The sequence below is a fragment of the Amaranthus tricolor genome, chromosome 3, assembly GCF_026212465.1.
Source record: "Amaranthus tricolor cultivar Red isolate AtriRed21 chromosome 3, ASM2621246v1, whole genome shotgun sequence".
Taxonomy (NCBI): domain Eukaryota; kingdom Viridiplantae; phylum Streptophyta; class Magnoliopsida; order Caryophyllales; family Amaranthaceae; genus Amaranthus; species Amaranthus tricolor.
This window is the reverse complement of record NC_080049.1, coordinates 37068085-37129032: the sequence shown is the minus strand read 5'-3', so window position 1 is coordinate 37129032 and position 60948 is coordinate 37068085. Positions and strand designations below refer to the sequence as shown.

Below are 60948 nucleotides of genomic sequence, written 5' to 3'. Positions count from 1 at the left end.
TACAGTTTATGAATCAGTTTTTGAATCAGTTTATGAATCAGTTTGCGAAGAAGCAGCAGATGATGAATTTATGGGTTTTAGAAGAAGATGAAGATGAAGAATGAAGCAGTTTATTGCGAAAATGGTGGGTTTGAGAGAATTATACAACAGTAGTCGAGTAGTATTTGTGAAATGAAACATTGAATGACGGGTTTTAATTTTGTGAAATGAAATTTATTTGCTGCGGGCTTACACAAAAATCGCAGCATTTGAATGTAGCAGTTATGAACTATTTGCTGCGGGCTCATATAAAACCGCAGCAATTGAGTGGCCAAGTGAGTAATTGCTGCGGGCAATGAAGAAACCGCATCAGTTGATGATTTTTTTTTTATAAATTCTTTTTCTTATTTATTGCTGCGTGTATAAAAAACCGCAGCAAATGACACGCAGCAGATACATTTTTTTCCACTAGTGGTTGCATTAAGTATGATGCAAGTTTACATTATGTCTGATGTAAGTAGGCATTACGTATGCTATAAGTAGGCATTAAAACACAAAATCTTTAAAATGTAAAGGGATTATATATATATATATATATATATATATATATATATATATATATATATATATATATATATATATATATATATATATATATATATATATATATATATATATATATATATATATATATATATATATATATATATATATATATATATATATATATATATATATATATATATATATATATATATATATATATATATATATATATATATATATATATATATATATATATATATATATATATATATATATATATATATATATATAGATAGATAGATAGATTTAGGATCTAATAGGACAATACGGATAGGAAGGAATTTCATCCGTTAGATCTTAAATCAATGGTCCATCTTGCACGCGGTTCATAACAAAAAATAAATTGTGATGTTTTCTTAATTAATATGTGATACTTTCTGTATAAACATGTGTCACTTGAAATTGTGATGTTTTCTAAATTAATATGTGATGCTTTCTTCATAAACATGTGTTACTAGATCTTCTGCTAAGACAACTTTTTTAAACCGTTAGATCTTAATCAATCAACGGTAGCTACTCCTTCCTATCCTTCCTACTTTCACACCCCTTCTTACTGGATCTCTACCATATATATATATATATATATATATATATATATATATATATATATATATATATATATATATATATATATATATATATATATATATATATATATATATATATATATATATATATATATATATATATATATATATATATATATATATATATATATATATATATATATATATATATATATATATATATATATATATATATATATATATATATATATATATATATATATATATATATAATCCTTAATGCCAATTTACTTCATCCGTAATACCAACTTACAGAATGTTTAATGCCTACTTATAGTGTACTTAGTGCCAACTAATAGTATGTTTAATGCCTACTTCCTATATACTTAATGTCAACTTATAATATGCTTAATGTCTACTTACATCATTCTTAATGCCTACTTAAATCATCCTTAATGTCTACTTATAGTATCCTTAATGCCTATTTATATCATTCTCAATGCCTACTTACACAATGCTAAATGTCAACTTCCAATATGCCTAATGCCTACGTAAAATATGCTTAATGCCTACTTATATCTTCCTTAATGTCTACTTATAGTATTCTTAATGCCTATTTACATCATTCTTAATGCGTTTTTATAATATGTTTAATGTATCCTTAGAGTATGTCTAATGCCTACGTACAATATGCTTAATGAATACTTAGAGTATGTATGTCTACCTACAATATGCTTAATGCCTACTTACAGTACGCTTAATGACTACTTAGAGTATTCTTAATACCAACTTCATTCATGTCCTTTCTTCTGTTTCCAATTTGACATAACACAACTTCGTGTTCTTGTATTTGGGATTAATAATCTTCTATCAAGCTTGCTTTTTTCTTATAAAATTTTCATTAATGTAACTAAAAAATTACATATTATTCACACAAAAAATTACATACTATCCATACGAAATATATATTATTAAACAAATAAATCTATTAAAAATACCCTAAAAAAGGAAAATATATATTCAACAAATAAATGAATCAAATTTGTTTATGTATGAAAAAAGAAAAATAAAAAAGATGAAAAGATGAAAAAATTAATCAAACTTGTTGATTCAACAAGTAATGGTATGAAAAATGGAGAAATTTTGAGAAAATAAAGCCTAAGAAGGGAAAAATTGAGAAAAAAAAGGTGAAAAAGTTAATAAAGAAAAAATAAAAATGACATAAATATGCATATTTAATGGGGCCATGGGGGAGTTTAATTTTTTAGAACTTATAATTTCAATTATTTAATTAAACTAAATTCTGAATATTTTTTTAAAAACTTAAATGGCCAACCCCTAAAAAATGTTGTTTTTGAGAGACGTTTTTTATGAGAATTTGTTATTAAAAATAGTGATGTAATTTGTACCCTAAAGTAGGAAGTTGGGTGAAATTTAGGAGCCGCATAGCCCATAGGGTTTTGGTTTTGTTCAGGCCTAGGTTTCGCCTCCTCTTCTTCTTCTTCTCCGAGACACACTAACACTACACACACAGAGAAGACGAAGAACTTTTACAAAAATGTCGCAATCACTAGAATTATTACTGATTCAATTCTTGATGCCCGATAATGATGCTAGAAGACAAGCTGAAGATCAAATTAAGAGATTATCCAAAGACCCACAAGTTGTTCCTGCTTTAGTTCATCATCTTCGTACTGCTAAAACTCCCAATGTTCGTCAACTTGCTGCTGTTTTGTTGCGAAAAAAGATTACTGGTCATTGGTCTAAACTTGCTCCTAATGTTAGACAACTTGTTAAACAATCTCTTATTGACAGTATCACCATGGAGCACAGGTTTTTTTTTTTTTTTTTTTTTTTTTTTTGTTTTTTCAATAATTCTTTGTCAATAGTTTTTATCGGCCCGACATGTCTTATATATGAAGATTTGATAATACATTTAAGACTTTAGGTATTATTAGTTATATTGGAATAATTGTTGAAGAAATTAATAGTTGATGGCTGAAAAAAGAGTAGACTTTTGTGTTGATGGTTGATTGTTAATGGGCAGTTGAGTGATTGTTTAAAGCCAATTTAATTTTAATTGTGGTTTTGAGGAACCATCCTTTTGTTGATTGTTCAAGACACTGCCAGTTATTTTGGTGGAGTTTTAAGGGAATTTTATTTGAAACCCAAATTGTCCCAGAAATGATATTTTTATTCAGTTAAAATGATTGATATTTTACAAATTGTTTCCAATTAATTTGAAAATGATGTTTTTGGGTTCAAATTCAATATCAAAAGAAGCTTATAGTTCCATGGTTCTGCAATTGCAGCACTCCGGTGAGACGAGCGAGTGCAAATGTTGTGAGTGTCATTGCAAAGTATGCTGTCCCTGCTGGAGAGTGGCCTGATTTGTTACCATTTCTATTCCAGTGTAGTCAAAGTGCACAAGAGGATCACAAAGAGGTATGGTTTACTGCTGTTGCACTTATTAACAGATTGGTTGTCATTTTGTCACGACTGTCTTCCATTTGTTAACTTGACTTTGATGAACTTTTTTGCTTGCTCAAATAACCTGATTGCTTTTGCTTACTGCCACATTTGTCTCACTTCAATGTTGAATTTGATGGCTCTGAGGTATAGGTCCATTTTTTGGTCCTTGAAGCCATCCTTAGTATGTTGGCTTATTGTGGCCAGACATATTCCTTGGTATATCTTTTTTTCATACTGTGGAAATAGTAGTAAAAAGTAGGTTTCTTATTCTGAGAAGAATTTTAACAGATCTTATATGGCCTCATATCAGAAGCATTAGGTTTATATTCCTTTTTGACCAGTTCTTGGTTTATGTTGGTAACTTGGTATCTAAATGTACATATCATAAGAGTTTTACTAATAAAAGACCAATTGACAGTCCAATATGCACTCTTTGAAAATTTGAAATTTTAACACTAAAAATAACAAGAAATAGTACTAAGAGTTACATTGTTGACCATCAAACAGTCATTGCTTCTCAAATATAAACATATTCAACAATATGTGATTTTGTTTCATTCATTTAATTTAATATTAAGAGGTTGTCTCTATGTATCTTAAGCCTTAAGCTTGTAATTGCGAATATTAATATCAGAAATCTTCAGCAATAATCACAAGTAAATGTGATTTCTTGCATGAGTTGAGTATGAATTTCTTGTTCGAGTTGTGCAAGAAAATTTCTTAGTGTTTGCTGTACCCACATATTTTGCGGCTTGTTGACTTCAGAAAGGATATCATAAGCTAACAGATTGACTTTGGGTTTTCATGCTAGGTTTCGTTGATTCTTTTCAGCTCATTGACTGAAACAATTGGGGATACTTTTCGGCCGCATTTTGCAGACCTTCAAAGTCTTTTGCTTAAATGTTTACATGACGAGACAAGTAGCCGAGTTAGAGTTGCAGCACTCAAGTAATTAGAATCCTTGTTTCACTTCAGTTTTCTTGTTTTGCTTGTGTGGAATAGGTTTCTTGTTGACTGATAATCATAGTGTATATAATATTCTTTGACAGGGCTGTTGGATCTTTTCTAGAGTTTACACATGATGCATCTGAAGTGGTGAGTTTCTATGTTCTTCATGCATTTTAATTTTATTTTTCTTTTCTTTATTGATCAAGAATTCTTCCTAGGGCCTAGGGGGTTTACTTTGTAGTATAAATCAAGTAGGATTGGTGAATTTTTTTTTCTTTTGCAACAAAATCAGAATAGTATCCCATCTTAACGATAAGGCAAAAACTAGGCTTAAGATATTTGCTTCCATATTGAGTCCTCTTTTAGACATCGAAGACATACAATTCTCAGATTTGAACGAAACCTAGACGGGTTCGTGTTTGCGTTGTATATGAATAGGTCAAAAAATCCCTTTATTTAAACCTACCCCGTTTAGTTAATTGGGTTTGATATCACAACATTTATCTGGTCAATCCGATTTTAATCAACTAACTCGTTTAGAATTTTCTAGTTTCTATTTTAGGGTTTTTAACGTTGATTATATCTTAATTTTTAGGCCTCATTTTAAACATTTAGGGCCATATGTTATTTTTTTTCTTTGTTTTCTAATTTTCAACTTTTTGAACGCTAGAAACCAAAAATATGAAATTAAACTAAGCGATTCACTTTTAAATTGTTAGTTTTCAAAATCATCATGTTCACTATGAATTGACTAATTTTTTGTTCATTATAGGACTTATTTCATATGACATTGAAAATCAAAAAAAGTATAAAACATAAAATCACATGACCCTTGTCGTTGGCAACAACTTTTTCAGTACTGAGGTGGGAACCTTTCTCAGTCATTAAAAATAGGATGAGATGAAGAAACAAGAGAAAAAGAAAAGAAAACAAGATAAACAGAGAAAAGGAATAGAAGAGAAGATGAGAAGAAAAGAACAAAAAACTTGCCATTAAGGTTTGGCTATAAGAATAAACAAACAGAAACAACGATCAACCGACATTCCTTCTTTCCATCTTTTCCCTTTATATGAGAAAAAAAGGAATTTTTTTGTGTGTAATAACAACTCGAGAAGGATATGTTATGTAAATAATACAAGCTATAGGCTAGTAAAACGAGTAAGATCGACAATGCAATATTATCATATAACTTTCCGTCTTTCTTATAAGCTTGTTCAAGTTACTTTTAGTAATCTGAATTGTTTTCTCATGCTATGTGATTTAATATAAAATTTCTACTATTGATGAAGGCCTTTGAGATTAGCGACTCCTGAGCTATCAATTAGTGATCCCGCAGATTACTAGAAAAAAATCACAATTGTGTTATTCTCTCAGGAATACATTATCCTTCTGCTGAATTTTAAGTTCTCTCTTATCGTTCTTTTTACTTGTTCTTTGACGTTGATAACCAGAATTCTAGCTTTTGTCTGTCTGAAATTGATCCTTGCTAATAATCGTCTTTAAGTTCAAAAGTTCAAGTTAGTGTTATTGTCCCAATTTCAAATTAAAAAGTGCCTTTTTTTTTTCTGAAACTAACTTTTGTAGGTTAAAAAATCACCAGTTGTTTCTTTAAAAATTTTTTTCAGTTCTATATTTACTGATGAAATTTAGTTTTCTTGCTTAATATAGGTTAGATTCAGAGATTTTATACCTGGAATATTGCATGCTGCAAGACAGTGTCTTGTTGCTGGAGAAGAAGATGTGGCAGTAATTGCCTTTGAAATATTTGATGAGCTGATTGAGTCACCTGCTCCACTTTTGGGAGATTCTGTTAAATCTATAGTTCAGTTTTCTCTTGAGGTTTGCTCTAATCAGAATTTGGATGTGAGCACCCGTCATCAGGTTAGACAATGTGTTCTGGCACATGAAATTTGTAAGATCGATCAATTATAGACTTCATAGTATTTGCTTCATAATGACAACTTTTTCCATGACTTTGTTTCTCAGGCTATTCAAATAATCTCCTGGCTAGCAAAATATAAATATAATTCTCTTAAAAAACACAAGTTGATTATGCCAGTCTTGCATGTCATCTGCCCTTTACTTGCAGAGTCAAGTGACAGGGATGATGATGAGGACCTTGCCCCTGATCGAGCTGCTGCTGAAGTTATTGACACAATGGCTTTGAACCTCCCAAAGCAAGTTTTTCAACCAATATTTGAATTCGCATCTATTAGCTGTCAAAATGTAGATCCTAAATTTCGGGAAGCTGCAGTCACAGCTTTGGGAGTTATATCTGAGGGTTGCTTGGATTTGATGAAAAGTAATTTGAAGCCTGTTCTTCATATAGTTTTGGGGTGTTTACGAGATCCGGAACAGATGGTGAGAGGCGCGTCCTCATTTGCGTTAGGTCAGTTTGCTGAGCACCTGCAGCCTGAGATTATATCACATTATGAGAGTGTGCTGCCTTGCATATTAAACGCTTTGGAGGATGGCTCTAATGATGTGAAGGTAAGGCAGGATATTTTCTCCTATAATTTCAATAATTTATTTATTTTTGTTTATGATTGCTATGGATTTCCTTTGCAGGAAAAGTCATACTATGCTTTAGCTGCGTTTTGTGAGAATATGGGTGAGGAAATCCTTCCTTTTATTGATCCTTTAATGGGGAAGCTTTTAGCTGCTCTTCAAAACAGTCCTCGGAACTTACAAGAGACTTGCATGGTTAGATTACTTAGATATTATATATTTGTTGCACATCTCACTTGGTGTGTTCCTTTTGGCAGATTCATGCATCTTGCTTAGCGTTTTTCACAAGATTGAACATTTTTATTTTATATTTTTTCCCAGTCTGCGATTGGTTCTGTTGCATCTGCTGCAGACGAGGCTTTCTTACCATATGCTGAAAGGGTCCTTGAACTGATGAAAAATTTCATGGTTTTAACAAATGATGAGGACCTCTGTTCACGAGCAAGGGCCACTGAGTTAGTAGGGATAGTAGCAATGTCTGCTGGGAGAGCAAGGATGGAGTCCGTATTGCCACCTTATGTTGAAGCTGCAATTAAGGTTCTATATCTTTTAATGTGTATGGAACTTGGGATGGCTGCCTTTTCTTTAGGTATATTATAATATAAAAATTTCTTGCCATTTTCAGGGTTTTGAGTTGGAATTCAGTGAGCTGCGCGAATATACCCATGGATTCTTCAGCAATGTGGCCGAAATTCTGGATGATGGCTTTGTCAATGTAATTATGATCATTTTCTTTTGTAATTACGCGAACATTTTTTTTTTTTATATTGATATGAATGAATAACTTGTTAATTAAACCGCAGTACCTTTCACATGTTGTGCCGTTGGCATTTTCCTCTTGCAATCTTGATGATGGTTCTGCTGTCGACATTGATGAATCCGATGATGATGAAAATGTTCATGGATTTGGCGGAGTCTCATCAGATGATGAAGCTCATGATGAACCAAGAGTAAGAAATATTAGCATAAGAACAGGAGTGTTAGATGAAAAGGCAGCTGCTACGCAGGCTCTAGGACTCTTTGCTCTTCATACCAGAAGATTTTATGAACCGTATCCTTTTTGTTTCAACCGTGCTTTTTTTTTTTTCTGCTGCATCTTGTTCTTTTGTTTCCTTCACTTGTCATGAGTTTGAAATCCTTGATGTACCTTTAAAGATATTTGGAGGAGACTATAAAAATCTTGGTGCGACATTCTACTTACTTTCATGAGGATGTAAGACTTCAGGCCATCATCGCCTTGAAAAGTGAGTAGCTACATCTGCTGTGCCTTTTTTTACACGGCCTGGCCTCCGTTCTACTTACTTTCTCCTTGTATGTGCTTATGATCTACTTATACTGCTATACATTGACCATTGTATGTTATATTTGCTGGATGCAAAACACTCATTTTAGGCTACTTCTGCCTTTTAAAGTGGACTTTTCAATATAAAAATCTATACCATTTTAGGCTATGTAACTAGGAACAGTAAAATGCTTCATGTCTACTTATATAATTCAACCTTTTCTTAGTTTTTGATGAGTAGTGGAAGGAAATTGAGTGAGATTATACAGTTGCGAATTAAAAGCATGAATCTGTTGGCAATCAAAAAAGAAAGATCAATGAAAAAATTGAAAAACTACAAAAATATAGGTTTGTTTTATGAAGGATTTCTTCAAATGAATTGTTTGTTGTGCTAGTCACTTACTTGTACCACCCTGCTGAAACTTTCTAATTTAATTAGATAGGGAAAAGTTTATTCTGAAATCTGAACATCAAAGTTTATCACCGCTATAAAGATGCTTATGGTTTCATTGTCATTCTACCCAATCTAATGTCCCGCAGCTGATCTTCATGAGAAACAGCTAAGGCTTCTTTGCTTTGTTGCTTCCCGTTCAGTCAAAAATTCAGTAATATTACTAATTTCTTTCGTTTTTTGGTAAATTATTCATCAATTCCTGTTGTATCTGAAAGCATCACTATATTTCCAAGGTTTGCTTGGATCATTTTAGGCCATTGGGGTTCTCTTTTGAGGTTTTATATGGTAAAGGCAGAACATTTTTAAAAATAGTTTAGCACTTCAGCTGGAATTCAGATATGTCATATATCTAAAGATAGGATAATGAGTATATGGTGGCTTGTGGCCATTGTAGTCTTGTTCCTGAATGTTATATGATTTTTACCTTTACCTATTTACACACCATAAACTGTATAGGAAAATATTTATACCTTTAAATATTTGTGCAATGCTCATACAGTCATACTTCATTGTTGTTCATCAAATGACCCTTTGATGTGTGGTCCAAGTGACAGGGTTCTAGACCATTTTATAATCTATTTATATATGAATGATTGTTGTTGGTCCATGATGGTGCATGAGTTTTTAAATTTTTTTTTTGGTTGCTATAGAAATAAGCAAAGCCATTTCATTCCTGGATTGTGGTTTCCCCCTCCTTTTCTTTCTTATTATTTGGACCCTTTTCTACCGCTTTTCTTGCCACATTTGTCCACTTTCCACTTTATATCCGTGGTCAATCCCGATGTGTCTATAGATTGGAGAACGGAGAGACAAACTTTGCTAACTTATTAAAGTAGTGAAAAACAAAAAATTAATGGAAAATTATACTATACATTATTGATTTATTTCTATGTTCCATTCAATTTTCTATATTTTTTATTTTCATCTGCCCTCCTATATTTGCTTCATTTTCTTTTTTTTTTTAAAAAATTACCCCACACTCATACTAATTCTCACTCGCACATTTAATTTTTAATCTCTCGTCAGCATATATATCGTTTCAAATATTTTGTCATGTTTTACCTCAACCCAAACAAATTGAAAAAGCATGATTTTGTACTTGTAGCAAATTCAATACTCCTCCATCCCAACCACTTTGCCCCTTTTACTTTTGGCATAGAGATTAAGCAATTGAGTTAAAATAGTGGGGTATTTAGAAATAAGAGAGAATGCAAAAAGTAAAGTGGTGGTGTCATCCCAAAAATAGAAATGAGGCAAATTCATTGGGACATACTAAAATGAAAAATGGGGCAAATTAAGTGGGACAGAGGAGTATGTATGTAGATGTGTGCATGTGTAGTTTTCCAAGACAAAGAAGGACACTTGACATCCAAACGAGATGTAAAGTCTTTATGTAGCTATGACCTATGTGTTATATTTTGTTTTATGAGTGTATAATTAGTTATGCTTTGGTTGCAGATATAATTATAGCAGCACAAGCAGTCTACCAAGGACAAGTGGTGAGTGTATCATGATTATTTCATATAGCTTCACTTATTCTTTATCCTTATGTGCTGTATCTGATAAAATAGTTACTGGCACCCACAGCTTATCCACTTTCTGATTTTGTAGTGCCATTGTGAGAAACAATTTACTAGAAATTTGATGCATATTTTTCATTGATATCATAGAAGTCTCTTCATATTTTCTGGTAATCTATCTTCATGACACAACATCTAAGAAAATAATTGAACAGTTTACTAGTCAATCTCTTCACACCTAACTGTGTCCCGAGTCCTGATCATCTGGAAAAGGCAAAGACTAATTGTGTTTCCTTCGTCATTGGTTGCAGGACGGTTCAGCAAAAGCAAAAGAAGTTCTTGGTAATTACTATTTATAAGATTGTGTTTTGTGAGCAACATCGGTTTTCTTTTGGCTTTTAATGGCCACCTTTGGGCCCATGTTGACTACAATTTATTCTCCCTTCTATCGACAGATACTGTCATGAACATATTAATTAAAACTATGACCGAGGATGATGACAAGGAAGTTGTAGCTCAAGCTTGTATGGGTATAGCAGACATCATCAAGGATACAGGATATATGCCTATTGAGCCATGTTAGTATTAATCTTCAGATGGAGCTTTTTAATTTCGTCTTCCTCTTTGCCTCATATGCTGAGAATAAGGCTTTCTTGCTGTTATTACACCTGTCCCCCTTCAATGCAAGCTCATCATGTTATGTCTTTATTTTTATTTCAGATATGCCGCAGCTAGTTGATGCCACTCTAATGCTTCTTAATGAGCAGTCTGCATGTCAGCAGATTGAATCAGATAGTGATGATGATGAGGATGACGCTACACATGATGAGGTCTTAATGGATGCAGTTTCTGACCTCCTTCCAGCATTTTCCAAGGCCATGGGTCCTCATTTTGCACCCGTGCTAGCCAAACTATTTAACCCCCTGATGAAATTTGCGGTGGGTATAAATTCAAATGTATAATTTATCATTAACTCATATTTGTGATTTTTTCATCTAACCATTTTGGTTGTGCAGAAAAATTCACGTCCACCACAAGATCGGACCATGGTAGTTGCAACCCTTGCAGAAGTTGCGCAGAACATGGGCTCACCTATAGCAGGCTATGTTGATGTAATATTTTGTTAGATTACCTGATTGAAAGTGATTGCACCTTATTGTTAGGACTACTTGGACTAGATTCCTAAAATTAATCGAAGTGTTACTCCATAAAAGCTGCATGATTTTGTTGATATCATTCTTCAACACTAGGTTTTGAACCTTCTCATAAAATATTGACTCGTGTTCAGGCGGTGATGCCATTGGTCTTAAAAGAATTGGTATCTTCTGATGCAACAAATCGGAGAAATGCTGCGTTTTGCGTTGGTGAGTTCTGCAGAAACGGTGGTGAAGTGGCATTGAAGTATCCTCCCTTTGTTTAAATTTCAGTTTTACAGCCTTATTTCTACAATTGGTTTTTTCTTTTATGTTAGAATATCGTGTTTTCCTTTACATCAGTATTAGATATTATGGAGACATCTTGAAAGGACTTTACCCACGTTTTGGCGAATCTGAACCAGATAATGCCGTGAGGGATAATGCAGCAGGTGCTGTGGCAAGGATGATTATGGTACACCCGGAGGCTATCCCATTAAATCAGGTCAGTACTAAGCTTTATCGAGAGCTTTCTTAAAATGTTGATGATTCGGGATAGTTAACTCATTCTTGTTTCAGGTCCTCCCTGTTTTCCTGAAAGCTCTTCCTTTAAGAGAAGATCATGAGGAGTCTATTGCTGTTTATAGCTGTGTTTGCAATCTTGTTTTATCATCACATCCTCAGGTAATATTCATCTATCGCTGTACTAACTAGCTACTTCATCGGTCTGACTTTTCCTGGCTCGCAAAATCTGAATTTTGTGCTGAAAAATATGTCAGATCTTATCACTTGTTCCAGATTTGGTGAATATTTTCGCTCAAGTGGCATTATCACCTGTTGAGACTAATGAAGTAAAAGCCCTAATCGGAAGGGCCTTTTCGCATCTTATCTCAATGTACGGCAATCAAATGCAAGCCTTGCTGAGTACGCTCTCGCCTGCACTTGCTACTGCTCTTGCTTCATTGGCTCCAAAAACTTGATTCCTATTCGTCATTGCTTGTCTATTTGAAAAACAAGAAAAAAGAAATGGTTTCTATGAATTGTGTGAGTAGTAACTAGTAAGTGATTTGCTTGTGTGCTTGAAGATGAGAATAGCCAATACCCTCGCTCGCAGGTACTTCATATTGTACTTGTTTTATGTAATTTAACCCATTTTGGCTTCTCACGTTGTGCTTGATGTATTAATGATATGCAGGCTACATTTGTTTTGGCTCCGCCTGCTGCTTTTGGTCGGTGAGAAAGTATCGGCTTTTTCGCAATTTGATTTGTACTTGCAGGTTTCAAATTCTTTGGAACTTGGAAGTAAAAGTTTTGTATTCTTTTTATTTTTTATTTTTCAATTTTGATTTTGATTTATACATGTGTATATTTGGGGGTATGAATCTTGTGAAAGAGGAGAATGCTTAATAATCGTTGGTTGCGATTATTAATGTGTGAGGTCTGAGGAGTACATCATATCATAATATATTAATATGTCAGATGTTTGCAATTGTTGGTTTGCAATTTTGATTTTGTTCAATCTTTTGGGCTGCCTTATTCCATAATCAAACTACTAAATACTAATACACTTCTTTTGTCATACAATATTATACCTACTTAATACTCCCTCCTATTCATAGAAAATGGAGCATTTTCTTATTGGGCTAATTCACTGAAAATGTTCCATTTTTATTTGTCATTCTTTTTTATCTTTTTACCCTTACTAAAACAACACAATAACACATAAATATCAATACCCTTTATGGAAAAAGAGAGTTTTTCACCTACTTAAGTGCTTTTTCACCCCATTCTCTATGAATAGGAGGGAGTATCATTTTCATTTTCTTGTTTTATATTCCATTCGCTTTTCCTTTTTCTTATGGTATTCCTATGTTTCTTTTAATTTACTATATTATGCAAATCAAGTTAATACTTTTACGTGTTAATATATGATAACAAATTCATAAGGATGGAGAGCACATGTATTTATGATATTGTTATATACTATTCTTATATATTTCTTTTGTTGAGATGACATATTTAATTCAATATTATTACACGTTGAGATTTAATTTTTTAATACTTACAAATGTACGTCTAATTGTTTGAGATTTTTTAGCTTCTCACAACACGTTTAGTATGTGCCTACAATACTAAGTAATAAAATTAACGGATAGTCTCTTGAGAGACCGTCTCTTTGAGAGACGTATCTCAAGCCCACTCCATTAAAGATTAATGTCTACTTACCGTATTTTCAATACCTATTTACATTATCCTTAATGCTTACTTACAGTATCCTTAATGCCTACTTTCAATATCTTTAATATCTACTTAAATCATTCTTAATGCCTATTTATAATATTTTAAAATATATATAATAGGCTGACTCAATTAGAGATGGTCTCTCAAAAAGGCCGTCTCTCACAAGAATATTTTAAAATATACTACCTTCTATTCAACCTATTAGTCCCATTTAGTTTTTCACACATGTCGAGGCAACATTTTAACATTTAATATCTCTAATTATTTTTAATTAAAAATTATAAAAAATAAATATTAATAATCTTTGTATTGAGACGAATTAAACAAGATTGTAAATGACTATGTTTTAACTTATAGACTAAGAATAAAATACAAATTAAGAGTGATAACTGAATAGTGAAAAAAAATAAATGGATTAATGGGTAGAATAGGAAGGAGTATATAATAGGCCGACACAATTAGAGATGATTAATTATAAGTGATTATTTTTTTATAGTCTTAAAATAATTACTTATAATTTTAAAGTGATCACTTACAATTTTACCAATTATAATTATAAAGTGATTATTTACAGTTTTAAAGTGTTCACATGAAGAAATATATAAAGAAATATACTGATTGTAAAGTGTTCACATGAAGAAATATATAAAGAAATATACTGATTGTATGGATACGTTTATTAAAAAAAAAATGATAATGAAGTCAATTCAACGCAAATCCAGAGTTGTACCTCAAAATTGGGCCCTAAGATGCATGTAGCTAAATCCAAATTCCTAAATCTGTTGGTTAATTAACTACTACTTACACTTTCATTTAATAGAAGCATATCAAAATCAATAAATCATTTAACCTATAATAATTAGCAAGTCAACCCCATGACCGGTATTAACATTAACCCGGCCTACCACTATACCTGGATCAGTGGATCCTGCTATTATACCATTACCATCTCTGCTTAGTAACTACAAAGGATAACATACCAATCACAATCAAGCTAAGATAAGCTAATACGACAATTAGGTTTAAATTATACAAGAAGTTATTATTACTACAAGTTATTATTATTATTATTATTATTTTATAAACTTCGTAATTATTTTGAATTCAATAAAAGATACTCCTTTCAATTCAATTTAGTTGTCCCATTTGGCTTGGGCACAAATATTAAGAAAGTGAGCGAACCACCTAAAATAGTAGACTCATGTGTAATATTGAGTTTTTTTAATATTAAGAATTGAGGGGATCACGTAAAATAGTAGACCCATGTGCAATGTTGGGTATTTTTAATATTAAGAAAATGAAGAGACCACTTATAAATATAGGTTTTAAAATAGAAATGGGACAAGTAGGGTGAACTTACCCAACAAAAAAATGAGACAAACAAAAAGAATTGAAGAGTATTTCTTAGAAAATATTATAAATGATATTTTTATCAATTTATTATTTAAACTTATATACTTGTTGCATTAGTTTGAACACCATTATTATTATTATTATTATTATTATTATTATTATTATTATTATTATTATTATTATTATTATAATTTATATTATAATATCATAATCCGAGTTTGATTAATGATCATTGATGTTTTGTAAGATAGAATTGCTTAATTAATGTGATATTTTTTGTTGTTTAATTGAATTATTTTTCCCTTTTAGCTTCTTTTTGTGCAAAATAATTAGCATATATAATTGAAGGAATACTTTGGCTGGCTCCTACATGCATTATATTTTGAAAGAAATATCATTAGTTTATATATTGTCATAATAATAATAATAATAATAATAATAATAATAATAATAATAATAATAATAATGTTATATAGAAGTAATTTAAAAGGTTTTTGTCCCTAGAATGATTCTTACTTACCATGTTCTACGTAGCTTGTTGTCTGTTAGGTTGGTAATTGCTAACATGCTCCACTCCTATCATAAATAACTTTCGAAACTAATAATTAATACTCAATTTCTGTTTGAAACAATGAATTTACTTTCATAAATTATCATAGATTATTTAAGAACCAAGTAAGTTTTATCATTATATTGATCTAATATTATTTATCAAAACTTTACATCTTATAAATCAAAAAAACCTAATTTACATGTAAATCAAAATTACTTTTTCTTAATTCCCTCATTCTTCATTTAATCATATCTGAGCGTATTACACTTTGGCTCATGCATCTCACTTGAAAAACATTAGTCTTGACTATAAATACTTAACTTGAAAGAAGACGTCTGTAAATAATATTCAAACTCGTAAATTGTGAACCTTTTGCTACATTTATTTTCAATATAATATAAAAAATTAAACCATTAAAAGTTTGAGTGCATACTTCTATAATATATTCTATTGACAACAAGTTATTATATTTATATAGAAGTCCGAATTCTCGAAGAGTTATGAATTTTGTGATAATGACGGTTAGAATATTAGTTTTATTTTTAATTTTTCTATTTTATGGTAAGGATATTTTAATATATATAAGAGGAATTGATCGTTTTATAAGTAATGAAAATCGAATTCTAATTATAAATATGTAAAGAAATGCCTTTAACTATCAAACCAATCCATAATTGGTACTAGTAACTTCCGATATAGGAGTAGCAATTTTGCCTAAAAAGCACCAGTACGGCAGTACTCAAACCATTTAAAACAAGTTTTGTTTTTTTTTCCAAAAAAAAATAAATTAAAATAAAATCTCGAAAAAATGTTAAAAATGTTTTAAAAAAATTTATGATTTTTTTTATTATTTAGAATTTTTTATGTAAATTTCAAAATTATTCTCGAATTTTAGATTAATTTTTAGTTTACTTTTTTGATGAATTACCTACTATAGCAGGTCATTGGGTTACCCAAGTTTACTTTAGGCAAACATCCCTTAAAGTTGGGATTATTCATGATTAATCAATATGTGAGATTATTGTAGGAAAATCATAAATAGGTTGGATTATTCTAAATAAAATTTTCTTATATTACAAGTTTATAACTATAAGGGATAAGTTCTTAGGAGTGAGACTTGGTGGCTTATAATTAGAAACATTATTAAAGTATGTATTACCGAAAGAGTTATCAATTTTATTTATGTGCGTTGGGGGTTAATACTCAACATCCTTCTTTGACATTTAAGTATGTATGCAGTATAAATTAGTTAAGTTCTATGCATTAGTGAATTTTATGCTGATATTTTTCATATTAATTTATTTCGGTTATTCACTCTGATTCAAAATAATTGACAATTATTAAGTTCTAAAAAAATCTTGTGATTGATTATTATATTAATATGTGTTACGTGGATCCAATGACTAGACAAGCCAAGCCATCACATGTATAAAAGAGTAGTGTGTTGCATACCATTAATATAATCCTAATACTTAAAATGTAAATACAAACAAGTGAGCTTTCATATATCCCAACTTACCTAATTCCATGTAATTGCAAATTTAAACGTTAAAAGTTTTCCAAAACTTTGCAAAACAATAATAAATACAGTAAGCCATTGAGGCTCTTGCAGTTGTTACTATATATATATATATTTCCTTATCAAATCTTAATGACATAACATACAAAGGGTAAGATAGGGATGACGAGAGCGAGGGGCCAAAGGCATGAGGTGTTTTGTGTACCAATAATATGTTGATGTTGTACCTAATAACACTAATATTTGTTTCACTGAAAGCCATGTCTCTCCTAGTCATATGCCAACATATAGTATATATTTGTATCTAATTAAGTACTTATTTAATTGTTGTTTAGAGCTACGGAAGAAAACGTACTAATTAATAGGGTATATAAAATATAACTTGGAGCTTTGATTATGAATTTAGTTGAGTTTGTTTTTTGACTTTTTATTAAAATTATAGGTTTCAAGTTTAAATTTCATCCACGCCTCATTTAACATCAGGTACATAGAGGTTTTTGGAGGTCTTTGATCTCATTCCTCCTACCTTCTCTTTGGAGAGGATACGAGTATGATTTGTTTGTTGCTGGCTTGCCACTCTCCCGACCCTGACACTAAGTTGGAACTAAATATGATGGTTTGATATGGTACATATGATTAGGAGGTTTATGCTATATTTAGACTTCTTGTTCATAAGAAACAGACACATTTAGTATGCTAGTATGATGTGGCCTGAACACTCACGTCTGCATGTTTAATAAACCAACTTGACTGCCTTTCTTTTATTATATATAACTTTTTTTAATTGTTAGTGAGGTTTTTTGAGCCATGGTATAGACAGGTCCGAATTTAAATTCTCCTTACAATAAACTCTAATTTAAAAGAATTTAAAATGTAATAGACATATAATCTTAAGCTCTAACCAATCAACTTATAACCTCTTGATTTACTTTAACACATATAAAATATCTCTTTATTCACTCACCTAAACAAAAAACACTCAAAGTTGAACAAACACTCAAATAATACGCTCATTCTAATATAAGCCACTCAAATCTAAGGGCCTTGCTCACATGGGGAGGCCACAATGCAACAAAAAGACCTAAATTATATAATTCAATGAATGTGCCTACCAAATGTCTTACCATGTGTATTTGCTTTCCTCCAAAGGAGGCACCCTCACATGTATGGCAAATTGTCTTGTATATTCAATACAAGTTTGAAAAAATTAATCTGGCTATTGCGTATGGTTTTTGTGTTAATTCATTTTAGTTCACCAATTGTAGAGCCACCTACGTTTTTGCATGGACATTCTTTATGTTGTTGCCTGTGGTCACCTGCCACGTGGCATCATATCGATGACATTGGATCTTGAAAATTGACATGATCCTATGTTAAAAGTATACATGTTATTAAATTATATTATTATACTTCTTATAATAGCCAATATTTACATTCTGTGTTATATCATAGTCAATAATTACATTTCATGTGGCGAACCTCTAAGAAAATGTCATTTGAAAATCTCAATTATTTTATTAAGTTATAATAATATATGAATTGTAAATTTGCTAATTGGCAAATTGCTATTTTTTGAGTTTGCTTTTGATACTTTGTTCATTATAATTGATAAATTGGCATAAATATAATTCTTAGTTTACATGTACGACTTGTGAATGAGACCATATTTATATTATTAATAATTAATAATATTTTTGATTCTAAGAATTGCAACTTGCCAAATTTAAGATTGTTGTAGATGCCTAAATTAAGACTTTTAACTAGCTAGCAAGTATAGTATTTTCATCATCATCATGATCATCCTACCCAGTGTATTCCACTCATAGAAAAACTATGGACAGGGTCTGAGGAGAGAAGGACAGCGACAACTCATACCCATAAAGGAGAGTGCGACCAAAAGAATCCCCCAGGCTCGAGAAAGATAATAAGACGTAGCTACCTGGAAAAGATAAATTAAATGCATATAACTAAAATAAATAAATAGAACCACTACAAAAGAAAACAAAATAGAATACGAAACTAATAATAAAAGAAACGAGAGAAGCAAGATGGCAAGAACACCCAAAGGTAACCTAAGAGGACATCAGTAGTCTAAAACATGGATATGTCGCTTCCAACTACCCCTATCAATAGTCAGGCCTTCAAAGAGGTTTAACTCATGTAAGTCAACTTTTATTTGCTCATCTCAAGTTCTCTTGGGTCTTCCTCGACCCATCTTACCCTCTACTATAATGCTTTCTACCCTCCTCACCGGGGCGGTGAAAGTCTTTCTCTGCACATGTCCAAACCACCTCAATCTATTTTCGCGCATTTTTCGAGAAATAGGGGCTACATTTAGTTTGTCCCTAAACTCTTGGTTCCTAATTCGATCCATCAATGTGTGTCTACACATCCACCTCAGCATATGTATTTCTGTGACTTCCATCTTATGTTCAAAAATCTTCTTTATAGGACAACATTCGGTCCCATATAGCAGAGCAGATCTGATTGCCGCCTGGTAGAATTTTCCTTTTAACTTGCTTGAGAATTTTCTATCACATAGCACCGCGGTGGCTGCTCGCCACTTGAGCCAACCCGCTTGTATACGATGACTTACATCGCCGTCAATCTCCCCATCCCTTTGAATGATCGATCCTAAATACTTGTATTTGGTCGTACTTTTAACAACCGCTTCATCAATGGACACCTCTGGTTCACCTACCGGTGCTGTCCCACTAAAGTTACAACGCAAATACTCGGTCTTTGTACGACTAATGCGCAACCCTTTACCTTCTAAAGCTCCCCTCCACTCATCCAATTTGTTACTAATCTCCTCTCTAGTTTCTGCTACCAGCACTATGTCATCAGTGAATAGCATGCACCACGGTACCATCTCCCAAATAGATTTAGAAATCTCTTCCATAATGACAGTAAAAATGAAAGGGCTTAGAGCCGATCCTTGATGTAGTCCAATTTTAACCGGAAAAGACTCTTTTATCCCCATCAGTGTTTGGATGTTAGTCGAAACTCCGTCATACATATCCCGTATAGCCTCAATGTACACTGGGGAAATACCTCTAGCCTTGAGGCTATCCCATATGACACGTCGTGGTATGCTATCATATGCATTCTCTAGGTCAGTGAATACCATATGCAGATCATTCTTTCGCACCCTATATTTCTCCATCAGTCTCCTCAAAACATGAATTGCCTCAATGGTTGACCTTCCTGGCATAAAATCGAATTCGTTCTCTCTAATCACTGTTTCCTGTCTAATTCTCCTCTCTATTACTCTTTTCCACAATTTCATTGTGTGGCTTAGAAGTTTGATACCTCTATAGTTCCCGCATACTTGTGCATCGCTTTTGTTTTTAAACAGAGGTATTAGTGTGCTATTCCTCCATTCTTCTGGCATCTTATGTGTCCTTAGAATAATATTAAAGAGGTTAGTCAGCCAACTAATGCCCTCTTCTCCTAAACCCCTCCACACCTCAATCGGAATGTTATCTGGCCTGACTGCCTTTGTTCTCCCCATCTTTTTGAGAGTTTCTCTTACTTCTCCTGTGGTAATATCACTCGTTGACTCATATCCCCTTGGTCTTTGGACGTCAGAAATTTGATTTTCCGCCTCCTTTGCCCCCCTAAAGTCATTGAGTAGCTGAGAGAAATAATGTAGCCATCTGGTTTTGTTGTCCTCTTGTTTCAGGAGAAATCGTCCTCCCTCATCCTTGATGCATTTCACTGCCTCTAAGTCTTGCCGCTGCCTGGACCTAGTCCTTGCCAACTTAAAAATCTGTTTCTCCCCCTCTTTGGTGTCAAGATTCCGATACAAGTCCTCATAACCCCGATTTTTTTTTGCCTCCGTTACCGCTTTCTTTGCCACCCATTTTGCTTCTTTATAGCTCACTCTCTTTTTTATCATATCCTCATCTTCCGTGCATGCCATTAGATCCTTAAATCTCTTATTTTTATCCTTTATCTTCTTTTCCACCTCATCGTTCCAGCACCACGACTTTATGAACACTTTTGGTTTACCCGACGACACCCCAAGGTCTCTTTTTCCACTGTTCTAATGGTTTTTGCCACGTTCACCCACATTTCATTCGCATCCTCTGACTGACTTGAGAAGCCCAATAAACTTATCTTGCTTGACAGGGTGACCATATCCCCTTTGAGTCTCCCCCACATGATCTTTCCCCTGGACTCGATGTAACAACCGAATTTCCTCCCGTCCTTTACGGTTTTGGTTTCTTTAAGGGGTCGGAAATTCAGGGGTGTTACAGGCGACCTTCTTCTCTATGATTTTCTTCCTCATCTTGAAAACCAGTACTAAAAGCCTGTGATGGGTGGGCATCTTTGTACCCAACACCACCTTACAATCCAAGCATGAGGGTCGATCTCCCTTGCGCACTAAGAAATAATCAACTTGGGTTGCATCCCCGCCGCTCTTATATGTGATCAAATGCTCCTCTTTCTTTCTAAAGATCGAGTTTGCTATAACCAATTCTTTTGCTAGCACAAACTCCAACAAATTCTCCCCATTCTCATTCCTTGCCCCCAAATCAAACCCTTCATGTATCGAGTTATAGTTGCCTGCATCTCTGCCTATATGTCTATTAAAGTCTCCTCCTAAGAAAACTTTCTCATCTTCCGGGATAGTTCTCATGAGCTCTCCTAAGTTACCCCAGAACTTGTACTTCACCTGCTCATCGAGCCCAACTTGAGGCCCGTATGCACTGACAATGGATATGATTTCTTCCCCCACTAATATCCTAACTAGCATAATCCTGTCATTACACCTCCTTACTTCAACCAATTGCTTTAGAATATTGTTAGACACTAGGATGCCAACCACGTTATGTCTGCCGTCCAATCCTACATACCACAGCTTATAACCCTTTATAACCTTTGCTTTTTGCCCCTTCCACCTAGTCTCTTGAACACACGCTGCGTGAATCCTGTATTTAGAGAGCTTATTGGCCAACTCTAACGACATGGCTTCTAGGGTACCTATATTCCTAGACCCCACTCTTAGTTCTAGCTCCTACTTACGTTGCCCCCCAACCCCCTCCTTGGACTTGACCTCAGGTGACCATAATTGCTTCCTATCTCTATATTCAGCTAATACGGACTAAGGTAAAAGGTTACAATCAGATCACTAACAGAGATCAACGCAAAAAACAAAAAGAAACAAAACACAAAAAACACAAAAAACAAAGATACAGATACAACATTTACAGGATGAAAATGATAAAGTACAATAGGTAAAAAAAAACTAGGAAATAACAGATCAGAGGAAAAGAAAACACGAAAACAGGAGGGCAAACTATTTACGAATCCAAAAAAATTAGATAAAATAATATATTTATTGAAGCGTTATTGCTCACATGTGAGCCATCTCACATAAAGAAAGAGAAAAACATTACCTCTTTATAAGCTTGATCGTGTAACTCTTTATACTATACCGATTGATTTTGATGGTAAACCTCCTTTGGGTTCATAAGTGGGTAAACACTTTATCTTTTTCGCTTCCATACCTTCTAAAATTCTGACATGGTTTATGTGTCCGGTTTATTGTCGGACCTATATTACTAGTCATTTAATTTAATCTAACTACTCATTTAAAGAGGAGGTTTGTGACTAATCTGGTGGATTAAAAAATCTAATGAAACTCACAAGTCACATGAGAATAAGGGGTGTTCAAATGATTATTGTTGTATACATGTGAGTTCTCATAATATGTTATTTTATAAGTTTGAGGAGTAGTTTATTTTAGAGTTAGTCAATCTTGTATAAACTTAGTTCTCCACAATATATTGTGCATTATATTTTGTCATATTTTACTTGATTTTAGTTTTTAAATGTAAATGATGTATAAAATTTTGTGTGAACTAAATCTATACAAGATTTTTATTTTATTTTAATAGTGAACTTCTTTCGGTTTTATAAATGGATTAACTCTTTTTGTCCATATTTTTAGTAATAAATAAATTAGGAGTTACTCTTATGAGAGACATTCTTTCCGTGAGACGAAAATTAGAAGGTCATAAGTTAATAATTAATTGTATTAGTTGGGTTATTTAGCTCATGTATATAGACCGTCTCATTGTGTGAAAGAATTTGTTATAAATTCCTGTTTAAACCAAATATTATAATTTTTAATTGCTTTCGTTTCGCAGTGTTTTTTTTTTTGGTAAATTATTATAATTGTTGTGATAATTCCTTTATTAGATGTCTGCGGAGTAAGATTGCTTAATTAATTTAAAACAAGCTAATGTAAATATATTTAAATCTCAGCGAACTCGGTAATATTGAAATTTTATGATTTTGTATCATTAAATAATATAGGTAGACCTAGTATTAATATGATTGTAATTTTGAGAATAGGATCTTATCTTGTAAGTATTATTTTTCTTACAAGAAATTTGAGTTAGATTCTCATTATCTTCCTCTCCTTTGCTCGACCTACCTTTTACATTGTATCTCTAATCTCGCTTTATCACTAGAGTTGTCAATCGAGCCTGGTGGGGTGGGCGTGATACAATTTTAAATGGGTCAGGGCAGGTTAAAGCCCGTTTAGACTTAGACTCGTCCCAACCCATTTTAAAAAGTTCGTTTAATGATCTTTTAGTCTGATTAATATAGCTTGTTAGGTCGACTCATCTATATAAGTAATAATGTTATATTAACAAGAAAGAAACAATAAGTATTCTTATGGAATCAAACCAATGCAAGTCCAATAATGACTCGGTCCACCCTTTACATCAAATCTATAATGACCCGATCCATTAAAGGAACCCCACTCTTACAATAAACAAACACCTCTATTGATTATCATTGCAATATTCATTATTACCCTTTTGGGAAATTCTAGTTCCATCATTATCCTAAATGAACGTAACTATATATTATAATAACAATGCTTCCCTGCAACGACTATATATCATCAATATTCATTCATTACCACCAACATCAATAAAGGATTTGATAACATCTACTACATTATAGTAACACTATTGACTATAGCACCATATATTAATGAAGAATGAATTAAATGACCATAATAGTGCATGACAACATTTTGATTTATCAGATATAACAATTGATAACATCTTTTATAATCTAATGGATATATTATTTAATATTGAATTCTTAATATTGCTTTTAGTTCCAATAAATTTTGTAGAAAAATAAATGCACAAGTTTGATAGTTTTATAGGTGAAGGTGATGTACAAGAAATCATGATGTCACATATATAGAATAATGATACTATAGATTCATATTCATTCTACTACTATATATATATATATATATAATGCCTCTGTTTGTATGAGAATGTAATATTTTGTAATTAACATAAAAATTAAAAAAATTAATAAGAACCACTAAATAACACAGAGTGAGATAAAATGTGTGAATAAGAAATTAAAAGGTGGTGAAAATTCTACCTAAAATAAAACAAAATACAAGAGACATAAAATTTAAGTCAATTTTTATAGAGATAAAGGGACTATTCAATAATGGTTATTAAAATGTTTGCTTTCTATAACTTAAATAAACTTATTAGAAATATTTGGGTACGTAGAACTTGGGCATCAACCCTTATAATAATTTACATTACAAATTTATTAATTGATTTTTTTATATGAATTTAGCCGTTTAAATTTTAAATATTAAGTTATAGAGTTTGACACCTACTCTTAATTAACTAACCTAATTGACACTTAGAACACATTATATGTCCAATGGTAAACAAATTAATACCTTATTTATTTCACAAATTAAAGTTATAAATGTTTGGTATGCACTAAGAAACTCAAAAATTGCCCAAAATCATGGTAATAAACTCATCAAGATTTCAATGCATATTTATTTATTGTATCGAGTTGTTAACTTTGCAATATTTCCAATTTAATAAACTGTATGCAGATCTCATGTACATGCTTTTTCCTTACGAACTTGTACTTACTAATTAAGTAGTATAATTTTTCATGATATTTAGTTGTTTAGATTTTATTTTTTGGATAATTACTCTTTCGATACTGATTAAATCATTAAAAATAAAAAGATTCAGTAACTAACTCAAATTTGCGTACTTATTATCAGTCGAAATATAATTATTATTCCACATGCAAGCAGGAAACAATGATAAGCTGTTGGTATAAATTTGACTTCATCTATTAGCTAGCTTGTTCATTGGAGTACTCCAATCAATTATTATATGGGATTGGTACAAGCATTATTTGTTTATTTAATCCATGAATTAATGCACATATTGTATGCCTTTAAAAAATAATTGCTCTGTTTCATATTACTTGCATCAAATCAAGTTTTGCACTATTTATCTTTTTATGGTAATTACATATTTCGGCTATTATACGAGAAAAAACATAGTCATGTGGGATCTTGTTTTATTCATCTCCTCGCATATTTTCATTATATCAAATTTTTATAATTTTTAGTTGTATATAACCCTAAACATAAAAAATATGATAAATACATTAAATTGCGCAAAAATTTGTTTGGTGCAAGTAATATTAACGAAGCAACTAATTAATTAGGGTGTTGCTAAACTTCGCCACCCTTTTCATTTTTTCGCCACCCCCCTCCAAATGAAATTACGAATTTGCCCCTGATTTTTTAAAAATTACAATTTTGCCACTCATTTCAAATTTTTTATTTATAATAATAATAATAATAATAATAATAATAATAACAACAATAATAAAATTAAATAATAATAATTATTATTCAAAAAAAAAAAAAAAAAAAAGTTGAGTCGCACAAAATTGGGCGACTGAACCTAGGTCGAGTCGCCCAGATCTGGGCGACTGAACCTAGGTCGAGTCGCCCAAAATTGGGCGACTCAATTTTTTTTTTTTTTTTTTTTTTTCTTTTTGGAAAATAATAATAATAATAATAATATTAATATTAATACAAATAATAATAATTTATAGATTAATGTGGTCTATTAGCTCAGTTGGTTAGAGCGTTGTGCTATTAACGTGAAGGTCTCAGGTTCAAGACCTGCACAAGCCATTATTTAATAATTATTGATTTTTTATTATAAATATGATAAAAAATCAATAATTATTAAATAATGGCTTGTGCAGATCTCGAACCTGAGACCTTCACGTTAATAGCACAACGCTCTAACCAACTGAGCTAATAGACCACATTAATCTATAAATTATTATTATTTGTATTAATATTAATATTATTATTATTATTATTATTATTTTCCAAAAAGAAAAAAAAAAAAAAAAAAAAAATTGAGTCGCCCAATTTTGGGCGACTTGACCTAGGTTCAGTCGCCCAATTTTGGGCGACTCGACCTAGGTTCAGTCGCCCAATTTTGTGCGACTCATCTTTTTTTTTTTATTTTTTTTGAATAATAATTATTATTATTTAATTTTATTATTGTTGTTATTATTATTATTATTATTATTGTTTTTCTTATTATTATTATTATTATTATTATTATTATTATTATTAATGTTATTATTATTATTAATTTTATTTATTATTATTATTTAATTTTATTATTGTTTTTATTATTATTATTATTATTATTATTATTATTATTATTATTATTATTATAAATAAGAAATTTGTAAAGAGTGACATTTTTGTAATTTTTTTAATTACAGGGGCAAATACGTAATTTTAGAGGGGGGGTGGCGAAAAAATAAAAAGGGGTGGCGAACTTTAAGGATTGGGATTAATTATGATAAATTATGTAGTATGATTTGTTTGTTGGTGCATCATTTTTATGTTAGATCTGAGAAAGCTAACGAAGTGGCAGAAAAGGCAGGAAGAGGACTATGATTGGCTGACCCTTCACCCTATCATAAACCATATATAATAAAAGAATAAACGTAAAGTTGGATATTCCATATTTCTGCTAAGGTTTTGGACTTGTTCCCAACATACAGCTATAGGCTCTTTAGATTTTTGGCTTGGACAGATATATCAAATACAACATCATTAACTTAAAAATTATATTAGTGTAATATAGAATTATACGAGAACAATGTCGAATTTAAAATAAAATTAAATAATGTCAATTTATTATAGCAGTACTAGCTATTAGAACACTTGCTTTGTTGACGCAAAGTAGCCTAAGATTTTAGCTGTCACGCAAATATAAACAATCCTGTGACGAAGATAACTCATTATGCTTGCTTGATATATATATATATATTCATACTTTCTATAACAACGCAGTAAGATAAGTCAATTCAATTAATTCTACTTTTACAAACTTTAATTGGAAACAATAGAAAATTTTCTCTTATAAATAAATGACCAAGCAATATTCCAAATAATGACCCTCATGTATATTTAGATTTGTAATTTTAACAGCCCGTTTGGTTAGTAGTACTAAATGGTGATAATGAAAATAATTTTTCAAGGTAATAAAACTTTATTTGATTCTCACAAAAAAAAATATTTTGTTTACAAATTTCCATTTCCAACTAGTATCATCTTTCTCAATGGTAATGCATGGAAAGAAATTTTATGAAGAAAATGATATGATTGAAGGTTGACAAGCCATCAAGCTAACCAAGAGATTTTTCAACCAAAATTATACTAGTTTTCATTTCTATTACTAATATTTATTACCACATATCAAACGAGTCGTTAAAGTTAAAATCAGTAGCAAATCCTAATTAAATATAAAAAATAGGTGGAGAAACAAAAGAAGTAGTTTAAGAAAATGAGCGGAAGACGAGAGGCAGTTTGTAATATATGGTTGGATGACTACGTAATCTCTTATGATTCTTATCTTCTTGTATAGTTTGACAGTAACTATACAAGTCAATCCATTGTCTTCTAACCTTTGATTTCACATGCTACCACCATTTTTCATGTGCCGGGATCCCCCTATAAGAATCTTTGCTATAAATCGAACTTATTACTTGTTGGCTTTCCTGGCCTTAATGGTCACAAAATGAAATATCTACGACTACACACATAATTGACTTCCTAATCATCGATGGTACCATGCGTCTTAGAAGTCAAGTATCCCTCCGTTTCAAGGATTTTGGTATATTAGCATTTTTTATATTTTGTAAATTTTTATTGAGAGTAAATAAGATAAATAAAAAAAATAAGTGAACGAAAAAATTAAAACTATAAATGACATAAAAAGAAAGTATAAATTTAATTGATTGGAAAAGAAATAAAAACTAAGTTATGTACCAAATGCTTCAACACGTATTCCCTCTGTCATTTTGAGTTTACACACTAAGACTCAAAAAGTTTGCACTTACTTGAGTTTTACGGTGCAAACTCAAAAGGATAGAGGAAGCATATAAATACAATCATAGTGTACAAACTAATTTAAGGTTGGATACTATTAAGTAATATAGATACGCTTAGACTAACCTAATTCTATATAGTAAAAGTCTAATATAAACTTGATCCAAACTATTTTGATTGTGCACCCTTCTTTCTTCTTCCATCACAACCTCATACTCATTTTCTATTCCACTTAGCTTAATTAGTCTCATTTTCTAATATGGACTAAGTTCACCTACTCCTTCCATATCATCAATAGAATTCTTTTTGTTATGAATGGTGTGACTTGAGTGCACATTTGATGGGTGCATTCATGTGGTGACTCTTGGGATGGAATCCCATAAGTATGTCATGAATGGGTGTATTAAGATGAGTCTTAATATTTGTGGTTTATGATATGATTAAAGTATGAATTAATGAGTTAATCATGGGAGTTATGGGACTTAATGAAGAAGTGTAAAGGTTTAATTCAAGATGCTCTACAATGCAAAGTCGAGCAAAAATGTCAGAAGCTCACAGAAGTGCCGCTCGACCAACTCGCTCGATCGAGCGAGCTTCAGAATGGGTCGAGCGAGCAGAAAGGATGTAATCAGAAACTTCCTGTAGCCCGCTCTACCGAGCGAGCCTCTGCTTTGGTCGAGCGATGTCTTTGATGCTCTTAGGATGTTGTTTTTGACTCTTTAAGTTCTTGGGGATGTTTCATTATCGTTTATTCATAGTTTTAATGTACTTAATGTTACTTAGTGAGATCTTTCCTATAAATAGAGAGCTATCATTCACACATTATAATAATCCACAAAATACACCCCAAGCCAAACACTAGCCTATATCTCTTCTCTATTGTAATTCTCCATATTTGAGAGTTCTTTGAACTCCTTTGATAATATAAGAGATACTACACATCGGAACACGTAGCCTAAGTTGGGTGAACCTCGTTAAATCTTTGTGTCATTTTATTACATTACTTTCTCCTACAAACATCGATATCATTGATAGTTTAATTTGTTTGTCACAAAACCTTATACATTCGATCTTGGCAATATTGGAGTTTGAAACACATTGTTCGAACTCTAATATATCATCATTTTCGATTGGTATCAGAGCCAAGTTATTGTTATCGAGTTTTAGAGGTCATATTGGTGCGACATGGCTACAATGAAACTTGATATTGAGAAGTTTGATAGGAGTGTAAACTTTGGCTTATGGTAAGTCAAAATGAAAGAAATTTTGATACAAAATGGAGTGCATAAAGCACTAGATGGTGTGAAGAAGAAACCCGAAGGCATAAGTGAGGCAAAATGGGAAGAAATGGATGCGAAGGCTCTTTCCGCCATACAACTTTGTCTCTCTAATGAAGTTTTGAGATAAGTTGTAAAGGAGGAAACTTCAAAAGGCATTTGGGAAAAATTGGAATCACTCTATATGGAAAAGAGTGTTACCAATCGTCTTTCGTTAAAGAGTCGTTTGTATGATCTCAGATTGCAAGAAGGGAAGCCCATGAAATCACACCTTGATGAATTTTACTCAATAATTATGGATTTGCAAAATATTGATGTAAAAGTGGATGATGAGGATTTGACTATTCTATTATTAGTTTCACTACCGCCTTCATATAAGCATTTTAGGGAAACCTTATTATATGGAAGAGACACATTGAGTAGTGAGGATGTTAGAACGGCTTTGACTCAAAAAGACCTTATTGATTCTCAATTTGCTCAAAAGGAATCTAGAGTTTCCAATAAAGCTTTAATTGTTAAAGAGTCGAGTAGGAACAAAAGGAGCATGACTTGCAACTTTTGTAAGAAGAAAGGCCACCTCAAGAAAGATTGTTGGAAATTGAAAGCCAAACAATCCGATGAAAGCAAGTCCACAAAAGCTATCTCCGCCGAAGCTAGCTATGTTGAAGGTGAGGTATATGATTTTGGTGCTCTTGTTGTTACTAGTGAATATAATGGTGGTGATTCTTGGATTTTGAATTCGGGATGTTCTAGACACATAACTTTTAACTGTAGTTTCTTCTCAACTTATCAAAAGGTTGATGGAAGAAAAGTCACAATGGGCAATGTGGTTAGTTGTCCGATAGTTGGTGTTGGAGATTTTAAAATTATCATGTTTGAGGGTGTTGTAAGAACATTGACCGGAGTCCTTCATGTTCCAGGTATGAATAGAAACTTAATTTCCCTTAGTATTCTGGATAAAGAAGGTTTTAGGTGGATTGGTGAAGGTGGAGTTTTGAAGGTTGGCAAGGGTCCTAATTTGTTCTTGAAAGGATCCATTAATGATGGCTTGTATATGCTTGTGGGTTCAACCTTAATTAGTTCGACTTGTGTGTCCACTACTTCAACCGAGCATGAAAATGAAAATGATGCAGATACTTCTTTTAGAAATGAAAGTTTGAGAATAATTCCAACATACCCCAATGAGTCCATGGGATGTATGGACTTGATTGGTAATTAAATTTCATACTCTTGTGAGCCCTCTGAGGGCATTTTTAGTGCATGTGCTATGTTTATGCACTTGTGTTGTTTTTGTTTTTGAGTATAATGTTGTATAAGTTGTTATATTATGGTGGAGTGAATTAGAGGATTCCATTGACTTAGGTGAACTCAAGTCAAGGTGGAGATTGTTATGAATGGTGTGACTTGAGTGCACATTTGATGGGTGCATTCATGTGGTGACTCTTGGGATGGAATCCCATAAGTATGTCATGAATGGGTGTAATAAGATGAGTCTTAATATTTTTTGTTTATGATGATGATTAAAGTATGAATTAATGAGTTAATCATAGGAGTTATGACACTTAATGAAGAAGTGTAAAGGTTTAATTCAAGATGCTATACAATGTAAAGTCAAGCAAAACTGTCAGAAGCTCACGGAAGTGCTGCTCGACCAGCTCGCTCGATCGAGCGAGCTTCAGAATGGGTCGAGCAAGCAGACAGAATGTCACCAGAAACTTTTTGTAGCCCGTTCGACCGAGCGAGCCTCTGCTTTGGTCGAGCGATGTCTCTGATGCTCCTAGGATGCTGTTTTTGACTTTTCATTATCATTTATTCATAGTTTTAATGTACTTAATGTTACTTAGTGAGATCTCTCCTATAAATAGAGAGCTATCATTCACACATTGTAATAATCCACAAAATACACCCCAAGCCATACACTAACCTATATCTCTTCTCTATTGTAATTCTCCATTAGGGATGCAAACGGGGCGGGGTGGGGCGGGGATTGGAATTCCCATCCCATCCCCATCTGTTAATGCAATACCCATCCGCGTCCCCATCCCCGCGGCGGGTATAATTTTTTTCCCCGTCTCCTCCCTGATAGGTTTGTACCTAAAACCATCCCCGCCCCACCACCCATCTGGGTATCCATCCCCGTCTAATACCCATTTTTCCCGCCTCACCACCCGTCAAATCCCCGCTTAATACCCATTTGTGCCACATATTTATATTCAACATTTGGACCTTAAAATCCATAATACATATTTATAAACTGGGGTTTCCCAAAATTTGAAAAAAAAAATTGAAAATTAATTTAGGGTTTTCCAAAATTTGTACATATCTTGAGGCGGGCGGGGCGGGGCGGGGCGGGGATGGGGCGGGTATCACCTAAAATCCATCCCCATCCCCATCCCCGCGGTGGGTATGAATTTTATACCCGTACCCGCCCCATGACCCATCAAACCGGGACCCATCCCCGCCCGGGGCGGAGATGGGGCGGGTCTCCTATTAGACCCGCCCTGCCTGCATCCCTATTCTCCATATTTGAGAGTTCTTTGAACTCCTTTGATAATATAAAAGATACTACACACCGAAGGACGTAGCCTAAGTTGGGTGAACCTCGTTAAATCTTTGTGTCATTTTATTACATTACTTTCTCCTACAAACATCGATAGTTTAATTTGTTTGTCACAAAACCTCATACATTCGATCTTGGCAATATTTGAGTTTGAAACACATTGTTCGAACTCTAATATAGCATCGTTTTCACTTTTGTCTTTATAGAGAAAGTTACCCCCAGTTTTTACCGTCTGTTAACTTTCTTGCTTTCCCCTGGTCAAGGTAGCTACTAGCTAGTGAGTTGATTAGTGCCAGAGATTCTTATTCTTACCTGCTAAATTTAGAAAAGTGATGATCGAAATATCAAATCCATACACAACTCATGCATGCACATTTCACATTATTAAGAGACATAGATTTTGTACGCACCAATTGTTTCAATTAGTAGTGGGCATAGATTATTAGATTAATTAGGGAATTATTCACAAATTGATCATAAATATAGGAAGTATATATATGTAGATAATTTTTACAACTTTATTTATAAATTAAATTTATGTAGAAGCTACGGTGGAAATAAGATAATACAAATAGAGTATGAAAAGGAGAGTAAGAAAGACACCATAATTAAGCGAAAATTAGTGTAAAAACATGCTTATTGTAATAGGAATGATGGGAGCTAGTATAAAGCTAAGTGCAATAATTAGCCAATAAATATGAAGTAAAAGTAAAAGAAAGTGTAGTAATAATTTTATGCATTTCACATATTTTTATAAGAAAATATCTCTTTTATTATAGATACACTTTTTAAAATGATCGATTCTATAATAAATCATTTTTATTACTCATTTACTTGTAGCTCTTATTAAGCTAAAACAACAACATCTAAAAGTGGATTTAAAAAAAAATAATAAAATAAAATTGTGGTGAGTAGCTGACTTGGCCGTGATGACATAAATGCATTGTGCAAATCAGCAATGCTTGCAATGGGCTAGTAGCCTAATACTAATAGTTGAGTATGACTAGTAAAAATAGAAAACGTTAGAAGGAGAAGGAGAAGTGGTTGTGAAGCTGGCCTTGAATATTGATAGCATATAATTTAATTGTACTTTGTACTAACAAATAACAATATATAATGGTCACTCGGGATATAAGTGGATAAATGTGGCCATCTTAAATATATTTAATTATTCTTAAACTATAAAAAAAAGGGAGGGAGTAAATGAAAGATAGAACTACTGATTTGCTGGTAGCTGTGAATTGTGATGCTTCACTTAGCTTGTTCACACTTCACACTTCACACTTCACAAGCTATATACTTGTACTATGAGACATTTGTACTATCAAAATATATATATATATATATGGAGAAGTTCAAATAAAAATCATCCTTATATGAGAACGCGACCCTATATATATATATATATATATATATATATATATATATATATATATATATATATATATATATATATATATATATATATATATATATATATATATATATATATATATATATATATATATATATATATATATATATATATATATATATATATATATATATATATATATATATATATATATATATATATATATATATATATACTTACGTTGATTTATCATTATTCTCTAATAGGCAATGAATACTCTGCAATATTGCTACTACGTTTTTTGGATTACTCTTTTTGTTATGGCTATATCATGCATATACGTCACTAATTAAGCAAGACAAACACACATTGCAATATTTACTTTTATAATCTATAAAAGATCAAAAGTTCGGATATGATTAGTTGCAATTTCGCAATGAATATATCCCTTTTTAATTTAACTTTTGAATTAACACGGATAATTCTCATATATAAAAGTATATATTTTAAATTTCTCCCATTTAATGATGTTTTCTAAGGATTTTCTTTATTAAAGGAGACAAATTATAAGAAAAAAAAAGAGTACATGTTAAATTTGAGTCATGATATATGGTTAGTCCCTTCACATTTTGTGCTCCTTAATTATGAAACATCTACTCCACATGTTATGTTATGGAGCAAGCTAACCATTGCGTCTTTCTTAATTTGTATGACTTGGTTTTCTGTATTTTTGTGGAGGATAAAGCGATTTGTATATCAAAAAATTATCATTTATATCTAACTTTTTTATTATTAACCCTATAAATCGTTGTGCATTGGGTTTAGAGTTTTAGGATTTATATACTAATATATTATAATATTATAATACAAAGAATATTGTTTTGCTATATGCATTTCTAAAATATAACCATCATTTAAGATAGTCTTAATTAATGGTTTTCGTAAATACAATTTCGGTTTTAATTAATTATAAGTAAATATATTGGAATCATGATGAAAAATATATGTTTGTTGGTAACTTGGTATTAATGCTTATGGCAAGTGCTTTTAATGTCATTTAATCTTAATTTTTAAATCTACAACAATAAATCTAAATTCTAAATATGGCTTGGTCCCGATATTTTAGCCATATGATTTCATCAATCCTTTAAATTTGCAACATTTACTTATCCCCTAAATGTGCAAGTATAAACCTAAATTTCACTTGGTTGATTAATCTTGATACGCAATGCCAATTCAAATGCATAAAGAGTGTAAATTGATATAGATATTCATAAACCTTTTTTTAATCAAGGGCAAAGTAAGAAAAGGAAAATGTAGGTGAAAATCGATACTAAAATATCTGAAACATTGATTGTAAATAATATTTAAAAGGGTGTTTGACAAACTAGCTTATCGAGCAATTTTAGTTTAATTTGATATGAAAAGAGCGTTTGGTGGTTAAACCAGCCAATATTAGTTTTTGGTGAATTAACTGGTTAAAACAACTTATTGATATGAATAAATTATTTTTGAACAAACTGTTCGTAACAACGAGTTTAAAATTAGCTGGTGAAACCAACTAATAAAATCAACTGGTCAAATCAATATTTATGTGTTAGTCATTTGCCAAATACCCGGTAAAATTATGGATCGAGAATTGATGAAAGCAAAAGAGTAAATAAATGTTGTCATCATTCGTTCATAATACATAGAATTGAATGAGTGTATCAGAGTCACGTGGGCATCCTGCTTAATTCAGTCGTTGTTGAAACACTTAAAACAATTCCAACCTCCCCATATCCTCCTCACATGCTCTCACATTAATTCATAACTCTTTCAATGTATTTGCAATTAGTAATCTTATTTTATTGAATTCATCATTCCTTTTATTTATTTCAGGTTCCAATTATCAGTATATATGCTTAAGTTCTTGACTGTATAAGAAGGAACTTACTAGTGAAGTATATTCAGATTAATCTCGTGACTTGTGACTGACTCTTACTCATCCAAAGCTTCTCACAAGCCATACTCATATATACTGTGATGCTTCCTGAATGGTCTATTCAAGAATGTTATCTTAATTCCCTCTTGGCCTGGGTTTAAATATTAATACATCCTCTTATTTGTATTGCATTGGTCTTATAACTTATCGTAACAAACTACATCTTTCCTTCTCATCAAATTGCTTAAATTTATTTGCTATAATATTATTCTGTCCTTTTGAATTTTATATTTTGTGAGAGCTTTTTAGTCTATAGGTCAAATTTTAAGATACCGAGGGAGTAAACTATAAAGCTGAACTATTTTATTGAATCATATATATCTTTTGCTTAGCACTGTGTATGTCATTCTTTTTACAAAAATATTAAGATTTAAGAGCATATAATTAATCACTTTAATTCAATTTAATTCAACAAATTACTTTTACATTAATTAACTTAAATACTCTGTATTTATATCTAATCTAAAAAATAAAACAAAAGCATACTCCAAATACAAGTGGTGTGAATGACATTGCAAATGAAACATGCTAGACTTTTGAGGCATGCATACTCAAAACATTTTTATTAAAGCTAGTCGATTCCGTCTATACATTCAAATTAATAGTAGGGAATAGAGATAAAATATGTTATTCTTTTTGGTGTTATATAACAAATTCTTATCATCAAATTGGTACAAAATAGGACATATATTAATTTTATGTTTATCAAATTAAATTAAACATAGTTATTAAGTGAACTTAATTTTATTTCTTTTTCACATTGCTAATTTTTACTAGATTGATCTCCTTCTTATTTTACTTTACTTAACAAAACCTACTCATTAAAGTAATTACATTACTAACATATGATTTTAATTGGAATAATAGTGAAACACGAAATCATAACCTAGTGAAATAAAACTTTTTTAATCTATACAATATGAGTTTTATTTTCACTGCTACGCAAATCAAATTCCTTTTTTAATTCTAATTAATGATGAATTCTCAATATATTTAAATAAATAAATAATGATACTTATAAAGAAGTTTTCATTTGTCATTCATTTATTGTTTGCATAGAGAATCTTTATATTTATGTCACAAATTATTGACAAAAATAACCTTATTCATACACACTTTAATATTTTTATAATGCTTATGTACTCTATATATCCTCCATTGACTTCAATTTAACATTTTAATATTCCTTATAATCCCTACATAATTTCTATTAATTTTATAAAACTAATTTTTTATTAGTTTTAGTCCCTATATTTTTTCTATTAACTTTCTTTTAATATTTTCTTAATACGTATGATCCTTATTTTTCTCTAAATTAAATTTATTATTCAATTAAAAAATATATCCACTATCTAAAATATTCTATTTTCCTTAATTTCCGTTAACATTTGTTTTGAAAACTTATTTGGAATTAACCCCTTCGGCCCTTCCACGACGAGGGAACGTGAGAAAACGAGACCTCCTCTCTCTCTCTCTCTCCCACACACACACACTCCCATTCTAAAACGTTTATAAGCAAACTCTGCAATTTCCCATATCCTTCTCCCTTACCAGTTACGTCCCTACAATACCGGGAATCATTTTATCTTCTCTTCTATCTTCTCTCTTTATTCTCAATCAAATGCTACAAAACTAAACAACTTTATTTCAAAAATGTCATCTTTCCAAAAACCAACAACAACCCATGAACTCAGACAAAGATTATTTACCAACATTGATAAACTTTCTGATAGATCAACATTTCCTCAAGCTTCATCTGAACTTAATTATTTAGCAAAGACTCTTCCTTTTGATTTTCTTCCTACATTTCTATCATGTATTCTTTCTATTGATTCTTCATCAAAATCCCCTGTTAAAGTTCATTGTATTAGTCTTATTTCACTTCTCTCAAATACCCATAAATCTTTGTTGTCTTCTCATGTTCCAAAGATCATTTCTTTTTTCTTTAAACGGTTAAGAGATTCAGATTCCTCTGCTAGAAACGCTTGTATTTCTGCTGTTTCATCACTCAGTGAGTTAAATTTTGTTTCTTTACTTGATCCTTTTCTTGGGTCCATCTCAGTTGAACAAGATTTAAATGCCCAGATGGGGTGTTGCTTGTGTTTGAAGGCAGCCATTGATGGGGGAGTTTTAGAGGAGAAAGAAGAAGGGGATTTGAGGAAAAGAGTTCTTCCTAAAGTTTTGAAATTGTTGAAAAATGATGGTTTTAAAGCAAAAGGAGCTTTATTGGGAGTGATTGAGAGTGTGATTGGTGTAAATGATGGGATTGTAATCAATGGTAAAGTTGGAGGAAATTTGGTGGGAAATTTGGTTGGTATTGTTGTTGAGTTGTTGAGTTCTGATGATTGGATGGCTAGAAAATCTGCTGCTGAAGTTTTGCTTAAATTGGTTGTTGTTTTGGATGAAGAGTCTGCTACTGAAGTTAAAAACTTTGTTGTTAATTCTTTGGAGTCCAGGAGATTTGATAAGGTAGTTTTTTCGTTTACACTCCTATTATGAATTTGATTAGTTTTTAAATGTGTTTTTGTTGGTTTTGAGAGTTTTTTGATCCAAAATTTAGAAAAATGCTCATTTTTTTTATTTTGATGATTTGGATTAATCCATTAGAAAAAAACCCAGAAACTGTATTTCAAAAGAATGCATCTTGTGATTGTTTTGAATATTTTGCTACATTTTGATCTGGTTTGTGGCCAGATTTGTTTATGATGCTCAAATTTGTTTTTTTGTCAAGTATTTGAAATATTTTACTACATATTTAAGCCTTCATTTGATTTTTAGTGAATAATAAAAATAATATGGTTGGTTTCAATTTGGTAATAAATCATAATCATGAAAATTGAGGTAAGTATTAATGTTGATGTGGACAGGTTAAAATTACTCGTGAGATAATGAACCAGGCATTGGAAGCTTGGAAGGAGATACCTGGTGGTGTAGACCAACAAAATGTTTTATCTAGATCTAATTCATCTATTTCAAAAGGTAATACTCCTAGTATTAACCTTTCCTGTAAAAAAGTTTCTTACTTTGTTGACTGAAATTTCTGTGATTCTTGAATTGGTGATTGTATTAGGGTGCAGCTTGCAAGTTACTTGTAACAAGTGGTTCTTGTCTTAATTAATTGAATTGTTTCTGGAAATATCAAAATCCAACTGACTTTTTTCTTTGTACTTGATTGAGTTGTTTTTAATGTTCTCCTTCGATTAATGCTACCTCAATATTTCGTTACTCTAATGCCGTTAAAGCTGTTCTCATGGAGTCGTGTTTTGATGTATAAAGTCTTACCTTGTTAGTAATAACAAAGAGATTTTGTGAATAATGCCTCTTAATTAGCCAAATTGGTGCTTATTTTGTGGTCATTTTCATTTTGAGATGGGTTCTTGTGATTTGGAATTGGAAGAATTTGTACTTGTTCAAGTATTTTGTGTTTTGACTGATTTATACCTTTTTTTTGGGGTTGTGAATGGAGTAGATAGTGGTACAGGTGGGGCTTCAACTCCCATCCCAAGGAGATTATCTTATGTTGGTGCTGAAACTCCCAAACCAAAGAAAAAAATGGCAAAAAGTAGGTCATCTTTGTCTGATGGTCCAGTTGCCACATTCTCCCCTTCTATGTCTTTAAGCACACAAGATAGTATTGGCTTCGAAACGCCGCAAAGGAAGAAAACATTGTCCAAGAGCAGATCCTCCTTGTCCGATGATTCAACTATTACTGATTCTTCCTCGGTTTCAAGAAGCTCCCATGATCTAGGCTTTGATATTTCTTTATCTAGAAAACCAATGTTGAAGGGAAGGTCTTCTTTGCCGGATGATTTGCCCGTAAAGAAGAAGAGTCCCTCAAAGACCAATGATAAGAAATCGAGTGTGGAGTCTGACAAATCATTGGATTGGAAAGTTGAAATAGCAGTTCCTCCGTCCCTGACTGAGAAGGTTGCATTACAAGATGATGCAAGTAGCTTCGTAAAAAAGACTTGCGGAGAAAGGGTGTCAAAAGTTAGTGCGTTCAAAACTGGGTCTCGTGTTGTTCCTTTTGTTGAAGAAGATGAGCCTCAAGGGTTTGGCTTTGAAGGAGGAGGGAATGAAGAAGTCGGTGAAAGCAATGCAGACTCGGAGGATCTGACTTTGATCAAAAAGCAGCTTCTTCAGATAGAGAAACAGCAATCTTACTTGTTAGATCTCATTCAGGTATGTTGCATTGTTCTGTTATTGTGTTGTGCAAAATAGTTTTAGTTCTCAGTTGATATTTCAAAGATAAAATGCTGACTTGCATCCTCAACTATTGCAATATTCAGAGATTTATGGGCAATTCTAAAAGTGGGATAGACTCTTTGGAGACCCGAGTTACTGGGCTTGAGAGAGTACTCGGTGAGATTTCTCATGATTTGGCCATACAAAGCGGAAAAATCTCAAACAATGACTTGGCAGGAAGTACATGCTGTCCCAGTACGGAATTCCTGAGCCCCAAGTTCTGGAGAAGAACTGAAGGAAGGTCCACTATTTCAAAATCATCTCACTTAGGAAGCATGCTTAACAAAGACTCCAGTTTTGAAACTCCGCCAACAGATGGTTATAAGCATTATGACCACCAAAACGAAGGCACATACCGGGATTCATGGGGAAGTGCAAAAAGCATAAGTCAAAATGTTCAAAGAGGAAGAAATTGTAGCCCTAGAAGCTTTGATTCTGCTTCAAATGCTACTTGTATTACTTCAGTGGGTCGAGGAACATAGGCTGCAGGTATATTAAGATCACTTATCTACCTACTATTCCTTTTGCATAGTGAATATTATGACATGCCCATCATTTCTTGCTTGCTGTAATACGTTAGGCATTTAACATTTCATCCTTTTCTGAATCATGATAGCTTCATTTGTTAGATCCACAATTATACAATCTCAGGTTTTCTTTTATCTTTTATCTTTTATTTAAAATTTCATAAATGTTTATTCATATTATGTTGGGTTAGAATGGAACATACACTTGCTAGCATGGGCGACTTCAAGATCACCTCGAACCAACTCTGCTACCAATCTTCTCTTATATATGTAACACTATTCATTATGAATATGATTTATATCAAATGACCTGGGCCAGAGCATAGATTCCCCATAGATGATTCTTTTTTAATGGAGGCCTGAAATGTTCTAGATTTTCATTTCGTTGCAGCTCCTGTTTTTGCTTTCCCTTCATTCGATAAAATTACTTTCTTACAGAATTTTTTTTGTCTTAATATGCTTTCCCCCCTGTGTTTTGATGGCTGCAAAGTAAGATTAGGTAGTGGAATTGTGGTTAATTTGGGTACCACATATTCCAAATATCAAATTGCAATTGCATTATTGAGTGTGCTACAACTTTGGGATTTAAATTATCTGTTACAGTTAGGTCTGCAATGAAATTGACTAGTGAAATACAGGTGGGTAGGATTTTGTTGCAGATTTGCATTTGATTTATTTATTTGATGAATGGGCCCTTAATTCTGTCGGCTCTTACCAATATCTTTGTTTTCTATGAAAATTTCAATGCTAATTAATATATAATACTTTCTTTGTGCTAGTTTATAGAAATGACATAAGAAAATGACAAGAAGATTAACGGCCGTTTAATTGACGATAATAAATGGTGGTAATTGAAATAAAAATTAGTATAATTTTGGTTGAAAAATTCTTTAGCTACTTTGATGGTTATGCTATTCCAACTTCAATCATCTCATTTTCTTCGTGAAATTCATTCAATGCTTTACCATTGGGAGAGGTGGTATCAGGTGATAATAGAAATTTGTAAACAAAATGACTTTTTTGTGATTAAAGTTTGATTACCATGGTAATGACATGTAACTTGTGATGAAATTTTACACTATAAATCATTTACATTACCATTTATTTAGTACCGATAACCAAACGGGCTGTAAGGGTAATTGAAATCCTGCTACAGATTGCAGATAACTTGTTTGTTTCTTTTGCTAATAATAGTATGTTCTGTAATGCAGCATCGACAATTAACGAAGTAACAGCAGTGTTAAAGATGCTCAAGCAATCAAGCTCTACTGGATAGTCTCGAATGATTATGAAATCCTACTACAGATTGCAGAAGCTTTGTATATTGAACCTGCCAAAGGGATGTATCATCATTCCTCTTTGTATTTTCATGGACGACTTATTTTGGTGTTTGCCTTGGCATTAACAGCTGGTGTCGAATTGATGTACGATCAGCAACATTCAAAGTACTAACTTTAATTATTTTGATATTTATTTGCTGTATGATGCTTTGTACATGGAGATGGAAAATATAAATAAAATTATATGTTGCCTCACTCACTTATTTCTTGTGTTCTTTGCCATTTTCTAGTGTTAAGGTTGGTTTGACTAATAACAGCAAATTAAACCTCTGTTGACACTCATTTTTCTAATCCTCCAAATGCCTAAATCAACAAACTAATTATTTACAATGAGATGCATAAGTTTGGTAATGATTGAGATTATTTAAGACTTTGACAGGATGTCATTTAGATTATAAACTACTTCTATTTATTAATATAATAAATATTTGGTTGATAATTGATATTCATATTATTTATAGTTACATAGGAGTATTTCATTATTTATAACAATTTAGATGCATTGTTTGTTTCAAATTGAAGGACTTGGGATATTGTAAAATACAAGTTTATAATCGTTACATATTGATGTTTTTAAGGCGTATAAAGGATTTATAACGGAGTATTATAGTTAAAATTTGATTTTCGGTCGTATATATATCATATTTTAATATAACTGTATTTTATTCCTAATTTAATTCACTTTCTATAATAAAAGTGTTATGTCTGTAAAATTTGTAATCGAAAATTAGTCTACATTAAAGCATTGGGAACCTTGTAGGCTTGTATCACTTCAACTATAGAAGTCTCAATCTAAAATATATAGAAGGCGGTTATCATGACGTATGAAGATGAGTATACGAGCATGTTGAATAGTCTCCTAAAACTTGTGTTTCATGGTAGCTTTCCTATTAAATGAATGTAGACTTTGTAGTACAATTCATATTTTTAAGGAAGGACCATATAAAACACAGCTATATTAGAGCCTTAGGATACGGCACTTGCATTACAAACTTCCATGACGCATGGTCTAAGCAAGTAAAACCTTTGACTACCTTAATAAAAGTATGCAAGAATGCAACCACCAAACCTACTAGCAATGAGCAATTATTTAGGACTTTGATATATTGATGGCTAACATATATCAATTAAGTACTATTTTATTTATTGGAAATAAAAGAAATTTATTTTTGTTTTGCATTCTATCTTGAATATCTTTTTTTTCCTTTGTATAATAAAAATTATGAAAAACAAAATTTAAAAATTAAAAATCTGTAGAAAATATTATTTATTACACTTAAATAATTAGCCAACAAGGCTGTTATTATACTACTTGTTATTGATACATTGTTTATTAATTAAGTTTTTAGCGAAGTTATCATTTTATTAATAATTTTAGTGGAATTATTATATGTTGATTAAGTAGTTGATGGAGTTATTATTCTATTAATAATAAATTAAATGGGATTAGTTCTTATTATTAAATTACAGTCAGTTGAGGTATTATTATAATGACAACATAAAAACAATTTTAGTTTGACGAAATTATATGAATTGTTTTTGTTCAATAAATGTTATTTAGATAGAAAAGGTTTTAAGTAGAATATATAAATCTGAAACTTATTTTAAAAAGTTGGATAAAACAACAGAGAAAATACTTTTTTATTCTTAGTTTTTTTTTGTCTAAATATCCATAATACCTTTATTTTAAATAATAAAATGGACATTTTAATGAAATATAGTAAACAATACTCGTATGTCTTTGTTCATGTCATTGTACAATTACATAATAGAGAATACCTATGTTTAATAGGAATGTAGGAGTACCGATTACTTATGATAAAAAGTATATACGTACCCCATTGGCCATAAGTGATGGCATTCAAAAATTGCGGCTAAAGATTTGTTTCCCATTACTATTTTAATAATTATCTAACTTTTATGAACCAAAGTACATCCAACCTAACATTTATGTACCAAAATCCCAATGCAAATGTATGCTCGGTTTTCTTCAGCTAATTTATGTGTAAATTATATATAATATATTCACGACAATTAAATTCATAAAATAGTTTTTGGATCGTAAATTGTCATAATAATTTCAAGCCTTTAAAATTTCACATTTGTAGGTAAAATAGTCTTTTTAGTTGTAAAACTATTACAAGTTATAAAGTTTAGATGTTAAAATCACACTTGTGTTGTTAAAATAGTCACTTTGTATTCAAAAAAGGAATGTTAAATAACTAAAGTGAGTATTTTCTACTTTCAAAATGACTCTTTAAAATAACTAAAATAAGCGTTGACATCGAAAATGACCACCTTAATATTAAACCACTAATGTGTATATTAAGTACGAAAATGAACATTTTAAACTAATTTTTCAACTAATTAGATGAATTATTTAGCCTAATATAGAATGTTTTACAATGAGATCATTCTAATTTAGAATTCGTGTATTCATTATGAAGTGTTGTTTCAAGTTTCAACAACTTTTCTTGTATGAGATCGTCTCACGATGAGACAATGTCCATACAAGGAACCCAAATTCAAAAAATTAATGTTTTATTATTCGAAGTATCAATTTTACTGTTTAAAATAGTGTGTTAAATATTAAATAATTAAAAATAAGTATATTATAGATATTTTAATTCAATACTTAAATTATTTAAGCCAGAGCGAGTATTTGTGTTGTTTGTCCGCCATGTTCAAAAGGGGGACAAGTTGACGTTGGGCCCGTAACTCTGGAGTTTGTTCAACAGACTTGTAAAACAGGCCCGTTAAAATTCTGAACACCTAAACTTAAGCAGGCATAATTCTTCGATCAGCTAGTCTCTTGAGATACCATTTTTTTGAGAGATGTATTTTAAGTCAGCCTATTAAAGATTAATATCTACTTATATTATCCTTAATGTTTACTTATTTTATGCTTAATGTCTACTTTTAATATCTTAAATGTCTACCTACATCATTTTTAATACCTATTTACAATATTTTAAAACATATATAATGGGTTGGTCCAATTAGATTTGTTCTCTCAAAAAGACCAACTCTCACAAGAATTTGTGTTCTTCGTATGCCCTCTTTTTGATTTTTTTCTTGGGCAAACTTAATTTAAAAACGTCTCCTTTTTCTTTAGATAAATAGTAGAGATCACCAAGATTTCAAATCTATACCTATTTACATCGATGAAAATAAGATTTATGCAAGATACCTATTAACAAAAATTTTAGTTTAAAGTCATAAATTTATTATTGAGATTCTATACAATATGCATAACTGCACGCACATCTTTTATATTAAAATCAATTGGTAGTAGGAAAAATGATCTACTAAATTTATATATTAGTCAATCATCCTCTAATTTCAATGTCGAATTACATGTGTGCTGTTCCCCAACAAACCCTCACAGATGAGCTTCCCCGTCAACTCTAATAACAGTAAGAAAGAATATCAAAGAATTTTTATTCTAAAATTCTTAGTCACAAAATTATTCACTTTGGGTCATAAAAGAGCCTTAAGAGCATCATTTATGGTGATCTAATAAAAAGGTCATCCCACTATTTCTCTCTTCTAAAAATTCATCTTTCAACCTAATTTTATTAATAATGATCTCTTTTAAAAGGTCGTCATCCTCTCTTTCTTACTTTTTTTCTACCCCACCATAATTTTTCTCCCTTAGTTCATCTGACATTTATCTTTATTTTTTATAATAATATTTTTATGTACAAAGTTAATATAATTTTTTATTTGATTAAAATAGATATACTTTTTTATTAATTATAAAATTATTCTTTTAATAAAACTAATATTTTTTAATAAATATAAATGTAGACATTAATAATAATTAAGGAAAATTCGTTAAATTCAAATAAAGATTACAATGCGCATACATAAAATAAATACAAAAATTAAAAAAATTAAATTTTAAATGATACATTAATTGCGGTTCCTTCCAAACTTTTGCCGGATATTTTCAACCAAGTCATCTTTTAAGGATAAATGTGTTTGTCGATCTTCAACAGCATCCCTATTTGCCAAGTATCGGTTGATATCAACAATTCTATCTGTGTAATACTCAAACTCATCATTTAATCCACTTGTACCTTCCGATTGATCTTGTGGGCGATCTCCCATGAACTCTCTACCATCAGCATTGTGTGTATATGTATCTCTTTCATCTTCTACTATCATATTATGCATAATTATACAAGAAGTAATTATATCAAAGAGTCGTTCTTCATCCCAAGCAAGGGAGGGCTTTCTAATTATTGCAAATCGAGCTTGTAACACCCCAAATGCTCGCTCCACATCCTTTCTTGCTGCTTCTCGATGTTGAACAAATAACCTTGCTTTTGGTGTTTGTGGTTCAGTACGTAATAGACTGAATAAAAGTAGCCCATTTAGGATAAATGCCATCAGTGAGATAGTAAGCCATACCGTATTGATTTTCATTCACCGTGAAATTGACAGGTGGTGCCCTTCCTTCAAACGAATCAACTAAAAGAGGTGATCGATATAGCACGTTGAGATCATTATATGAACCTGGCATCCCAAAAAAGGCATGCCATATCCATAAGTCATGATCAGTGACTGCTTTAAGAATTAATGTTGCAACACCAGCTCGGCCTTGATATTTCCCTTTCCATGCTGCTGGGCAATTCTTCCACTCCCAATGCATGCATTCAACACTACCAATCATGCCAGGAAATCCTCGTTCTTCACTAAAGGCCAATAATCTCGTCAAATCTTGTGGTGTCTGTTTTCTCAAATAATGTTGCCCAAATTGGTTGATTATTCCCTTTGTGAAATGAGTGAGTGCTTTTCATGTTGTGCTTTCGCTAATTCGGAGGTACTCATCAACTTGATCAGCAGCCACCCCGTATGCTAACATACGAAGAGCTGCAGTACACTTTTGTAAAGCACTTAGACCTTTTTTACTATTTGCATCAATGTTGGTAGTGAACCATGGATCGTTGTTGGAGACAGCTTCCATTATCCGTAAAAATACATGTTTCCTCATCCTAAACCTATGTCGAAACAATCTAGAAGAATATATAGGATTTTCAGCAAAATAGTCATTAAATAGTTGGGAATGACCTTTTGAATGGTCTCTCTGAATTCGACATTTTTTTTTGTACTCACCCTTGGTTGTAGTGTTGAAAGAATAGAAGGAATAGCGTATTGAAAGGCATAATCAATCATATTATCTATTAGTTCATTCTCTTCATCAGAAGATGAAGAACTTGAAGTGGATGAGGAAAAATTGAATTTATAAAGACTCATTTTGAAGTTATACATCGAATTGAATGTGGATGTGCATATATATAATATTATGCATGCCAAAAGGTGATGGAAAGGAAAAAACTAATGCACCAAAAGGTGATCGAAATGAAAAGACTAATGCATGCCAAAAGGTGATGGAAAGAAAAGAACTAATGCTTGCCAAAAGGTGATGGAAAGATAAGAACTAATGCATGAAAACCTTACATGATTAAAACATCCTTTTAAAACATTACATAATTAAAACATCATTTTAAAACATTACATAATTAAACCATCATTAAAAACAATATATAATTAAAACATAATCAAGACATTACATAATTAAACCATCTACTAACGATTGTAATTCTGAAAGTAATGTCCAAGTTGAACCATCATATCATTTTCCCATGGCTGAAGAGTTTGCTTTTTGCTTAATGTTTGATAGATATCCCAATTCGTTCGATATTCTTCTATTTTAAGTTGTTTTTGTTTTCAGGCTTCTTTTTGTTTTTGAACTTCTGTCTTCTCCTTCATTATTTCTGAATTAAGTCGAGGATTCTCTCCAAATGCACTCAAAGTTTGAATTGATTGATCTATAACCATTTTCCCAGTCATGCGAGCCTTAGCCTTCTTCACACCCTCAGGGCGAGTAGATGATCCTCCTTGAGATTCACTTGATGGTGTTTCAGAATCTTTTTCTAACCTTGATCTTTTTCCACTACTTTCACTACTAACACAACCAGTTGGTTGTTGATCAAATCGTTTTTTTTATTACTTTTTATCACCTGCTTCCACTTGTTATACTTTCCTCAAATTTTTCATTGCTCAATCAAGTTAAAGTTACCGTGTTTTCTTTGATGGATTAAATGGACTACTTTAAGCACATCTTCGTCTCTCGTGCCACTCTTCTTCCTCTTAAGAGCCTCGTCATAACTTCCAGACCACTTCAAACATGTTGGAGCAACTCTACCCCAATGACATTTAAGCATATCAGGGGTTCTTCGTGGGATTAGATAAGATCGTTCCATCCTCGCTGCTTCATAAGCTTCCTTAACTTTTTGCCACCTCACTCTTATCTTTTGGTTGGTGCTCACAATTGAATTTGTACTTGTGTTCATGACTGAACATATGAGAGCAATATTTTCAATCAAATCTCAACTTTTCTTTGAAGGTATAGGGGCTTTATCATTAGGAAGCTGTTGAGATGGTTGAATCAATTGAGTGAAGCTCAGTGGTAAACCAAATTGTGAAAGTAGATCTTGAAATGATGGATGGGTGTAAAGACCAGCATCAACATGATGAACAGAATTTCCTCCATCTTCACCATATTGATCATCTTGATCATTTCCTTTATTCTCATCATTATCATCATCATCATCATCATCATCATCATCGTACTCCATCTCATTTTCGTCTAAACTTTCACCCATTATCAGAGTTGAATAGTTATCAATATTAGAATTAAAATTGTGAGATTGATGATGGTGGTGAAACATAGTTTGAGAATTTTGAGTATTTTGAGGAACATAATAAGATGAATTTGGGATATTTTGAGGAATATAGTAAGAAGAATTTGGAGTATTTTGAAAAAAATTGAGGATTTTGATGCTGAATTTGAGCACTTTGATTGTTAGAAGATTTTTTTCTTTTTTTTTTACAAGGATTTCTTCCATAATTTGGGTTATTTGAATCCATATTTTTTTTGGGGATTTTTAAAATGATTATTTTGGTATTTTTTAACAAAAAAAAAGTAGCAAAATAAGAAGAAAATATGTAAATATAAAAAGGATGACCGTTGGTACAATTTTTTTTTTTATAAAATAAATACGAAAATAGCCGTTAATTACAATAAACGACTATTTTGGCAGCCAATCAGAAGTCGGCAGGTGGAAGGGGCGCAGTAGGCGTGTCAGGGAGGCAGCCTTCTTTTTTTCATCATCCAATCCCTGTGCGATACGTGGCGTAATTTTTTGAAAAAAGAATTAGATGACCGTTTGAGAGATCAGGTCATATAATGACCAAATTCTTCAATATTTTTCATGACTAACTTTATTTTAGGTCACTATTAATAGGCTTTTTACCTTTATTTAGTCATATGACCTCTAACTCTCCTAAGATTAGGAGTTTGTTCTCAACTATCTCTCTTAAACAATTTAAGAGATATATTTCAATAAAACATAAATAATAAAAGTTATTAATGCAAATCATAAATTTTTATATGGATATAATGATGATGATTTATTTTCCTATGCAAAATATCAGTGTTATCGAATGTTTAACACTCACTACAAGACTAGATATTTTATTTTAATAAAAATGATATACTTTTAGTTTTGCTTAGCTGGACACTCATATAGATATCCATGTTAGATATAAGGTGCCAAATCCGGGTAACAAATGACTCGAAAGCCGAAACCTGAAATAAATTGAGCGTATTCCCTTTGAGACAAAACAATAACATGTTTACAAATTCTTAAAAAAAAACAGTCTCACGGTGAGACTATTTATACTAAGTTAGTTTAATGTAGATTTACTATTTCAAAGTGATCACTAAAAGAAATAAACCAATTGTATATGGACTCGTCTCATGATAAGTCGGTCTCATATAAGACTTATTGGATAATGTTTTATCATTCTTGCAAATTGGTGGTTGAGGTATGAAATTTATTAAAATTTTGGGCTTTTATAAATTAAAACTTGGGCTTGCTGATGCCGCCATTGGGTTTGGGCTTTTCTCAATTGCTGTTCGCAACTGGACAAACCCATGAAAATTTGATTAAAATAAGATTATTTCACAACTTAATTCCAAAAATAAGCTTTGTGAAAACTTAATTTCCAAAATAAGTGTCCGTACATCCAAACCTAGCCTTGGAGTAAGTCGCTGTTACTAACAGTGAAAGATTAAAAAAAAAAAATTAAAAGTCATAAGTCGCTGTTACTAACAGCGACTTAGGGAGTTGACCAGTCAACTCCTTAAGTCGCTGTTAGTAACAGCGACTTTAAGGTTAACTGATCAACTCCTTAATCTCGTAGGTTGGAATGAGGAAGTAATTGAGAACTGGAAACTTAAAATTCATTAAGTCGCTGTTACTAACAGCGACTTGAAAAAATTTTTTTTTTTTTTAAAGTCGCTGTTAGTAACAGTGACTTACTCCAAGGCTAGGTTTGGATGTACGAACGCTTATTTTGGAAATTAAGTTTTCACGAAGCTTATTTTTGAAATTAAGTTATTAAAACATATTATTATATTCAAATTTTCACAAACCCATCATGTTGGGTTTGTGTTAATTTCAAGAATTAAACAAGTGCACTATCCATACACTGATACACAGCTGTTAGAATTTTAAAAATGACTATCTTAATATTTATGATAATAAATACTTTCTCCGTCTCATAGAAATTGCATTATTTTTCATTTTAGTCCGTTCTACTTAATTTGTATTATTTTTATTTTTGAAAATGACTCACTATTTTCTTTCAATCTCCTCCATACATTTTTACTCTCTTTTAATTCTATTCACACTATTTATTTTTTATTTATTTATTACCACTTTCTTAAAAATAACTTAATTTCTCCTTAATGCAAATCAAAGAGGACAGAGTAGTATTTTAATTAATTTAGCTGGATTATTCACCCTAATTCAAAACCGTCTTATAATAAGACTGTCTTAAATAAGTATTTGTACTAAAGAATGGACAATTTTGAAAATTATTGTATTAATTTTGATCTTGTGCATGAAGGTTATTGATACAAATTCAATTCTCACCATCTACAAAAATTATATATTTTCATCTTTTCTTATCTATATTAAAATTTGAGTTTTAGATCAGTGCCAATAAAAGTGAATAATATTAGTGTGATTAGCTTTCAAAGCAAATCATTATAACCATATAGATTGAACTTCATTATTTGGATATAAAATCTAAATGGTTGATTTTAAAATGATTAAAATGCAATTACAATATTTTAAATAAATTCTAATACGTTTATTTTTTTTGATTAAAATGATTTTGAAATGATTCGAGCTATCAATATATTTATATTTTGTGATAACTTAATAATTACTAAATATTTAATTTATATTTTAACACAAATTAAAATAATAAATTAAATGTCTAGGAAGTATTTTCAGTGGGGCATTTGTTTGCTATGAACGTGGAAACATTATATTAGAAGAATTATGTGATTATAAATATAAAAGGGACAAGTAGTAAGGCATTCCTCACTTGACTTGGAAGCAATCCCGTAGATAGTTGACCATTCAAAGTTTTCATTATATCCGAGGCCGAACGGATTATTTGTCGCAATTGCCTCGTTTTTGTATCCACAAAATTATCTTTCAAAAAGACTATCATAATTACAGGATTACCCTAAAATATTTTTTAATAACAAAATCAATCGATATAAAAATGGTTAGATCAAACTCAAATGTTTCTTCTATTTTAAATTACTTCTAACATTAGAATAATGGTACTATTTATTCATCACTTTTAATTTGTAATTAGTTTTTAATCTATAAGTTAAAACATAGTTAAATGAAATTTATTTTAATTCGTCTCATTGCAAAGATTATTAATATCAAATATTTATAATTTTTAATTATACTTAATTAAAAATATTAAATATTAAATTAATATATTAAACTGCATGAAAAAATGAAAAAATAAAACGTTAGCAACAGAGAAATTATGAAGGAAATAACTTATCATTAGGAATATATTCAAACACACGTGACAACATATGCAGGGAATGAAGATCAACGTTATCAATTTAATTCTACAATCTCAAACAACTCTCTATTACATCAGATTATATATAGGTGGTGATCATGGGTTATTCTAGAACAGAAAAATAGCTCTTTTTTATTTATAGCTACAACCTACAAATGAAGGTAAAAGTGAATCAGTAAAGACTTGTTTGATATTGCTATGATTCATCAAAGTTATATAATATATGTTCATTAATAAATAAAAAATTAGTTATATTTATTGAGAATATAATGATTTTGAAAACTAACAATTAAATAGTAAAAATAATTTTTTCTAGTTTTCTATTTTAGGCCTTTAATTTAAAAAAAAATTAAATAATAAATGGGCTTTATTTTTCGATATTTTTTACTTTCGTATTTTAGATTCAAAACCAAAAATATAATTTGCTAAAGTAATAAAAGTTATAATATATTCGATCTCTTATTTCAAATATTATTATTTTTTCATTTAGAGCAAATACTATTTTACAGTTTTTTTTCATAAAAGGATTTGAGTTAATTGTCTTTTGTTTAGTTGTATACTATTGTTTATGACAACTACGCCTTCTTTCAATCAATGTTCTTCTTTTTCCTTATCAAACTTTCCACATTATTTCTCGCTATTGCTTTGAAAAATCCTGCAATTTCCAGAACAAGGGTGACTTAACCCATAATAGAAATTTGTTCTTTGAAATGAGCAATTTTAGGTTAATAACTGTTATTTTGCCAATTTGATAAATTATATTCATATGGGAAGATTTAATAGAATGATATTTTTTAAATTATAAGTTATTTTTTTGTGTTTCACTCACTTATTTTATTACTAATATTTTTTTTTTATGGTGATTTACAAATTATTGTAATTAATTAGTATTTTCTATTCTTAAAATAGGATAATTAATTATTAATTACTACCCAATCGTATAGCTTGTACGTGTTTAAAATGACATTAAAAAAAGACAAGCCCACTTATGAGCAAGTTGTCACAAAGCGCCACATTAATCATTATATTCCAAGCGAAACCACTTTACATGTTAGTCCCAAAGATGTGGGTCCCAAACTTTCTATATAATCAATTGTCTTCGTCTTACTCTTCATTTATTCACACTTCCCTCAATCATTAAATCTTCTTAACCTAATTATTTTGAGGTCAATTCGATTTAATGTTTTTTATTTTCACCAAATAATAAAATTAATATACAATCAAAAAATCTAATTAACAAGATCAAGTTTAATTTAGTACAAAATAAATCCAATTTAATGATGGAATATGTATAGTGCAAAGAAGAAAAATAAACAAAATAAAAATAAAATTACGTGTAAATCAACAAAAATAATTTGATTTTGGTGAAATTAAGATGAAGAGAACAATTACTCCCTCTGTTAATTTAATTTTGTTATATATCCTTCATTTTTTTTATTCATTTTAAGTTTTTTACTTTAAAAGAAAAAATTTAAATTTGATTTTTGAGGTATATATTAAAGACAAATATATTCATGTGGGATCTTATTAGATTCGTTTTGATGCAAAGAATTTTAATATATTTTTTACAATTTTTTATGATGTGTACTTGGAGATATTAAAGGTTAAAATTTGCTTTGAAATATGTGCAAAAAGTAAAGCGGAAAAACAAAAAGGAACTAAGGTTTTATAATATTTAAAACTGATTAACTTCAAATTGTGTCACATCACTACAACAAAATTTGCTTTAAGTGGGATATATTTAGCTGACATTTAATTTAAATGTCATTGCCTCAAATTTCTAATGATATATATAGTGGATTTAGCTGACATAGGATCTGAAGATATTTCTCATAAATGCAACTATAGACTATAGTAACAATTACATATGCCACTATTGCCCAAGTAAAGTATCAGTAAATCACTTTATAATGAAACTTAAAATAAAAACCAACAATTATTAAACTAAAAATATAAATCAATGACATTTTTTTAATGCCATTAAAATCAATGACGCGAAAAGTTAAATTTATTATAGTGCGTATATCAAATATAAAGGACAAACAAGTAACTTGCTAATATTATAATTTTAAAAGTGATATTCAGTCGTTATATTATTTATTTTTTCTTAATTGACTTCCTTATTCACTTTAATAATTATGTTGAATTCACTTTAAATCAATTATATATATTTAAAATTTCTAAAAATAAATATGATCCTATACATACAATTAAAATTAGTCAAATCATAATAAATTACAAGAATGAAAATCAAAGCCATAAATGATTTATATAGCTTATTAATATAAGTTCAATAAGTAAAACAAAAGTGGAAAGATCAAAGCTTTAAGTGAGGACAAAAGTTTTAAAAAGATACTACGATTTGCATAATTTAAAATAAATAATAGCAATATAATAACCGAAACGAGGTGAATATAAAGCAATTAGGTAATGTTTAATGCATTTTATGTTTTTAATAAAAAAAAACCATAATTGACTATTTCATGTGGTTGTTTAGCTTTATGAAGTAACATTTTTTGCTTAGTTTATTACGCAACATTTGTGACTTAATGTATTATGTGTAGGTTTAAAGCTGCCACTCCTAATATCAACCGTATTATTACAGTAGATAGTATATCTAAAGTCTAAACACCACACGTACACTACAAGAAATGCCTCAATAATTAGGTGAGTGCAAGACTAAATGTCTCCATTATATGCAATTTATTCAAAACCGCATTAATATTATTAACTAAACATATACTAAGATATATACAAAATAAGTAGTTATGTTAGAAAACTACATTTTAAGGTCTCGTCTGGATTTTAGGTACTTAAGGATAATATATTACGGGGCATTAATTTTAGGTATTTTGTTTGCCCTTAATGAGATAACTTTTTACAAGGTGTACTCTATTACTCTAAAATAGAGGGTAATGTTTACCTTAAACCCCCATAAAGTAAATATTTTCAGAAAAAAGATATCAATTCGAATAGCTATTGAAGATAACTTCAATTTTGTATGTTTGCAGCTTTTCTTGTCTAGTTTGTTGGAAAATTTTCAAAACTTGAGTTACATTATTTTCACCAAATAAATGCCAAACTTTGTGACATTTACTCCAAATAATTATTTTCTCCCTTGCTAAGTTTCCTGTATTATTTCTTCAATATTTTTCTCTCCCCAAATTAATAAAGAAATTCCAGACGAACCCAAAATAGTAAATATTCCATCTGCCCCGTAAAAATTGCAAAAAACACAACTATTTTTTAAGGGGTAGGACAAAATGTTTACAATATGGAAAAAGAGAATAAATGAGATAAAACGAAAAGATGGATGTGTGATTAAGAATCAAAAAATCAGTTTGGATCATAACTATAAATAAAATTGAAGCAAATTCTTTAAGATAGACTAAAAAGAAAATTTGCGAAAGTAGGAACTAAATAAGCATTAACGACCTGTTTGGTAGGTAGTAATAAACGGTGGTAATGGAAATAAAAAATAGTGTAATTTTAGTTGAAAAATCTATTGGCTACCTTAATGGCCATGTGTGTCCAACTTCAATCATCTCATTGTCTTTATAAAATTCATTCCAATGCATTATCATTGGGAAAGATGGTATTAGGTGGTAATGGAAATTTGTAAAAAAAAATTTTGTAATCAAAGTTTCATTACCATGGGAATGATATGAAATTTTTGATGAAATTTTACACTATAAATCATTTCCATCACCACCATTTAGTACCACTAACCAAACGGGCCGTAAGGGGTCGCTTGGATAGAGTATAAATATTTAAAGGGGTTAAAAAAGTCAAACTAGTGAAATAAAGGTGAGTGGAGGTGCAAATGAAGTTATTGAAATACTTGTCATAGAATGTGAGTAAACAAAAAAAGTGAATAAAAACGGATGATGATTTTCTTTATTTAGAGGAAATTATTCCCCGCCCTTCCTTAGGGTAAATTTATACCCCAATATGAGAGAAATAATTGTTATTTTATCCATCTTTATTACCTTTTAACAAATTCTTGCACCACTCTAACAACCAAATTCCTTTAATTTTCTACGTAGTTAACTTTATTTTCTTACTTTGACTTTTTGTTTACCTTTAAATATTTACATTCAATGCAAACGAGCGCTTAAACTGATCCAACTACTCAATGTATATATACTAAAGGCAGGGATGGCCTGAAGCTATCTAACTGGATTTCCATTATGTATTTTGAGTTGACTCAATACCAAATGAATTTAATTTAATCTTATTGAGACCCAATTGAGTTAGCAGATTTACAAACTAAATTAAGCTATAAAAAATTTAGTTAAATCCAAATATTAATTGAATAAAAATTTACATCTAACCATAAAAAAATCGAGTCCAACTTGATGTTAACAAAAACCCACCAATCTTAAACCAAAATTCAATATGGCATTCCATTCGAGACCAACTGATTTCAAAACTAACCCAAAATTTTGAATCATAAAACTTGTAGAAATATTGAAAACCACAATCCATAAAGACTTAAAAATGATTTATACAGATCGCAGGTAATTAATCCATGTACAATAATTATAGTGCAACATTTTACAGGGAGAACATAATTCTACAACGTTAACTTATTAGACATAGAAGTAATATAATATAATATGTGCATTAACAAAATTACTTAAAATAACTTAGACTACCCTTTAATCTTTATGTAGCATTGTTATGAAAAGATAAGTGTTCCACCTTTTGAGGCATTTTTAATTTGACTACCCCCGGCCCTCTCTCCCTCATGGAAATAGATTTGATTTGTTGACGAGATTAATAATATATTGCAAAGTTTATCATCAAATGAGAAAATAATGTATTTTTTTTTAATTTTAATCTATAATTAATATAGTTTTTTTTTTTCAAAAAAAGAAAAAATTGTATAAAGTAAGCCGAAATAACCATTTAAATAGAATTCATAAGCAAAAAATCATTAAACAAAGCTGAATATCAAAATTCATCGCTTCCATTTTCTAACTTTTTATCGTCATAATTGCAATTTGATATATGTCGTACATATTAGATTTTTTGAATTTAGAGTACGTGTATGAAAACTTTTCCTTTAAGTCTAAAATTTCTTTATCTTAATATAAAATTGGGACATAAAATAAATTAAAATGGAAGAGTCGAAAGAAGGACATTCCACCAGTACTCTTTATTTATCACTTCACTTTTAAAAATACTTTTTGGCTTGTACCAAACATTGTCTAAGAATATAGTTCTATTTTTAAGCTCAAAATTTCCTGCAATTACGTGTTAATATTGACTTTGCTATAATTATGTACTCTTGTAATAATTGATTACTCAATAATGCCATGCATGATGCATGATGCATGATACTTTTCATGCCAACCTAATGTATTACAGTATTAATGTAAGTTCAACTTAGTAATTATTATGAATTACTATAAAAGCTTTTACACATCCAACTTGACCCTGAATCTTGACAATTAGTTATACTTGTAACTTGCCCACTTTTGGGTAGCTAGGTTGATGATTGTCTTTCATGCTTGATGACTGGTGATGTATAAATTAAACATAATATATTCAAAAATTTTAGTATAAACAAATATTTAAACTTTAAAACACAATTTTTACTATGTTCATATTAATACAGATTTAAACCAGAAATCAAAAGATTACGGTCAATTATATCCAAATAGAAAGAGCTATCCCCACAAGGAGATATATATGAGGAACGTCGATCAATCATAACCCAAAATACAAAGTCATAGTTATTATCGACATAATTAATCAATTTCTATATACATCAAAGGATTATTAACACATTTATTACACTACTAGACTAAAAAATTAATAATAACCCAAAATTAAATTAATACTATTTCATTGGATGGAGGAATACCATTTTTAGGGTGTGGCATCATGCATGAGAATAATTATATGTACATGAAAGTTTAATTGTACCTACTTTTGTTGGTTACGTAAAACCTACCTTCTTCTATTAGTTTCCTAATTGTTATGTAATGTATGTAGTCAATTATGACAGCAACTATTTATTCTGTAGCATCCAAATAATAGACTACTAATGTTCAATAATAAACACATGGAAGGGACCATTAATGTAATCTCGCACCTTTATTTTTCCAATAATTTTATTTATTAATTTTAACGTAAGATATTTGATCCAAAGGAGCGTCATCATAAGACTAAGTGTCTAAGCTAAGACTCTTCGCTTTCTGAATCGGACAAAAATTGGCAGTGGTTGGAATACTTCTATCATGTCCAGTCCAACTGATCCAACCTAATTAAGCTTTACTGTAATTGCATTTATAAACAAATAATAATTCAATACTTTTTTCCAATTCATTTTATTTGTCTCTAATTTATACCCTTAATATTTATAATTATGCATAATAAAAAATAATTGATTAATGGCTATTGAATTGACTGAAATTTTTAACTCTGGTTGAAATACTTGCAAAATTAAATCAAAGACAGAATTGACATTTGTTTAATCAAATAATAAGAATTCAAAATTTATATGATCTAATTATAAAACAAAATTATCCAATAATTTAACTTTTATAATTTCTGATTAATTTGACCTAATTATAAAACAATATTGTCCAATTAATTAACTTTTATATTCCCTCTGTTCTTTTCAGTTTATCCACTTTACTTTTTACACGTTTTTCAAAGCAAATGTTAAGCTTTAATACCTCTAAATACGCATCATAAATAATGCAAAATTTATATATTTAAAAATTTTGCATCAATACGTATCTAACAAGATCTCATACACTACAAAAAACTATTGAATTAGCGATGGAAAAATAGCGAGGGTAAGAGTTGGTCGCCCCTGGCGACGGCAAGGCGAGAGACGGTTTAGTCGCCAACTGAGAAAGTACATTGGCGACGGGATTAGTGGTCGCCAAAAGCATTTTTTCTTTTTTTTTTATTATTTTAATATTTGGCGATGGATTCTGTGGTCGGCATTTCGTCGCCAATAAAGACAGTATTTTTTTATTTTTATTTTAATGCTGGGCGACGAGTGAGGGTTGTCGCCATCAAGACCGGAATTTTTTTTATTTTATTTTAACTGTTGGCGACGACAACATTAATCGCCATTTCGTCGCTATTTTTTGTTTTATATTTTTTTTAAAATGAAGGCGATGGTACGGTTGGAAGCCCTTTGGTCGCCGTGCTTTTTGAATTTGAATTCAAAAGTGGCGATGGGTTTGTAATCGTCGTGTTGCCGCCATGTTAAGTATAAATAAGACGCAGAATTGTTGTGCATCGCATATTTCGGAAACTAAAGAATTAGAAGAGGTTAGTGATTTTCTTATTCTATTATGTAGCTTGTTTTTTATTTTTATATGAGTTGTTTTATATATTTTTATTATTTATATTTAATTTTTATTGTCATTAATTTGATTTAAATTTATTATTAAATTAGTACATATTTTATTTCCTTTGTTATTTACTTGAGTTTTTTTATATTTTTTATTATTTTATATTTTATTTTTATTGACATTAATTTGCTTTAATAATTTTTATTAGAATAATTATATTATTATCATATATTGTTATTTTCATTAACTTACTTTACTAATCAGTTGAATAATTATGTTATTATATTATATATAGGTGTTAAAAATAAATTTTAGGCAAGAAAGAAGTTGGATGTACAACCGACGAAAAAATGAAAAGTTTAGTTTAAGATTTATGAGAGGGTTGGGAGAGTTTTTAGATTTTGCTCGTACAAAAAACATGAGTTCTGAGATTAAATGTCCTTGTAAAAAGTGTAAAAATTGTGGTTATAAGGAACCAGATGAAATAAGAGAACATCTAATGAGAAGGAGTTTTGTTGAAAATTACTATGAGTGGGAATATTGAAAAAATACAGAGATAGAAACAACATCTGATGTTGTAGCGGTAGTGGGAGAGCAATCGTCAAACAGTCCAAATCCATACTCACAGATGGTGCATAATGCAGTAGCTAATGTATTTCCAGACACTTATCATCAGTTTCTTCCCTCCCAGTATGATGTAGTGTCAGTAGATAATGAACCACCGGTACACGTTGACGAATATCCAAACCCTCAGTGTCGACAGTTCTTTAAAATGTTAAATTCTGTAAATAGTCCTTTATTTAAAGGTTGTAAAAATCACACCAAGATGTCTATTATTGGTCGACTTACAAACCTGATGACAGACCATCGTCTCACTGAGAGGTGTTACGACGATATTTGTGCTATTGTAAACGAAGTGTTACCAGAACAGAATACGATGGTAAACAACTTCTATGAAACGAAAAAACAAATAGCTGCCCTTGGATTACCCATTGAGAAGATAGATTGTTGTCCTAACGGATGTATGATATATTGGGGGAATAATGCGAATGCAACATGCTGTTATATTTGTAAAACTTCTATATGGAGAAGAAACAGTAAAGGCGATAAGGTTTCGCAGAAACAATTTCATTATTTCCCCCTGGGCCCCAGATTACAAAAATTGTATGCTTCAGAGGCAACAGCTAGGCATATGAGGTGGCATGCAGAGCACCGCACTAAAGATGGAGAGATGATACATCCGTCCGATGCTGAAGCGTGGTTGATATTTAACGACATGCATCCAGACTTTGCAATGGAGACTCGAAACGTTCGGCTTGGTCTGTGTACAGATGGTTTTAACCCCTTTGGAAGTTCCAGTCAACAGTATTCATCGTGGCCTGTCATTGTCACACCATACAATCTTCCGCCATGGATGTGCATGAAGAAGCCGTATATGTTCTTGACCGTGATTGTCCCTGGGCCGAGTAATCCAAAGCACAATATTGACTTATATCTTCAACCACTAATACAAGAGCTGAATATGCTATGGGAGGAATGTATTTGTACATTTGATGTGTCAAGAAAGGAGAATTTCCAACTGCGAGCAGCTTTAATGTGGACGATCAATGATTTTCTAGCTTATTCGATGTTTTCCGGGTAGAGTACTTCAGGCCGATATGCTTGCCCTTATTGCATGGATGATTCACAAGCCTTCTACCTTACGCATAGCATGAAGATGTGTTGGTTTGAGTGTCATAGAAGGTTTTTAGATAGAAGTCATCCCTATGGGAGAAATAGAACAAATTTTAGATCAGGCGTTGTTGAGAAAAGAGATCCACCTATTATTCGGACTGGACATGAATTGCTTGATGAATTAGACCAATTTGGTTTTTTGAGAGTCAATGAAGAAGATGCACCGGAACATAATAAAGAGGTTACTAAGTACTTTGCTGGATGGAAGAAGAGGAGTATATTCTGGGATTTGCCATATTGAAAAACTAACATGATTCCGACATAATTTGGATGTTATGCACATAGAGAAG

General features: G+C 30.9%; 4 protein-coding genes and 1 pseudogene across 5 annotated transcripts; 2 read left to right on the top strand and 3 right to left on the bottom strand.

Annotated features, from left to right (window-relative positions):
- Positions 1 to 2454: 2454 nt before the first annotated feature.
- On the top strand, positions 2455 to 12918 carry LOC130807617 (uncharacterized). 2 transcript variants are annotated; one of them, XM_057672888.1, is made up of 21 exons: positions 2455 to 2945; positions 3425 to 3557; positions 4396 to 4532; positions 4634 to 4679; positions 6201 to 6413; positions 6519 to 7022; positions 7101 to 7235; positions 7362 to 7577; positions 7666 to 7755; positions 7844 to 8091; positions 8196 to 8284; positions 10235 to 10275; positions 10608 to 10638; positions 10752 to 10874; positions 11017 to 11234; positions 11313 to 11408; positions 11585 to 11697; positions 11799 to 11934; positions 12009 to 12113; positions 12209 to 12543; positions 12625 to 12918. In XM_057672888.1, the coding sequence occupies exons 1-20, from the start codon at positions 2671 to 2673 to the stop codon at positions 12407 to 12409; spliced, it is 3150 nt and encodes a 1049-aa protein (XP_057528871.1). In that variant the 5' UTR covers positions 2455 to 2670; the 3' UTR covers positions 12410 to 12543; positions 12625 to 12918. The 2 variants fall into 2 exon arrangements, with proteins under 2 accessions (XP_057528871.1, XP_057528872.1); XM_057672889.1 differs by having other exon boundaries at positions 2496 to 2945; positions 12228 to 12543.
- Positions 12919 to 21173: 8255 nt separating this feature from the next.
- On the bottom strand, positions 21174 to 22070 carry LOC130808607 (uncharacterized). Its single transcript, XM_057674058.1, has 2 exons — positions 21399 to 22070; positions 21174 to 21272 (listed from the first exon to the last, which is right to left on the bottom strand). Exons 1-2 carry the CDS (start codon positions 22068 to 22070, stop codon positions 21174 to 21176), a joined length of 771 nt encoding a protein of 256 aa, XP_057530041.1.
- A 14858-nt stretch (positions 22071 to 36928) lies between these two features.
- On the top strand, positions 36929 to 41826 carry LOC130807616 (TORTIFOLIA1-like protein 4). Its single transcript, XM_057672887.1, has 5 exons — positions 36929 to 37984; positions 38383 to 38494; positions 38985 to 39697; positions 39805 to 40249; positions 41499 to 41826. Exons 1-4 carry the CDS (start codon positions 37169 to 37171, stop codon positions 40240 to 40242), a joined length of 2079 nt encoding a protein of 692 aa, XP_057528870.1. The 5' UTR covers positions 36929 to 37168; the 3' UTR covers positions 40243 to 40249; positions 41499 to 41826.
- Positions 41827 to 45542: 3716 nt separating this feature from the next.
- Positions 45543 to 46732, bottom strand: LOC130808606 (uncharacterized; annotated as a pseudogene).
- A 631-nt stretch (positions 46733 to 47363) lies between these two features.
- Positions 47364 to 47989, bottom strand: LOC130808605 (glutathione S-transferase T3-like). Its single transcript, XM_057674057.1, has 2 exons — positions 47716 to 47989; positions 47364 to 47569 (listed from the first exon to the last, which is right to left on the bottom strand). Exons 1-2 carry the CDS (start codon positions 47987 to 47989, stop codon positions 47364 to 47366), a joined length of 480 nt encoding a protein of 159 aa, XP_057530040.1.
- Positions 47990 to 60948: the final 12959 nt, after the last annotated feature.

What these genes read in the sequence shown, in the direction of transcription:
- LOC130807617 (XM_057672888.1), top strand. Translation starts at nt 2,671, where the DNA reads ATGTCGCAATCACTAGAATTATTACTGATTCAATTCTTGATGCCCGAT. An exon ending in ATGTGAGCACCCGTCATCAG is followed by an intron (nt 6,414 to 6,518) that starts GTTAGACAATGT and finishes TTTGTTTCTCAG; the next exon opens with GCTATTCAAATAATCTCCTG. An exon ending in TGGATGATGGCTTTGTCAAT is followed by an intron (nt 7,756 to 7,843) that starts GTAATTATGATC and finishes ATTAAACCGCAG; the next exon opens with TACCTTTCACATGTTGTGCC.
- LOC130808607 (XM_057674058.1), bottom strand. Translation starts at nt 22,070, where the DNA reads ATGTCGTTAGAGTTGGCCAATAAGCTCTCTAAATACAGGATTCACGCA. An exon ending in ATCACAGGCTTTTAGTACTG is followed by an intron (nt 21,273 to 21,398) that starts GTTTTCAAGATG and finishes CATCGAGTCCAG; the next exon opens with GGGAAAGATCATGTGGGGGA.
- LOC130807616 (XM_057672887.1), top strand. Translation starts at nt 37,169, where the DNA reads ATGTCATCTTTCCAAAAACCAACAACAACCCATGAACTCAGACAAAGA. An exon ending in TAATTCATCTATTTCAAAAG is followed by an intron (nt 38,495 to 38,984) that starts GTAATACTCCTA and finishes TGAATGGAGTAG; the next exon opens with ATAGTGGTACAGGTGGGGCT. An exon ending in ACTTGTTAGATCTCATTCAG is followed by an intron (nt 39,698 to 39,804) that starts GTATGTTGCATT and finishes TGCAATATTCAG; the next exon opens with AGATTTATGGGCAATTCTAA.
- LOC130808605 (XM_057674057.1), bottom strand. Translation starts at nt 47,989, where the DNA reads ATGAACACAAGTACAAATTCAATTGTGAGCACCAACCAAAAGATAAGA. An exon ending in AATCCATCAAAGAAAACACG is followed by an intron (nt 47,570 to 47,715) that starts GTAACTTTAACT and finishes GATCAAGGTTAG; the next exon opens with AAAAAGATTCTGAAACACCA.